Source organism: Adiantum capillus-veneris, chromosome 1 (assembly GCF_014529385.1).
Source record: "Adiantum capillus-veneris isolate H3 chromosome 1, ASM1452938v2, whole genome shotgun sequence".
NCBI lineage: Eukaryota > Viridiplantae > Streptophyta > Polypodiopsida > Polypodiales > Pteridaceae > Adiantum > Adiantum capillus-veneris.
Window position 1 is genome coordinate 129,598,139 of NC_140931.1, and position 72,089 is coordinate 129,670,227.

The 72,089-nt window shown below is 43.2% G+C and overlaps 1 pseudogene across 1 annotated transcript; it reads left to right on the forward strand.

Annotated features, from left to right (window-relative positions):
- The first annotated feature begins 18,745 nt into the window (after positions 1–18,745).
- On the forward strand, positions 18,746–46,151 carry LOC147465552 (UDP-glycosyltransferase 85A5-like; annotated as a pseudogene). Its single transcript, XR_015189243.1, has 2 exons — positions 18,746–19,640; positions 45,046–46,151. The product of XR_015189243.1 is annotated as a UDP-glycosyltransferase 85A5-like (transcript).
- Positions 46,152–72,089: the final 25,938 nt, after the last annotated feature.

The window sequence follows — 72,089 nt, forward strand, 5'->3', positions numbered from 1 at the left end:
TTCAAATATGTGGAGGTTCTCTGATATGATAACATGTACTTAGCTTTATCTGCAAAAGTGTTTCTCAAAGACAAAGCACCAAAAACCATTTCTTGTTAAATTCTTGAATAATTTAACCACGCACTAAATGCGTTAACATTTTAAAAGCCATCAATGATAAAATTGATGCAAAGTTGGGATTATTTTCTAGCAAAAGAAATGGAATTAGGCAAATTTGAGTACAAACAAGCGGGTAATGAAAAAGCTCTACAAGTCTGGAGAGTGGCTTGCAAAGAAGGGGGTAGTCAATTGAGATCAGTGTTATGCCAAAGCAGTACTAAGCATAATAATAACTCCAAATGAAGTAGTAAGGAGTAAGTTTATCCATTCATAAGGGAGTATTAGAAATAGTAGCAGGGATGCCATATACAAGCAAAGCTATAATGCAATATCACCACTACAATACTATATGGGATAGTTGAGGATTATAACAAAGTTATCCATGTAATAAATCCATTATATCACATAATTAATAACAGGTATAATTGTACCTCATTGGGCCAATGGCTTGTGAAAATAAGGAGGAGAGAGAAATTTGTTCCCTATTTCTTGCATAGATGCTCCTCCATTCTAGGAAAGGAGATAGTAATAATCATAGATAGTAGGGAGAAGAGGGATTTTGATTAGTAGTTAGAAGCTTATCTAGTCATAGCCAACATGTTGGATTTGAAGTAGAGCTTCTCATGAAGAATAAAGGAATATTGGATGAGGTGCATTGGGAATACCTACCAATTGTAGATTCATGGCATGTTCAAGATATTACAATGGAAGTTGTGGAAGATCTGGTTGTGTATAGATGAAGGTGACAAGTATCATGAGAACCTATACAGTTTTCCCTGAATTAGTGTCTCTAAGCACAATCAAAACATGGTTATCATGAGTTTCTCTAATGAGTTGATATTTCAGCTTCTTAAGAATAAGAGTACTTGGTGTGTCCAGGTGAGGATGGGCTGACTCCCAGCTTCTTCTTGGAGTACTGGGACCTGCTTGGCCCAGATCTTTGTAGTGCCTTTCAGTACATTCTGCACAATGGAGTGATGCCGGATAGCATGACTGAGGGCCTGATTTACCTCATTCCAAAGGAGGGTGGCTCCTTGGATGAGATTCGACAGTGGCGCCCCATCACCATCCTCAACTCAGCCTACAAAATTCTTGTCAACGCTCTGAGTTTGAGGATTCAGCCACTTTTGGAGAGCCTTATACATGGGACTCAGACAGGTTTTGTCAAGGAACACAGTATCCTTGACAACATCTTCACTTTCTGGGAGGCTTCTTCCCTGGCACGGCTTCGTGGGGAGGACCTTGTGATTCTTCTTCTCGATTTTGAGAAGGCATACGACAGAGTTGACTTGGACTTTCTAGAGGGCACTCTATGCAGGATGGGCTTCTCAGATGCTTGGATTAGAGGGGTGTCAGCTTTGTACAGACAAGCTCACAGTCAGGTGATTTTGGTAGGAGGTAGAGGTGAGCGCTTCATGCTCACACGATCGGTCAGACAGGGTTGTCCTCTTGCCCCCTTTCTCTTTCTATTCTATGCGAAGGCGATGAGCAGATTTTTGGTGTCACAGCAGGTTGGTCTGAGGGGCTTAGCACTCCCTATACGGGGAGATGAGCTTCTGGACGCTGAGTTTGCCGATGACTCACAACCTTGTACTTAGAGGTCCAGGAGGCCAATCTACACAGATGTGAGCAGGCTTTGGAGACCTTCTGCTGTGCTTCGAGCGCACTGATCAATTGGAGAAAGACAGTGGCTTTCTCGGTTGGCAGTGCTCCTGAGCCAGATTGGATGCCAGGAGAGGGTTTCAGGTGGATTCCTCCAGGGACTGCAGTTCGGTACTTGGGTTGTCAAGTTGGTTTGGACTTGTCCCCCGAGCAGCAGATTGCTCCTCTTATCCTGTCCATTAGGAGAAAGCTGTTACATTGGAGCTCAGCACGACTTTCGCTGGCTAGTAGAGTAGTAGTTGCCAACCAGGTGTTGTTGGCGACTATGTGGTACATCACTTCTTGCTGGATCTTCTCGAGTTCTTGTATCAGCCACATAGAGAGGCTGACCAGGAACTTCCTTTGGTCAGGTCATGACACTTAGATTGCCCGAGCCAAGGTGGCTTGGTCGGTCATCACACTTCCTTGTTCTCAGGGAGGGCTTGGGATCATTGATCCAGCACAGCAGAGCAGAGCCCTTCTTGGGAAGTTCGTCGTCAGAGGACTTCTTCCAGGCGAGGAGCCCTGGAAGGAGTTCTTGTTGCAGAGGCTTCGTGCCAGGGTGCCTCAGTCAGGAGGCCCTTGGCATCCTTCGACCAGATGGATCTTTACAGAGTTGCGCCGAGTTGGTTTGAGCAGGAGACTGGAGCACCGATTCGCTGTGAGTTTGCTTCGATCTTGGGAGCTCTTACGGCGTGGCCTAGAGCAGAGACAGCCGACGTGCACGGAGGAGCGCCTACGGCATCCCCTCGTCTGGAACCCCATGGTTAGCACTCAGAGAGGCCACTTGGTTGGGAGTCGGCCTCATGTTTCTTGGGGTCCCATGGCAGCAGGTCCAGCGCGCTCTCTAGGTGACTAGCTAGAGTTCACAGGTTTGTCAGAGGAGGTGCAGGGTGTCCAACTATACAGGGCATGAGAGGGGTGCAAAGCATGTGTCAGGAAATCTCAGAGTCAGTTCCAGCTAAGTGGCTCACGCCTAACGAGCCAGTAGCACCCCGGTGGATGGGAGCCTTCACACGACTGGAGGTTCTCATTTCAGTCAGGGCCTGCTCAGAGACTGTCCCAGCCCTGTTCTTCGAGCTTCAGGGTGGGGGACGATTACAGCAAGTTGCAGTAGAGGCCCCGCAGGTAGCAAAGTGCTGTTTCGAGAGGATCCGAGTTGTGGGCATCTGTGGGAGGACTTGCGTCATAGATCCGGACCCAGCAACTCTTGAGACTGGACATTGGAGGCTATGGGCTTGGGAGTGTTGTCCACTGACACGAGTACAGTGGGATCCTGGTGAGTGGCTATGGAGGGACCCCTTCTCTTCTGCAGACCGCCCATGAGTCCCCTTCTTTCAATACAGTGTTCGGCTTGGACGTCATATACTTGCAGCACACAGAGAGGCCCGCCCCGCTGCAGCACGTCATTGGCAGGAGGAGGGCCTCACAGTCGAGTTCTTGGCAACCTTTTGGCAGAGGCTGTGGGACTCCAGACAATCGAGGCGCGTCACTTTGTTCCAGTGGCTGGTTGCACACAGAGCCACAGCAGTAGGGAGTTGGCTTGTACATAGTGGTCTCTCGGCCACATGTGCAGCCTGTGACTAGTTGGTGGAGAGTCAGCGTCACTGTCTTTGGGGCTGTCCATCGGCCCAGCAGGTGTGGCTACGAGTTCTTCGGCTGATGCCCGCCCTCTCCACGGCTCGACAGTACACTTGGGGGGCAGCGGCTTGGTCCCCACCCTCACGGGCCCGGCACTACAGTTTGAGCTATCTTCCAACAGCAGGATGATAGTGATGCAGGGGGGGCGCCCTACACTCCAGCCTACAGAGCTTACTCCACAGGAGTGGTGCAGTGAGAGAGAGGAGTGTTGGGAGCTCATCAGTGGCCTAGCTCTCTGGTTCATCTGGCGGGCCCGCTGTTTCCGCATCTTTGAGGCTCGCCCTGTGCCACCAGTAGAGACTGTTCGTGACTTTTGGCTAGAGCTGATCCATACTCTCAGAGGACAGCTTGAGGGACTACAGGGCAGCTCCGACCGCATGCGGGAGCACCGCGAGGCTTTCCTTCGACTCTAGCACCCTGGGCCTTTCTGCACCATAGTCCAGGGGGTGCTCAGATGGCACTACTGTCCACCTTTGTGTCTCTTCCCTCCTCCCATATCTTGATTTATCCTCATTGTATATATGCTGCTTTTTCATTCGGAGAGTCTCCCCATCATGCTTGTTGTAGCCCTCTCTTGCAGAGGTGGATGTAGCCCTATGGAAGGATCTTTTTCTCGGAAAAAAAAAAGAGTACTTGGTGTGTGATGTTGAATATGTAGCTTTGACCATTGGCCAAAGGTGGGTGCCTTATGAAATGCATCTTATTCCACTTTGACAAGTCTTGCACAATGAATTTTGGAATGTACACTACAAGGATCCTAAGTGGGATGTCACTCACAAAGACGATGCAAATTGTGCTATTGCAACTCTCTAAAGTGAACCAATAGGCTTTGGTAAGGAGAGAAAGATGAGATTACTATGTACATCAGTGTCATCACATCAATGAGTATGCCTCATAGATCTATGCTTGTGACCATCATTTTGACGGAGAGCCCTTGGATTACCATCATTGTCTCTATCATGGTCAACTTTTCTTGCACCTAATTTTTAAGATGTTGATAATATCTACCATGATCATTAGTACCAACTCCTTGGGGATCAAACTACCACTGGGGTAGGCATCGACTATACACCTTTGTAGACAAACAATGTCTTTTGGCAATTTGATGAGCGTAATCAAAATGATCCGATTATTTGATTTTCCTCAAGTTTGGCTTGCTCTTTTGGGTAATTGGCAAAAAACAAGAAGGTAAATGTAGCATTGTAACTCATGCGTTCATGAGTAACAATTATTTCTTTCTTTGTGGGCAAAAGCAAGAAAACAATAAAAAATACAGCCGGGACGTAGCTGCTAAGACTGATGGAAGTTAAAAGGATCTATGATTTGGTGGTTGTAGAGAGGATGTGCTAGGTTATAAGTAGAGAGAGAGTGAGAGGTATGGATTTGGATGTCTCTTGATTTACTAGTAATGCAACGGCCACAAAAGGTGGGTGTAGAAAAAGCATCATTCGTGTTTGCAGGAAGCTATAAAGCAAGTGAACATAGTCGGTTGTATGCAAGTGGATGAGAAGAGTAGGCAATGTTGAGAGCGAGTACAATTAGACATTGAGGGGATCAATGAGGCAAGCTATAGGTGCAACATTAGCAAAGGAGTGTCAGAGAGCAAGAGGTATGGGTTAAGTTATCCATGGCAAGGGGATAAAATAAGATCTTAGATAGGGGTTGTGGGCGAAAAGACAAAGGAGTATCTTTGATCAATAATAATATTACACTCGTTTTCAAACATGCTCTGATGATAGCTATCGTTGGATCTTCTAGTCAAGAGAAGAGTATAAAGGTCGAGACCCAGGTTGTTGTTGGGGTATAAAGCCCAATGTGGTCGCCCAGGTAAGTGGGCGGGCCGCCAGGTATGTACACATATTCTTTTGTAAAAACCTAATAAGAACTCACTATGCTCTACACATTACAATAGAGCGAGTTCACCATATCGTCGTGCTCTTCTTCTCGCACTCTCTCTCGTGTCGCACTTCCGCTCGTACTCCTTCAACTGGTATCAGAGCTCATATCGAGGCTCGGGGCAGCACTGCAAGAGGCTAGAGTCACCAGCTCAGATTGGAGTGAAATTCGACAAGCGAAGACACGGCCCCAAATCTCATGGGGAAGGCCGAAGGGCTCGGTGTTGTCAGAATTTCATTCTGAGGTCATCTCGGCCACCGTTCGGTTTGACAAAGGTCTGCGCAGGCCATTTTCGACTACGTGGTCTCAGCGGGTGCAGATCCGACTCTGCAAATTTGGGGTTTTCGGCCTACGACTGCAGGTGCTGAGGATATCGACACTCCCAGAGTGTTGATTTGTGGATGTCTACACATCGAAGGACGGCTCACAGTTCTTGGAGGCGTGTCACATACGACAAGGGCGCATCTACACACAGACTGTAGGCGACATCCACTAGTTCATCAGGTTGATATTGGTTCAGAGGTCAGTTTACAGGGGAAACTCTGACGAATTTTTCCCAGAAAAGTAAACTAGTGTGAAGCGTAGCTATGGCTGGATCACAGGACACTGCTCTTTACAATATCAAGAAGCTGGATGGAACCAATTTCCCATTGTGGAAGAAGCAGATTTGGCACGTGTTGGTACAAAAGAAGCAGATAAAACCTATAAAGCTCAAGGGGATAAAACCAGAAGATATGGACGAAGATGAATAGAGCGAAATGGATGAATTGGCACTTTCTACCATTATGCTGACTTTGGCAGAAAGCGTTTACTTCAATGTAGCAGACGAGATGTCGGCTTATCAAGCATGGTGAAAGCTGAGTGATCTTTATGAGAAGTAGAGTGCATCTTCACAGGTATACTGGCTTAAGAAGCTTGTTGACTTGAAGATGAAAGAAGGGACACCTATGTCCAATCATCTGAATGAATTCAACACAATCTACAGTCAGTTGTCAGCTCAAGGTGTCAAGTTTGATGAACCTGTTAGAGCTATGTTCCTGTTGATCACATTGCTGGAAAGTTGGGACACTTTTCGCACAGCTTTGAGTAATTGTGCACCTCCAGATGGTTTGAACATAGCAGGTGTAGAAGGAAGTCTGCTTACTGAAGAAACCAATAGAAAGAAAATGGACAAAGGCAAAGGAACAACCTTAGTTTTCAGGGGAAGGACCAAAGAAAAGTACAAAGGTGGAAAGAGGAATCAGTCTCGTAGCAAGTCCCGCAGTGCTAAAGGCAAGAGTGACATAGAATGCTACCATTGTGGCAAGAAGGGTCACATGAAAAGAGACTGCAGAGAATGGAAAGCAGAAAAAGGCAAAGAGAAAGCTGAAGACCATGGTGAGAAGAACAAGTCCTCAGTGAAGATTCAAGAAATAAATGTGACAAACACTGTTGCAGAGGATGACAGTCTAGTGTCAGGAGACATCTACTTCTTGAAGAATATAATGGACTCAGCTCTTCTTACAGCATCTGATGGAAATGCACTGAGTGACTGGATTATAGACTCAGGGGCATCACTTCACGTGTCTCCAAACAAGGAGTGGTTTACCTCTTATGTGCCCACTAAAGATCATGTTCGGCTAGGCAATGGGCAGACATGTGAGATCTTAGGTGTTGGAGATGTTCAATTGAAGTTTCAGAATGGCTCTTTTTTCACGCTGAAGAATGTGAGACATGTTCCCACAATTACAAAGAGCTTGATCAGCACAGGTTTACTTGATGATGCTGGCTACGTCACCACTTTTGGACAAAACATGTGGAAGATATCCAAGGGTTCTATGACAGTAGCACATGGAGTAAAGTCTGGAGGACTTTACATGATTTATGTATCAAATGTCTCTAAAAATGTAATCAATGTAACCGAGCAGCCGAACGTTTCTTTGTGGCATAGCCGGTTAGGACATATGTCCAAGAAGGGAATGGAAATCTTGTCTCGTTCTGGTTATTTGCCTGGCTTTTCATTTAATGATTTTGAATTCTGTGAACATTGTCTGTATGGTAAGCAAACACAGAAGCCACATAAGCATAGAAGCAGTAGAAGAGATACACAGTTGGCACTTGTTCATAGTGATTTGTGTGGACCTATGCCTAACCTATCTCTAGGGGGAGCTTCTTACTTTATGACATTTATAGATGATTACTCGAGGAAAGTATGGGTTTACTTTCTCAAGCACAAGGATGAAGCATTTAGTGTTTTCAAAACATTTGTGACACTTGTGGAGAATCAGAGTGGCAAGAAGCTTAAATGCTTACGCACTGACAATGGTGGAGAGTATGTTTCAAAGGCCTTTCAGGACTTTTGTGAGTCAAAAGGTATAAAACGTGAACTTACTGCTCCTTACAATCCTCCTCAAAATGGTGTTGCTGAGAGGATGAATAGGACCATACAAGAGAAAATCAGAAGTATGTTGTCTAATGCACAGCTGCCAAATGGGTTTTGGGATGAAGCTATATCAACAGCTGTTCATCTTGTAAATAGATCTCCTAGCAAGGTTTTGCAGAAGGATTCAGTGCCAGAGATGGTATGGTCAGGCAAAATGCCCTCATACAAGCATCTCAGAGTCTTTGGTTGTGAGGCATATACTCACGTTCCAAAGGAATTTAGGAACAAACTTGAGCCAAAGAGTAGAAAGTGCATCTTTCTAGGCTATGATAATTCTGGTGAGATGGGGTACAGACTTTGGGACCCGAATCCAGAAAGGTTGTCCGCAGCAATGATGTTCACTTTAATGAATCCAAATATCATTCTAAACCAGAGAGGGTTGAGGAGATTAGAAGAGTTGTCTTCCAAGAAGATGGACCTGCACGTGCAAGACAAAATGTCAGGGCTCAAGAGGAGCAAGGACAGGATAGATTGGAACCACAGGTTGTGGCTGAGCCTGAGCCACCTATTGTGCGTAGATCTGGACGTGTCACGCGACCTCCTGATAGGTTTGTTCCATCTATGAACTATGTCATGTTGACTTATTGCAATGAGCCTTCTTGTTACAAGGAAGCAGTGCAAATGAAGGACTCCGGGAATTGGCAATTGGCCATGCAGTCAGAGATGACAGCTCTGCATGAAAACCAGACATGGAAGCTAGTTAAATTACCACGGGGCAAAAAGGCTCTACCTTGTAAATGGGTTTACAGGTATAAGATCACCGCTCATGATAGTCAGCCAAAGTACAAAGCAAGGCTTGTTGCCAAGGGCTTTAAGCAAGAACAAGGCATTGACTTTGATGAAGTCTTCTCTCCGGTGGTCAAGATGACTACATTGAAATGCTTTCTTGCATTGGTTGCCATATTAGATTTGGTGTTGCACCAAATGGATGTCAAGACAGCGTTCTTGCATGGTGATTTAGATGTGGAAATTTACATGCAGCAGCCAGAAGGGTTTGTTGAGAAAGGCAAGGAAGATTGGGTATGCCAGTTGTTAAAGAGTCTTTATGGCTTAAAACAATCACCGAGGGCATGGTACCATAAATTCCACAAGTTTATGCTTTCTCAAGGCTACAAACGTAGTGAGTTCGATCACTGTCTATATACAAAGAAGGCTAAGGATGGCAGTTGGCTGATCCTTATTTTGTATGTGGATGACATGTTGATTGCTGGCAAGCACTTGGAAGAAATTTCAGCTTTGAAGTCAAAAATGGCAAAATCGTTTGACATGAAAGACATGGGTGAGGCAAGTCATATACTTGGCATGCGCATTGAGAGAGACAGATCAAAGAAGTTGATTTGGTTATCTCAAACAGAGTATATTGACAAGGTTTTGCAACGTTTCAATATGGAGAAGGGAAAGGCAATGAGTGTTCCATTGCCACCATATGTGAAACTTAGCAAACAAGATTGTCCTGTGTCTGAGGAAGAACAGGCTGAAATGGATAAGATTCCATATGCGTCTGTAGTGGGTAGTTTGATGTATGCAATGATTTCTACTCGCCCAGACATTGCATTTGCAGTGGGAGTAGTAAGTCGATACATGTCAAACCCAGGCAAGAAACATTGGGAGGCAGTGAAAGGAATATTGAGATACCTGAAAGCTACAAAGAGTATGCGTATATGCTATGGGAGTCGGGAGCTAAGTGTAAAGGGTTTTACAGACTCAGATTATGCAGGTGACTTAGACAACCGAAGGTCTACGTCAGGGTATGTCTTTACATTGGCTGGTGGAGCAGTATCATGGCGTTCTAGATTACAAGATTGTGTTACTCAGTCTACTACAGAGGCTGAATATGTTGCAGCATCAGAGGCATGCAAAGAATCAATTTGGCTTAATCGACTAGTAACAGATTTGGGAATCAAAGAAGAGATGCCTGTGTTATATTGTGATAGTCAAAGTGCTATACAATTGGCTCGCAATCCAGTTTATCACTCAAAGACAAAGCATGTGGATGTGAAGTGTCATTTCATCAGGGAAATTCTCGAGGATAAGCAACTTCAACTTGTCAAAGTTCACACCACAGAAAATCCTGCTGATCTACTTACAAAAGGACTTCCCTCAGAGAGCTTTGCGCATTTTCGCAAGCAGTTAGGTGTAGGGTAGTACATCACTTCTCTACATCTCTTGTATATTAGCTTGTATAGTAGCTTCTCTCACACTTAAAGTACCACATTGGACTTTAAGTGGGAGGTTGTTGGGGTATAAAGCCCAATGTGGTCGCCCAGGTAAGTGGGCGGGCCGCGGGGTTTTTGTACACATATTCTTTTGTAAAAACCTAATAAGAACTCACTATGCTCTACACATTACAGTAGAGAGAGTTCACCATATCGTCGTGCTCTTCTTCTCGCACTCTCTCTCGCGTCGCACTTCCGCTCGTACTCCTTCAGTTGTGGCCTGTCAAAATAGAGGGGTAGGAGGTGCAAACCAGCACTTGTGTAGGTGCATCCCCAAACAAAAGATCTGATAAGGCATGGTGCCCTACACCTGCCAACAGACCATCTGTGCGGGCTCTCAAGGCACTTTCAAATGATTAATTTTAGGGTAGAATATTGCCAAATTTATGCCAATAACAAAAAAAACACATTTTCTTTTTTGGCATTGCTTAAGCTAAAAATTGTTTTGTAAACACAACTTTAAAGGTGGAATCCATATACCAAAAAAGCGCTAAGGTTTTTTCAAGCTCATAACCTTACTTAGCATATTTAAAGCACTTCAAGACCTAGTTTGCATCATTCTACGAAGTTGCTCAATAAAGAGGATATAAAAGTGTTGTTACCAATTGATTGTTTAAATTAATAAGAGGGGGTATAAAAAATGATGATAGATTTTCAAAATAATTAAGGATTGGAAAAGATATGTGACATGAAACAAAAGCTCAAGGGAGAGAAGCACATGGTAGATCCATACATAAGGAGAAAGTCATTATCAAGATAATGTGGTCATTCATTTAGGAATTGAACATGGCCATGTTTTTTTTTTCAATACTCAGAATATAGGAGTGAGTTAAATTACCAGCTCAAAAAGAAATTCAGAGAAACAACATGCTTAGCTCAAGCCATGGCGATACAAAGGGAAACCTTGGCTACAAAGGGAGCCAAGGTTTCCCTTTGTGAGAGGGAGCCACCCTCTCACAACCGATCCTTGAAGACATGAAACCGGCTACAAAGGGAGCCACCCTATCCAAATCAGTACGATGAACGTGGAAGCCACCCAATCGAGAGAAGCAATAGGAGGAGACAACGGATGCCACCATACATGGTAGTATGCCACTCTAGACATGCACATCTAAAGTCGTCAAGGAGATTGAAGAGGAGTATAAGGCCGAGCAATCTGCGAAGAATAGACACAAAAGAAGTCCAGTTTGGTAACATTAGGAAGATGGCCATCTTATGCTTACAAGAGTTTTTAGTGTTGCAAAGTTTATCCCCACCCACTTTGCTGCTTTTATATAACGAGTGAGACTCCCTCCGTCTCCGACGCAGTGGCCGCCTTCGGCAACAAAAAGGCTATCAAAGTAATGAAAGCTCCCACTCCCACTTATTGACACCCTCAAGCTCCTCCCTTTGTGCAACTTGTGCTTGCGGGGCAAGCCTGAAAAGGCTCTCCATTATAGGATCTTATGGATGCCATTCCTAGGGATTTGGATGCAAGTAATGACTATCCAAATGCTGACGGGGAGATCTAGAGGTGCCCAAGACGGAATACTTGCTTGGATGGAAATACCTTTTTGTGAGTCTCTCCATTATAGGAAATTATATATGCCATTCCTAGGGATGTTGATGCAAGTAATGACTATTGAGATGCATGCGAGGGAAATCTAGAGGTGTCCAAGATGGAATACTTGCTTAATTAGATAGAAATACCTTTTGTGAGAGCTACCTCCTAAGTGACAAAAGTGGCCTGATTGAGAGAGAGAGAGAGATAGAGAGAGAGAGAGAGAGAGAGAGAGAGAGAGAGAGAGAGAGAGAGATATCATTCTTAGTTGCATTGCCTTTTTCTTATAATTGTTTGAAATATGGAAGGCAGACAAAAGTGGAAAAAGTGTCTTGATTGAGAGAGAGAGAGAGAGAGAGAGAGAGAGAGAGAGAGAGAGAGAGAGAGAGAGAGAGAGAGAGAGAGAGAGAGATCATTCTTAGTTGCATTGCCTTTTTCTTATAATCGTTTGAAATATGGAAGGCAAACAAAAGTGGCCTGATTTCTAGAGAGAGAGAGAGAGAGAGAGAGAGAGAGAGAGAGAGAGAGAGAGAGAGAGAGAGAGAAGAGAGCTATCGTTCTTAGTTGCATTTGCCTTTTTCTTATAATCGTTTGAAATATGGAAGGTAGACAAAAGTGGCAAATGTGGCTTGATTTCTATAGAGAGAGAGAGAGAGAGAGAGAGAGAGAGAGAGAGAGAGAGAGAGAGAGAGAGAGAGAGAGAGAGAGAGAGAGAGATCATTCTTATTTGCATTGCCTTTTTCTTATAATCGTTTCAAATATGGAAATCAAACAAAAGTGGCCTGATTTCTAGAGAGAGAGAGAGAGAGAGAGAGAGAGCCATCATTCTTAGCTGCATTGCCTTTTTCGTATAATCGTTTGTAATACGGAAGGCATGCTGTTGTGGGTTAGGTCAACACATGAACATCATACACAGCAAGAATAACCATCTACTCCACCATACTTCATTAACAACAATTCAGACACAGTAAACATGACTACTCAAAAATATCAGAGTAAGCAGAGACAATACACTGAATAGTTGCTGCACTGCACCATCATCATCACATTCATATCAGAGAACAGATACCTCTTGCGCAGATACATTCCCCACTTATATAGATAAATCCGACTTAACTACCCAGTCACAAGACATTCAGCAGACTGCAACTAAAAGACAGTTACATCCGACTTAGCAAAATACAGCTCAGTAAATATCCGATAAGTCAAAATCCGACTTAGCTATTCAGAGTCAGTTTCTAACATGTGCCTCTCAACACATGCAATAGTTTACTCCACTACATTGTGGAGCACCCTATCATCAACACTAGTGTAGCAGTGTATTCATGTTACCTCGAATGATTAGCCATCACTAAAGCATGAATTAGAGAGAGAGAGAGAGAGAGAGAGAGAGAGAGAGAGAGAGAGAGAGAGAGAGAGAGAGAGAGAGAGAGAGTCAAGCATAGAGGCCGGTGCGGGCTCACCAAAAATAGAATAGGATGGACCTGCCAAGCCATGGGTTACAAGTTCCCTATGGCTATCCTCCTTTACATTGCAGGCATGGTAGCTGCTATGCATTTTTTACCAATATGGTGATGGCCGTTGACTCCATGCTATTACAGGTATGGATGCTAATTCCTTGACATTATAGGTATCAAAGGTGGGATAGTAGGAGAATCTTGACCCATCTATCGAGGTTGGGAGTAGCATTACATAGGATTTGATTGAAATGAGGTTGATGTAGGTGCAGGTGTTTTGTGTTGCAACCGTGTTGGGGTCTACCCTGCTACGTCCTTGGGGGTGGTCATCCGATCCTTGTAGCATACTTATTTACCCACATTTCAGAGAGAGAAAGAGATAAGAGGGGGGATTATATGGTAGTAGCTACTTGTAATTGTCATCCATGTAACAACTCTCTCTCTCTCTCTCTCTCTCTCTCTCTCTCTCTCTCTCTCTCTCTCTCTCTCTCTCTCTCTCTCTCTCTCTCTCTCTCTCTCTCTCTCTCTCTCTCTCTCTCTCTCTCTCTCTCTCTCTACCGCATTGACCATTGCCTATCTGCTGGCCTGTCCCTTCAAGCCCCCAATTTTCCCTGCCTATTTTCCTCCCATTGCCCCTGGATCCACGCTCTTATATCGGATTCCTCTTAGCGTCCTTGTGGTTCAAGTAGCCCCCTCTCGAGTCTCCCACCAGCCATGGAGACTGGACTGCGCCCCACCCCGCATCTCGAGGCCAATACAACATACCTCAAATCCTGATTCAGTGCATACAATCCTACATCTCAAGGCTTTTTAGTGCACAAAATATCCATACTCGCATATCTCTACATTTTCCACGACTGCATGGAGCTGCCTACCTCTGTAATAAAATTTGCCAGAAGACCATCAATCGGCCTACCCTCCATGGGTTCCTTTATTCTCTGCTTGTGCTTGGTTGGACCTTTGCCCCTCTGATGAGCTACATCATGTGGGAGGCTTACTACCAATCGTGGGTCTTCCTACCTCAATACACATTGAGCTTAGAGAGAACTAAAGCACATTGTGCATGCTAGGATGAGTAGGAAACAAAGCTCAATGTAACCATGATTTCCTCCATGATGAAAATGTTATGTCTCCATGTTTGGACCTATCATGACCTAGTCCATTTTGACAAAGCAAATGCGACAAACTAAAAAATAGGCAGAGAACCTCCATCCTAGTTGAAAAAATCAAATATAATTATATTACAAACCTATGCTACCCTATTCTGTTGTTGCAGGGTTCAAGATAACCATGAATCAAAAAGAGGTGGAGGCTACATCTTGGTAAAGATACAAAGTTCACCCGCATGAGCAAGGCATCGACCAAGATAGGTTCATTGTAGGGTCTGCTTGCTAGTGTCACCTAGATGGGAGAGAGAAGGAATTATCAAAATAGAAGAGGGAAGATAAATGATTTATAAGAGAGAACACTCACAATGTGAAGCAGTAAAGTCATCATCATGGGGTTTCCATGGCCAAATGATCGCACTAGAAACTCTTAGAATTTTATTTTTATCGTTGCAAATCTTCAAATAAAGGGAGTTGTAGATAGCTCGAGGTAGCATTTTCTGTCACATGGCAACCCCCTCTACATCTCTCCAAATTATAGGAGAATTTATAAGCTTGTTGCATTGTGTGGTTGCAGCTTCATAGCCAGTATACTTTGCCAGCAAGACCTCCCCCCATCTATTTTCAATTGTTTCCAACAAAGCAAGCCGAACTTCAATAGCGTAGAGAGGAACCTATGGTCAAATCAATCAGTAGATTTTTTGTTAGAGATGTCAACACTCCTACGAACAAAAGCTTGTCAAGGATAGATGTGAAAGATGGCCACACAGGCGCAAGCCCAACACAGGTGCTACTAGGTAGCATATCATAGTGGCTACATCTGTGACACTGCTAGGTACCATATCCTAGTGGGCTACATATGGGGCACTAACGGCTATCTCTCACTCTTGTTTTTGGGAAAATTACCAAATACCCATGTAATTTGTGAAAATACCCAAAATACCCCTCAAATTTCAAAAATTCCCAATGTGCCCTTGCATCATTTTGGGATGGATTTGCCCCAATTTTTGCATACTAGTCAGTCTAATGTTTATGACAATGAAGGTCTATCTTTTAGCGCCTTAGACAAAACTATTCACCTATGCGCTCATAAATACAGGCATCTGTGCTAAAAAATGATGAACGATTTCATCTGAAGAGCCATCAATACCATCTAAAATCCTAGTTCTATCATCTTCTATTGGGGATAGCCAATCTTCCCATAAAGAGTTACAAAAAAAATTGTTTTTAGAGATGTTTTGCAAGGTTATTTAGGGGTATTTTGGAAATTTTGAAGGGCATTTTGGGAATGTGTGGCCAAATATGAGGGGTACAGTGGGAATTTTTGAAATTTGAGGGATATTTTGGAAATTTCCACAAATTACAATTACAAGGGTATTTTGGTAATTTTCCTTCCCACTGCACACTCCCAACTCAGGCATCTTTGATGGAGAGAGAGAGAGAGAGAGAGAGAGAGAGAGAGAGAGAGAGAGAGAGAGAGAGAGAGAGAGAGAGAGAGAGAGAGAGAGAGAGAGAGAGAGAGAGAGAGAGAGAGAGAGAGAGAGAGAGAGAGAGAGAGAGAGTTCAGTGGGAATCGAAGTGATCGTGTTTGTGCTTGAGCGAAAGCAAGAGCACGAACTTGGGGCTAGAGCAGAAGGGATCAGAGCCAACAATTAGAGCTAAGGTCCGGTGAGGGAGGAGAGCAACGAAACTGAGCATCCCCCCCACCCCAGGTCTCTCTCGCTCTCTCTCTCTCTCTCTCTCTCTCTCTCTCTCTCTCTCTCTCTCTCTCTCTCTCTCTCTCTCTCTCTCAACTTGGTTTTGGGACTCTTGGCATTGAAAACCCTTTTATAATATACTCACTACTCGCTACACTTTAAATAAACTTATTCATCAACGCTGAATATCCGGCTCTCCTCACGCCAGCCCCTAAGCGAAATTACTCCACTATCCCTGCGTTGCCGCACTACCCTGCCTCCATCGCTCTGCAGCGGTTCAACCCCTAGCCTCCATCGCTCTCCTCCACACTTTCTCTGTGTACTCTCACTTCCTGTCATGCCTGCCCACATTTTCTACCTGCTTGCGATTATTGCACATACAGATTCAGAGAGAGGTGAGGAACAACCTTGCACGCGAGAGAGAAAGAGGTGAACAACCTCTGCGTGAGAGAGAGAAAAATGTGCCCTCCTCCCTTGGCCTATCCTCCTCCTCCCGTCACCCTTCAACAACGAAACCCTCCCCCTCCCCAAGGTGCTGTTGATGCCCTCCCTCCAAGAACTGTGAGAGAGCGAAAAAAGCACATGTTGCACCACTGGTACTGGAACTCGATGTAGTCCTCATGCACGAGTTGCAGTTCCACTGGTGCTTTACCTCTTAAAGCTGAGAGTATCTTAAAAGATTCTCTCTCCCATTTCTTTTTCACAATGTGTAACCCCTACTGTGTTGATTGACGACAACCAACTATCAGCAACTTTTCTTACTCCAGGTGCTCCCTCCCAGACTCGACGCAATCAACTTGAATAGAGTGTTGTGCTTGACCGAAAGCAAGAGCAGGAGCTTGGGGCTAGAGCATAAGCGATCAGAGCTAAGTCCAAGAAGGCGGTGAGGGAGGAGAGCATTGATAGGCCGATATTGGCTGGGGTTGCTTTATGTAGGCAGGGTGTGAGCCCGGTGGTCAAGACTCGTTTATAAGTAACACGGGGTGTTATTCGTGGGATCAACGGCGGGGAACCTTTTCGGCAGGACGAGGGGGCTTTAAGCCGTCGGATCCACGCGACTAGAGGGGACAGGGTTTTATATGCACGGGCTCGCAATCCTTGCACGGATGTGTGATAGGCGGGTTGGATAAGGTGTGGTAGTCTGTGGGAGGAGGTCGTGAGCTCGAGCAGAGAGCGCGACGAAGGGCACCTTAATTTTTTACCCCACCCAGTCCAGATCAACGATGGATTGTACTTGGGCTGTTGATCCCTCGAGTCCACCCCGTGTGCTTTATTAACGAGGGTGGTCAAGGGCAGAAAGTGGGGGTGGCCTGCATGCCGAGGGTGGGAATGGCAATTGGTGAACTTGAAGGTCAAGCGCCCATCTGCAGGGGTGGTGAGGTGGAATGTGCGCTAGTCAAGGGCTTGGTCGTTGATATTGTGCTGGCAACCCAGCTATCTCCCGACGTGTGCACTGTTCTAGGGACTGGCAATGGAGAAAAATGGAAAGGGCAACAGGAGGGGGGTTCATCTTGTGGTGGTTGCAAGCTTTTGCAGCCACGTGGATGGAATCCTTGTCTATATATTATATTAAGATAGATATAGATATAGATGTGCCAAAGCTTGTCTTAGTTTTGCTGCTTGAAGATTCAATAATGCCACTTGAGAAAAAAAAACAAAATAAAGATTCTTTCCTTAGATTTGAGAAAAATATTGTAGAAACATAAACATAAATCTTATTTTCCTTTTTTTTTGGGGTTACATCATAAATATGGTCAAGGAAACGATTGTTCCTAGACATTAGCCCCAAATATCACCAAATAGTTGCAAGCGAACAATATGCTTATGTCAAATGGCATGTTCTATTGTGTGATGAGCCCATTGATGCTTCATTATAGGGAATCTGGCAGATACCTCGCATGGATTTGGGGGAAAAAGGGAGGAGATACACGTGGAGAGAGAGAGAAAGAGAGAGAGATGTCATGTGTGTCGATGAAGACGTAGGAGAGAGACATATATTTTTTTCCCTGGTTCGATGGGAGGTGCGGGATTGCATCCATAGTGCTAGAAGATTCCCTTTCAAAATACTTGCTCAGATGAAAATTCGAGCAGGGAAGCAGACGGTCAATGGAAGCTTGTGAAGAATGACAGACGAGCAGAGGCAGGTGGCAAGGAGCAGGGTTGCGAGGAGATAGTGGGCATCTGCAGAGTGGTCCACGGCTACTGGTGGATGCCATACGCTGATTGTGTGCAGAGCAAGGTGCCTCTTGTGCTGCATATTCCATCTCGCTTGTTCATTGCCAGAGATGCCATGTGCAGGCGAAGCCAGAGACGGACAATGGGAGACATGTATAGATGTAGTGTATAAGGGAAGGGGTAGAAGTCTGAAGGCGCTGCTTGTGTGCTACCTGATCTCGACCATAATAGAGATAGGAAAGTTGGGAACGATGTAAAGCAGACAAAATGGGCTTGTACAACGATGGCGGAAGGCGGAGGCAGGGCCCCTCGGCATGAACAGAATGCGGGAGGGAGGGCGCGCTCACTTTTCTTCCAAATTTAAAGATTTTAAATTGAGTATGGGCACGCCTTGTGAAGTTTTATAACTTGTTTTTGCAGAGAAAATGGTTTTTTGTGAGAGTGTGTTAGGCTGTCGAATGGGATTTCATTGATGGGGCTCGTTGAACCCCTCATCGTGTCATTTTTGAATTCCTGATTGTCATGAATTGTGATGGGGGAAAATAGCAAATAGCAGGCTCTAGGCCTAATCATAGAGATTTTAATTGTTTCGCTTATGCTGCCGAATAGAGCACCCAAATCTTCGGTTTGATTTTTTTCCCCACAAAAGCAAAATTTAACGCTTCAAAATTGAAAGAAAAGGAGATGCTATTTTTATAATAATAGCAAGTTTCTATTATTATTATTATTATAATAGAGACTTTGACTTTGGGGCCCCAAAAAAATCTTCCTCCCCCCCCCCCCCCCTTTCTGCAGCACGCTCTCTCTCTCTCTCTCTCTCTCTCTCTCTCTCTCATGGTGGCCAAGGCACCGGCGGCTGCACCTCAGTTGCGCCTCATTATCGTGGAGGACGAGAGTCTCTCTTTGTGTGTCTCTCTCACCTCGGCGCGCGTTCTCTCTCTCTCTCTACATGTCGTAGGAGCTGGCGTGGACGTCGTCAATGGTGCTATCCGACATGGCTGTCGTCGCAACGGGTGGAGTTGTGGCCGAAGATCGTGCACGCTTGTCGTGCCCGCAGACCTCTGCAAAATTCCACGTCAGTGGAATTTAGGCTGAGCTTATTACTATAACTACTAATGCTATCGTTTGTGTGGCATCCAATTAAATTATTTAAGTAGTGGCCGTCGTGTGAGTAGAGCCGTTAGGCGCAGATGGTAACAACCCACTTAGGCCTATATGAGAGAATCCCCAAGGCTTGACATTTGCTTACCAGCACTCCTCATTGCCTCAATGGCCTGTGCTCAACGGAGCAAGCCACACGCACTTGCTGTGCCCCTGCCTTTCCAAGGCCACATACAACCCCTCTTGGCTCTCTCCCTCAAGCTCGTCTCTGCAGGTTTTATGGTAACCTTCGCCAACATCAGCACAAACCATCACCTGATCACCGAGAATGAGGAAACCCTCGAAGCAGGAGCTGGTCTTTTGCGCTTTGCCTCTCTAGAAGAAGAGTTCCCATTCGAGCATGAGAATACTCTTGGGACCATGATGGAGATGTTCAAGCCAATGATGCGAGCTGCGGTGGCACGTCTGCTTGCTCGGTTGAAGGAGGAGGAGCCTCCCGTGACTTTTCTTGTGTTTGATTATCGGATGATGTATATATTGGACCTGGCTCTTGCTGCTGGCTTCCCCTCCCCAGGTCTGTGGACGCAGAATGCAGCCCATTTTGCCTGCAATGCCCTTTACTCACAGAATCTACTTCAGCTCCTTGCTGGTATTGTTGGCCTTCTCCCTTTCCACATATACTGCATTCACTTGATGTGTTAGACCGTCTGTGACCCTCAGCACTAAAGGGCACGGGAGGAAAGAGATGGGATCCGTGGTGGGGGTCCAAAGGGGGAATCTCGAGACGAATGGATGGCGGAAAAAAATGGGCGCTGATCGTAGGCATAGGGCCTCGAACCCAGGCGACCAGCGTGAGAGCCCAATGCACTAACCGCTACGCCCGCGACGGCCATGTGAACATGTGGGCAAACCATAAAATCATAAATAAACTTGGACAGGCTCCCCGCGTGTCCAAGTTTACTATATTTTGTCGTAGTTTACCCCTGAAATCAAGGGTTGCGCGCGCCTTGATTCCCTTGTCATAGTTTCGCCGCCGTAGATCCCAGCCTGGAGCTTCATTAAACCTCCCGTGTCCTTTAGTGCTGAGGGTCTGTGACTCTATAGGTTTGACATTGCTATCACATGGCACCAGGTTGATCACTATCAGAGATTAGAGATCACCGGGCAGTGAGCTACATAAAAAGAAGAAAAAACGTGTAATGCCGTAGCAAGAGACCTTAACAATCTAGAGAGAGAGAGAGAGAGAGAGAGAGAGAGAGAGAGAGAGAGAGAGAGAGAGAGCTTTATTAACGTCTTTTAGAGGCTGAAGTTGGCCTATAAGACAGAACAATGTACACGTGTGTGTCCTCTGGGTACTAGAAAAAGGTGTAAGTGCTGAAATAAACCTGCGATAGAATAAAACAGATTGACATATGGATGTGTAAAAATGTGTGTGAGGGATGAAGGGGATGGAGCTGTATGCGTGGGAGAATACAACCATGATATGAAAAAGACTAGTTAGCTCCATCCGGTACGAAAATAGGTGTGTAGTATGGCATGCATAGGTGGGCAGAGAGTGAAGTCCCCTAGCACAGCAGCAAGCTCCCTCTATCTCCCTTTCTCTCGTTTGCTCATGTCGTTGACTCGTAGTTCGATTTCTCGGATGGCCCTATGATGTATTCTTAGGGCCTAGTATCCTTGTGCTCCGGGCGTCTAGGGGCTCTAACAATTGTTGCTTGCTATAAGGTGACAGCTCTCTGAATGCCAGTGGGTGGGACTTGGCTACTCTCTGAAAGAAGGCATGGACCATCAGTTGTGACTGTCGCCCTCCATTGGTGAGTGTGTTGACTAAAGGAGAGTCTCTCTATCTCTGAATTTCGATTAAGAAGTAACCCAGCTGCCTGGAGAGTCTCTCTATCTCTGAATCTCGAACAAGAAGCAACCCAGTTGCCTCTGGTCTCTCGACTCCAATAGCACTTTAAGTGAGGGCTTTCGTGAGAAAAGGAATGTATATATACCCCATATACTCTCACATTCTTGACATCTGCACACATAGCACTCTCCATATACCCTGCATTTCATGAGATCTCTATGGATATATGGCGTTGCTTGCCCAACCTCAAGGTCTAGTTTGTGGGATGGGACTTGAAATGCCCAATTTGATAGAGTTTTGGAGGTTATCTCATGGGTTTCCCCATATAGATCTTGTGAGTGAGGGCTTCTTTGTGGCTATGGTTGGCCTTGTGAGGCTTTTCTAGAGTCTAGGCATCATGGGGGGCTTTTTTCAGATTTTTTCCGGTGTAACACTTGTGGCCTTTTTGTCTGGCGCCCTTATTTTATGTTTTTGACCCTTCATATTCCCATTTATTTGACATGAGTTATTGAGATGTGGGTCAAGCATTATTGTTACTTCTCTATATAGGGACAGGGGTGCAGAAGGGGGGATGGGGACTTGTAGTCCCTCTTGTGATAGTGGAGTGCCCTCCCCCATGACAATATGATTAGCATATAGCATAATATGAACAAAAGTATCTATCAAATTTACGCTTGCGCCTCCCAAATGAAGTCTTATAGTGGTGGCTCTTGTATCTCACAGGAGAAGATTAGGGAGTGAGGGTTGTTTTGTGGTTGTGCCCGGTCGTATCTGAGGTAGATGTACCTTTTCTCATGGATGCACTCCAATTCCCTATATATGCACACCCTCCCTTGGTATTTTTTGGCATGTTGTTCAATGTAGAGCTCCAGCGTTTTGGGCATAGCAATCTAGCGTTTTCCTCTTGCTAGCGTTTTTTGTGTGTGCTGTCTCTGTCTCACTAGCATTTTGGCATAGCGATCTCTCTTCCTCTCTCTACTACTGCTCCCTCCTTGCCATGTAGACACCCTACACGATGTGTGATTGCCTACCCGTACGGTGGGCGGTTCGCGCTAGGAGCTTGTGTACGAGGAGATCTATTACAATAGACCCGAAATCCATTGGCTGCTTGGTCCTAAGAGGAGGTTTGCTCGCGGTTAGAGACGAGATCATCGCCCGATTCACCCTTTTCTGTTGCACCTTTGACATAGTAATCAGAGTCACGATGTGCTCTTGAATCGGATTGGTGATCTGTGCGAGTTTTGGTGTCGAGTTCCGTGATGTAAAGAGACGGTTTGCGTTTTTTCTTTGCGTTTTTCACTCATCTGGGGCCGATTTCGGCTGTAGTGGATAGATTTGAAGATTTTCTCTCTTCTTCCTTGACCTAGCCTCATCGAATGCTGAAATTCTCTCACACGATGGAGAGGAGTGATGATTCTAACATGAGTTCGGTCTGTGATGAAGAAGTACAACCTGAGGATGCTACCGACAGTGGTTGTGAACCACTTGTTAAGGAGGAGTGGAGAGATTAGTTCTACTCCGGTATATGTGATCAACCAATCATGATACCTATCCTTCTTATCTTTCCCTCGGATCGTGTTAGGTGCAACGGAATGATTGTTTGCGCTTTGCTCAAGATGAGTGCTCTGAACTGTGCTCAAGGTTTCTTTTAGTTCTTATGGAAGGGAGAGCCTTCCGTTCTTAATGGAAAGTGCTATGATCACGAACAAAGTGAGTGGACACTGTGTGTGCAAGTGTATGAGACTGAGAGATAGAGAGAGAAGAGAGATACGACACCAGAGACGTTGTAAAACCCTCCTCCGAAGGCTCCACTCTCGTCGGCGAGAGTGGTCTACTTATTGATTGCACAAAGTGGTACAATGCTGATGCACTTGGGACTATGCCAATGATGACGACGGTGATGACGACGACGACTTTAGGGCTGAAATCTGTGATCTTCTATGTGCTGAATTTCGGGACTGTTTCGGTGGCTGAAAATCTTTGTTTTGGCTGCGTTTTTCTGGCTGAAAATGGGGGTCTTCTGCTATGCTTCTAGGGCTGAATCTGCTACCGATCTGAAGGCTGAAAATGTTGCTGCATCTGCTTCAAAACAGGCTGAAAATGGAAACGCTGAACTGCTCTGCTACAGATTGGCTACAAACCAAAAACGCTAGTTGTCTTCTACTGCCAAGGGCTGAATACGAAAAACGCTGGCTCGACTGCTGGCTTTTAGTGCAAAAACGCTGGCTTGTTTGTGATGCTGACGATCATGGCTGAAAACGCCAGGGTACTGAAGTTGTTGGCGATGACTGCAAGGGAAAATGCCAAGAAATCATGGGGTCTTGATGGTGATGGGAACTGGAAACGCTAGGCTTGGGGAGGGAGGTCGCCAAGGCCTTGCGGGTGCTGAGGGTACTGCGGGTTCTGCTGAGAAGTTGCCTGTTGAGCGGGAAGCTCCTGCTGCCTCTTCTGCCAGAAAGTGCTAACTTGGGTTTGCTTATATATTAACTTAGCAAAATTGCACTATCTACTTTTGTTGGAAAGTCACTTGAAAATAATAAGTGAAAAATACAAAAAATAGGAAACATAGGTTAAATGCACTGGAAAATTCCCCCGACTGAATCTGATGGATACTGAAGGGAATACTAATGATCATGCTGTGTGCAACTAGAGGATATGCATCTATGCTAAGTGACTGGGCATGCACGGTCTATGAATAGACTCACAAAGTGCCATATTACTTCTAATCTAAATTGACTGGACTGACTGAACCCTGATGATGCTGTAGCTTGTCCACGGACACATAGGGTTGGATGTGTCACGTGACATCCCCTCCTTTTCAAAGTGAGGTACTGGTACCGAACTGTAGGATGTTGAGAGAGATCGCCAATAGCATCCGGAATCCTGGAAGGGACTCTTCGCCAGCCCACTCTGATGTGTGGGTCGTGCGGTACTTGAACTTCATAAAGGTCTGCAACGCTTGCTTCTTTGGGCCGCGCCGAAAGCGACACAAAGTCTTCTGTGGCTCTTTCCTTACTTCAACTTCGTCTAGAGACCTGCTTCTTTCGTCTTCAAGAATCTCCATGGCTGAAAATTCCTGAAACCACTTCCAACACAAAACCATGAACATACCCATTCCATGTAAAGTGAAGGGAAAAAATCTTGTCTTCTCTAAAGATTGTGTATGCAATGTAGATGAACATAGAGACGGAGTGACAACCCGTTCATCAAACACATGCAAACAATGAGATCGAATCTTTCTCTTATGATCTAAAGCAATCAACTGTGGCAAAACACAATGGAAATGCCCACGCTTGGTGCTCATACTTTCATGTGCTCTTTCTACAACTGTGTCGTGCCAAGGAAGAGACATGGAATGTGACTTCCTGACATACATACTTTTCAGCTTTTCACGAAAAATCCGCATACATTCGTGCTCATCCATGAGAGAAACGTGCTCAACATACAATGTCATGCCTAGGAAAAGGGATCACATAAAGACGCTGACTAAAATACAGGAAACGAACACGAATGAAACACTCGAACAATGCGTGCGTACCAATCATGCGAACACATAATACTTCCTGTGAGGGTTCTTTGGACCTAGGCTCGAGAGCCAAGATCGATTCTTCCTGAATGATCGAATCGTCCTAGGGGGGTTCTTTGGACCTCGACTCGAAAGCCAAGATCGGTTCTTCGTGATTGATCGAATCTACAACGAGGTTAACTTCGCTAGAAAAACAATCCACTAACACATCATCCTTGTGAACAATCACATCATCTTCATGCAAATCATCATGCTTGTCATTGTCATCCAAATCATTATACAAATCATTGGCATCCAAATCATCATGCTTATCATTGTCATTCAAATCATCATGCAAGTCATTGTCAATCAAATCATCATCATGCTTCACACAATCATGCAAATTGTGTGTATCATGCGTTGGAGAAGAAGAGACTGAGAGAGTCTCCTTTTCCCGAATCTCTTACATCTGTGCTTGCACTTGAGAAAAAAGTCGGAAGAACTCTTTTATGTGTTGGTCGCTCTTTTCTTTGAGGGCTTTGTTCTCGCGATCAAATTCTGCTTGTCTTGCTTTGTTTTCGAGATCAAATTTGGCTTCACTTTCTTTTTCTTCCAAGTCGTACTGACACTGTATGGCTGCCATTCCTTCTTTGTATTCACGATCTATGGCTGCCCTTTGTTCTTCATAGGTCTTTCTTTCTGCTTCTCTTTCTGTTTTTCTTTCTTCCTGTTCTAACTGTCTTTCCTTAAACAACTGCTTCAACTCCTCCATAGGAGTTAGTGCAATCCTTGGCGTTGATGGGGATGGGGGAGGGTCGGAAAAACCTCCTGGTGGGGAAAATTCGTCTTCGCCTCTCTCATGCTCATCACCTCCAAGCGAAGTATCCATTCCGCTTCGAGTGATGACCATTCTGAAGTCGTAGATTCTTGTGGTCTTGGTTTCTTAAGTTCACGAGGAACTTGGGTTCTTGCGGTTCTTGAGTTCACGAGGAACTTGGGTTCTTGCGGGTCTTGAGTTCTTGAGGTTCTTGAGTTTTCTTTCGCTTGCAAACCGTGTTTGAGAAGGATCTTCTCTTCACCCGAGTTCTACTCCTTTCCGTGGGCGCACCCCTTGGCAGCCTTGCGCTCACACCAAGGTTGTTTTTTCCCATCTCACGTCGATACCAATGTTAGGTGTAGCGGAATGATTGTTTGCGCTTTGCTCAAGATGAGTGCTCCGAATTGTGCTCAAGGTTCCTTTTAGTTCTTATGGAAGGGAGAGCCTTCCGTTCTTAATGGAAAGTGCTATGATCATGAACAAAGTGAGTGGACACTGTGCGTGCAAGTGTATGAGACAGAGATAGAGAGAAAAGAGAGATACGACACCAGAGACGTAAAACCCTCCTCTGAAGGCCCCACTTTCGTCGGCGAGAGTGGTCTACTTATTGATTGCACAAAGTGCTACAATGCTGATGCAATGGACTGATGCACTTGGGACTATGCCGATGACGACGACGGTGATGACGACGACGACTTTAGGGCTGAAATCTGTGATCTTGTATGTGCTGAATTTCGGGACTGTTTCGGTGGCTGAAAATCTCTGTTTTAGCTGTGTTTTTATGGCTGAAAATGGGGATCTTCCGCTATGCTTCTAGGGCTGAATCTGCTACCGATCTGAAGGCTGAAAACGCTGCTGCATCTGCTTCAAAACAGGCTGAAAATGGAAACGCTGAACTGCTCTGCTACAGATTGGCTACAAACCAAAAACGCTAGTTGTCTTCTACTGCCAAGGGATGAATACCAAAAACGTTGGCTGGACTGCCGGCGTTAGTGCAAAAACGTTGGCCTATTTGTGATGCTGACGATCATGACGCGAGGGTGCTGAAGTTGTTGGCGATGATTGCAAGGGAAAACGCCAAGAAATCGTGGGGTCTTGATGGTGATGGGAACTGGAAACGCTAGGCTTGGGGAGGGAGGTCGCCAAGGCCGTGCGGGTGCTGAGGGTACTGCGGGTTCTGCTGAGAAGTTGCCTGTTGAGCGGGAAGCTCCTATTGCCTCTTCTGTCAGAAAGTGCTAACTTGGGTTTGCTTATATATTAACTTAGCAAAATTGCCCTACCTACTTTTGTTGGAAAGTAACTTAAAAATAACAAGTGAAAAATACCAAAAATAGGGAAAATAGGCTAAATGCACTGGAAAATTCCCCTGATTGAATCTAATGGATTCTGAAGGGAATACTGATGATCATGCTGTGTGCAACCAAAGGATATGCATCTATGCTAAGTGACTGGGCATGCACGGTGTACGAATAGACTCACGAAAGTGTCAGATCACTTCTAATCTAGACTGACTGGACTGACTGAACCCTGATGATGCTGTAGCTTGTCCACGGACACATAGGGTTGGTTGTGTCACGTGACAGATCGGCAATTGAATGGCGAGAACTAAGCCATTTGGAAAGCGATCATGATGGCGGTCTTCGACTCTTAGGAGCTTGGAGACTTGGAGACTTTGTTTGGAGCTACTTTCAAAAGCCAAAGGCTCTGCGAAGCGAACTTATGGAAGCGTGTCAATGCTCGAATCCGGTCTTTTCAAATTGTATACCATCAATCATCAGCAGTCACATCCGATTGATAAGGAGGCGAAGTTGATTTGGGATCGGTTTTCTTCACTATATGATCGATTTTCTCCAATGAAGTGTGTAGCCTTAGAGGTGTAGTTGAGAACCCTGGATGCAAAGTACTCATCCATGACTGGACCATGAGGGATTACATTAACAAGATGCAAGAAGCTTCAACAGGAGATACTTCATATGGGAAAGCTTATCAGTTTAGAGGACATGGCCATCTAGCTTTTGGCCCAGTTACCTCCTCGGTATACCAATGTCTATTCTTCGTTGATTGCTAGTGGCTCGTTGAAAACCTTTTCTTGGAATGAGATTGCTCCAATGGTGTTGGACCAAGAGGAGCGTTTCAGTATGGAGCAGAAGTCAGACTTTGAAGCCTTGACTGGTTCTTCCAACAACAATGAGAAGCAGAAGGGTAAGAAGAAAAACAACAACAAAGAAAAGAAGAGTGATGCTGAAAAAGAAGCCTTGAAGACGGATCAACATTGTAATCATTGTGGGAAAAAGGGCCATTATTGGCAGAAGTGTCCAAAGCGAGTTGGAGATGCTTCGACTTCTTCGGTGGCGGTGGTGCAACCACTAGTCTTTGTTCATTTGGAGATTCTATCCTCAAAGGACTCTCCAGGGACATCGAAGGTTGTGACGGCTCGTGGTTCAAGATGGTCGTGATTGGAGATTGTGGGTAGTGGTGCCTCATGACACATGGCACCTTCGAAGGATCTTTTGTCCAACATGCGACAATAGTGTGGTGAAAATCTGGTGACAAATTTGAAATTCCTAATCAGAGTGAGGGATCTATATAGTTGATTCCTCGCGGCAGAGAGGGTTTGCATACTTCCAAGGTACTTTATGTTCCGAAGTTGGGATTTTATCTTAGGTCTATGTTGGAATTAGGGTTGCAGAGAAACACACACAACCTTGGAGAAGACGAAGGAAGCTCAAGGCACACAATAGAGAGTGTGTTACTTAGTGTGCAATGGAAAGATAGATAGCCCTAGAGTGATGGGTGTATACAAGGTTGTTTCCGTACGTACGTACGGTACGGTTCCGTACGGTACGTCCGTACGGTATCCGTACGCACCGTACGATTCTGTACGTACAAAAAAAAAAAAAAAAAACCTTTGAAAAAATAAACCTCTGGAAAAAAAAAATCGCCAACAGTGCCTATTCCCCGTGGTTGGATTAGGTGGGCGAGGCCTTTAATAAGTCCACCTATCCTATACTGGTTATTATCACAACAGAGAATCAGAGAGTAGAACAGAGTCTCTGCACAGAGACCAAGGAAGGATTTGCCGCCACCGATAAGGTTCTTTCTCCCTCCCTCCCTCCTTCTCTTTGTGTTTGGAGTCTGCAAGGAGGCACTCTAGAGTCCTGACCTCGCGAAAGATTGTAAGTTTTGTATTCAACTTGGAAGTGTGCGTTAATTGTGTTGCAGAGTTATCTAGCGGTTACTTAACTTGTGGGGTGATTTTAAGTGTTTTTTGAAAGTTGTGGCTATGTTTAAGTATTGTGCAGTGTTTTTAAACTAGATAGGTTGTATATAAATTTGAAATTCTTTGTATTTTTAGCTTTTCAAAATATACTACGAATTTTACGTACCTTATGGCCCAATCCATACGGTACAACGTACAGTACGTACCGAACACGTACCGAATACTACGTACCTTACAACCTTGGGCGTATATGCTCGGGGGAAAAAACCTCCTAAAGAGGAAAAGAATGCCCCGACGGTCCTAGTGTGTTCACACACATCACTACCACTGTCACGTGACACATCCCAACCCTATGTGTCCGTGGACAAGCTACACCATAGCAAGGTTCAGTCAAGTCAAGTCAAGTCTAGATTAGCAGTGATCTAACACTTTTGTGAGTCTATTCGTAGACCGTGCATGCCCAGTCACTTAGCATAGATGCATATCCTCCGGTTGCACACAGCATGATCATCGGAATTCCCATCAGAATCCATTCGCATCAGTTAGGGGAATTTTCCAGTGCATTTAGCCTATTTTCCTATTTATTGGTTATTTTCACTTATTATTTTTAAGTGACTTTCCAACAAAAGTAGGTAGGGCAATTTTGCTAAGTTTCTATATAAGCAAACCCAAGTTAGCACTAAATGGCAGAAGCGGCAACAGGAGCAGCTTGCTCAACAGGCAACTTCTCAGCAAGACCAACCCCCGCGACTACTCTGGCGTTTTCTCCACAGAAGACCTAGCGTTTTTGCATCAGATCAGCCTTGGCGATTTGTGCACAGCAGATCAGCCCCGGCGTCATCACGACACAGCAAATCAGCCTAGCGTTTTTGCATTTGCAGAACCCCGGCGACAGAAGGACCAATTTCAGCCCCTGGCGTTTTTGGATTTCAGCAGCAAATTAAGAGCGGCATCATTCACCTAAAGTGTAGCAGATTCAGCCCGTAAAGACCATCAGTTTTCGGCCCTAAGAAACCTCATTTTTCTGCCAAGAAAACGCAGCCAAAACAGTCATTTTCAGCCACCGAAAGTCCCAGAATTCAGCGATTAGAAGATCTCAGATTTCAGCCGCCGTCGTCGTCGTCATCATCGGCATAGACCAAGTTGCATAGTCCATTGCATACGCATTGTACACCTCTATGCAATCAAAGATTAGACCACTCGCCGACGAGAGTGGGGCCTTCGGAGGAGGTCGTATCTCTTCTCTCTCCTTCTTTCAGTCTCATTCATTTGCACGCACAATATCCACTCACTTTGTTCGTGACCACAGCACTCTACAAGACGGAAAGCTCTCTCTTCCCTAAGAACTAAAAGGAACCTTGAGCAATAAAGATCACTAATCTTGAGAAAATACAATATTCATTCCGCTGCACCTAACAACCTCATGTATATGGTAACAAATTCCTCCTGGAGTGATGCTGTGAACGAGAGCTAGCACATGAGTAAAGGGAAGTGCCATGCCCCGAGGACATGATCAGTCCACAAAGGGAAGTAAGCCCAAAGCTTTGCGGAAAGCTTCCAGCTTCTCACGAGATAATGCCTTTGTGAAAAGATCTACAAGGTTGTCCTGTGTTGGCACATAAGCCAAGCTGATCTCTCCTGCTGAGAGCCTCTCCGTGACATAGCGGTAATGGACCTCAATGTGCTTTGTGCGAGCATGAAAAACTGGGTTCCTCGCAATTGCTAATGCGCTCTGACTGTCAGTGTAGATAGTGTTGGCAGTGTCTTGTCCAACACCCAATTCAGCCATAAGGCGTCTGAGCCATACACACTCAACCGTAGCTGTGAAGACTGCCCTGTACTCAGCCTCACAACTCGAAGTGGCCACGGTAGGTTGCTTCTTACTCAACCATGATATACATGAACTGTCAAGCATGAAACAAAAACCACTTGTGGACACTCGCGTGTCAAAACAACCAGCCCAATCTGAGTCCGAAAAAGCATGTAAGTCTGGCGGCAATGATCCCCCCTTGGGATAAAACAAGCCAAGATATAAAGTGCCACTAAGGTAGCGGAAAATCCTTTTGACAGCCTGCCAATTCTTAGACCTGGGCTATGCATAAATTTGCTGACTTGTGAGACTGCAAACTGAATATCCGGCCTTGTGTTGCATACATAAATGAGACAGCGAACATCAGTTTGGTAAAGAGTGACATCAGCAGGATCGCCAGCATCATGTAGACTCAACTTCAAACCTGTTTCCATGGGAGTGACAATAGGTTTGCAATCCTCAAGTCCAAACTTACATAGCAATGTCTCTATGTAACTTTTTTGACACGAGGCAATACCACCATGACACTGCTTAAACTGTATACCCAAGTAATGATGCAACAGTCCCAAATCTTTCATCTTGAAAGTAGCATTCCAAATTAGCTTTAAATTTAGCAATATGTCTCTCATTTGGTCCAGTGATCAGCAAATCATCGACATAAAGAACCACAATGAGAAGTACATCACCCTCACGCTTTACATACAATGTGCTTTCTGTTGGACTATTACGAAAGCCTCGTTTGACCAAATGAGTGTCAGCTTTCTCATACCAAGCATGAGGAGATAGCTTCAACCCATACAAAGCCTTCTTACATCTGCACACTTTGTCCTCTTGTCCTTTCTTGACAAAACCGCGAGGCTGAGTTACATAAATATCCTCAAATATGTCACCGTTCAAGAAAGCAGTAACAATGTCTGATTGATGTACATCCCAACCAAAATGAGCTGCCAATGCACATAGAAAACACATAGTAGTCATACGACAAGTGGGAGCAAAGGTCTCTTCATAATCTATGCCTTTTTGCTGTGCATAACCTTTTGCAACAAGTCGAGCCTTATGGCGATCGATCTCACCATCCGGCTTGTGTTTCAACTTGTAAACCCACTTCGTACCAATGGCCTTTTTGCGAGGAGGCAAATCACATAAAGTCCAGGTGTCATTTTTTATAAGTGCATCATATTATGATTGCATGGCAGCCATCCAATTTTTTGAATTCTGTGCTTCATCAAAAGACAGAGGCTCCTCAACATCATGTAAGCTAGACACAGCCAAATGATAACAATCTGATGCATAAGATACATGGCGAGAGCCTGAACGAGTACGACTAAACAAAGGTGCATCCAATTTACTGTCACTCAAAGTGTGCATCAGCCATTTTGGCATACCTCTAGCTTGCTCATTTTCAGCCCTTTCCTCATCAAGTACATCATGTACATCTGCATCAATAATAGGTTGATCTGTAACATTTTCAGAAAACCCCATAGGCTGTACATTTGCCTCATTGGAACTTACATTCGTATTTCCACCACTGAAAAGAGGCAACAAAGTGTCATAAATGTCCTTTGAGCTTACATTACTGTCTCTAGTACATGACAGCAAGGGCTGAACAGAATCTTCCACAAACACTACATCCCGTGAAACCAGAATACGTTTTGTTTGCGGAAGATACAACCTGTAACCTTTGCTTTCAGCACTATAACCAACAAAAATACATTTGACAGCCTTATCATCCAATTTTTTGCGCTGTGTTTGTGGCACCAATGCATATGCCAAACAACCAAAAACACGCATGTGCTCAATAGAAGGCTTTCTATCATGCCATGCTTCATATGGAGTAATAGACTGCAAAGCTTTCGTAGGACACCTGTCCAGTACATAAGTGGCACACATGATGGCTTCAAGCCAAAAAGAATGCGGCAAAGCTTGACTTTTGACAATACATCGTGCCATTTCCGTAAGTGACCTGTTTTTCCTCTCAGCAACACCATTTTGCTGAGGTGTATAAGGCACTGTACATTGGTGTTTTATCCCACGACTAGCTAGAAATGCATTGACTTCATGAGACATATACCTCCCCCCTCGATGGGAACGGAGGGTGCCCATAGTACATTTTGAGACATTTTTAGCCATAGCCAGAAATTGTTTGAAGCACATAAAAACTTCGGACTTGTCTTTAAGCGGAAATACCCATGCATGCCTGGAGTAATCATCAATGAAAGTCATGAAGTAAAGGTAATTGCCCAAGGATAGAGTTTGCATGGGCCCACAAACATCACTATGCACAAGCTGCAACCTGTATGTGGCCCGAACTGAACCATCATTTGGAAACTTAGAACGCTTCATCTAACCCAAAATACAGCCTTCACAAACATGTTTGGCAGGTGCTTCAAGAGGTGACAAAGAAGTAACCATATTAGATTTCTGCAAACGCAGCAAACTGACAAAATTCAGATGACCAAAACATGCATGCTAAAGTTTTGCATCTGAAATAGCCCTTGAATCTGCAACAGCATTTACAAAATTTTGTCCACACTTGTCATACAAAGTGAGCTTATAGAGCCCATGGCACAAAAGGCGAGATGCAACAATTTCATCACCAAAACTGAGATCACGAACTGTACATCTGTTATCCACAAATTTGACTACAAGTCCAAGTCTAGCAAGTGCGGATACAGACAAGAGATTCTTCTTGATCCGAGGTACATAAAGTGCATCAACAAGTGTGAAGGAACTGCCATTTGCAGCAGTAAGCACAATCTTTCCAACTCCCTGAACCGAATAAGAGGCATTGTTGGCACAAGTGACTGAATTCCTAAGAGGGACAGACTCGAGAGAGGTGAACAATTCACGATGTGAGGAATGTGCTTTGTAGCACCACTCTCAAAATACCACACATGTGAATCTGCAGCAACTGACAAGCATGCATCATGGACAGCGGGATTGTAAGTGCACTCTAGCTAAAAGCCCATTCTACATCAACATCAGCAACACAGTCTCCTTTTACAAAAGACTCAACAATGGTTGCATTTGTATTGGAAGCAGCATTTGCAGTGGAACCACCCTCTTTCTTCTTAGCCTCTTTGGCCTTCAACTTGGACATGACTTGATTAAGTGATCATTAGCTTTACAATAATGGCAACGCATTTTATTTTGCCCTTATCACCAGAATTTCCAGACAATTGTTGCCAGCAGAAGCATTAGGAACATAATTTTTTCCACTCGCAGCAGAACCATAAGAAGTGGCTGTATTGCTGTTACCACCCTTTCTTTGAGAAGCAATAAAAGCCTGTCAACTGCACGCTGCCTAGTCCTGTTTTTTATAGAAAGTGACTCTTGCAATAGCAATGTGCATAATGCATCAAACTTGACAACTTCAGGATTTCCTTGGGTCATAAGTCTCCAAGTACTAGCAAAAGTCTGGTAAGAATCTGGTAAGGCATCAAGAACAGTCTGCACAAGGGAACTATCTGAAATGACTTCACCTGCAGAAATAAGTTGCTCATTGATATCCTTGACACTAGCAAGGAAAGTGTCCATATTATCTTCCTCATGCATAATCTTCGACTCCAGCTCTTTACGCAGCAAAGCAATTTTAGCCTCATGCGACTTGCATAAAGACCAACCAAAATATCCCAAGCTTGTTTTGCAGATTTTGCTGAACGGATGTGAGGAACAATGGTGCGCTTCACAAACAACGCAATCAATGCATGAGCCTGCGCATCCTTTACATCCCAACGAGCTTGTTCTGCCGTAGGCAAAACAACTCTAATAGCAGCAATCCTTGCAGCAAGACCTGCAACATCCTCAACATCGCCTACATTCTCAGAATGAGGACGTACATCAATGCCCTGCACAATATTCCAGACGCCCTTTGACACAAGAACGTGTAGCATCATATAAGTCCACATAGGGTAATTGTCCCCATCCAACCTGTCCTCAGCAGCGAACATCTTGAACACATCTGTGTTGTTGTCAGCCATGGTAAATACTTCACCTGATGTGAAAACTGCCCGAAAATAGAAGAAACGGAGCGGGAACAACACGTGCTATATAGCACAAACCGTAGAAGACTGTAAGGCACCTGTTATACAAAAAACGGCACTGACAGAAATTCAGCACAAATGACGAAACTACCTGTGCAGACCTGCCTGTAGTGGAAACGGAGGCCGAAATGAGCCCGAATAAAAAATTTGAGCAGATTGAGCTCTATGAATTCCCCCGAAATTTTTATCGACCCGCGAACGCTAGCCAAATCTCACTAAAATCGGAGAAAGTGAGCAGGCGTGTGATGGAGCAGCTGGCGACTAAGCTCGGGAGGACGTAACTTGCTCTGATACCAATTGTTGGAATTAGGGTTGCAGAGAAACGCACACAGCTTGGAGAAGATGAAGGAAGCTCAAGGCACACAATAGAGAGTGTATTACTTAGTGTGCAATGGAAAGATAGATAGCCCTAGAGTGATGGGTGTATCTACAATGCTCGGGCGAAAAAACCTCCTAAAGAGGGAAAAAATGCGCCGGCGGTCCTAGTGTGTTCACACACATCACTAGCACATGTATATGGTAACAATCTATGCGTGAGGTGTGCAAGCTAGGCATGGAGGTGATTTTTACAGAGGATGCAGTATCTATTTGGGAACTTGACTCTGGCAAGGAGGTCAGAATGGACTTAGTGGAGAACGGACTCTACAGGGTCCATGCTTTTTCTTCAACAGTCAGGGTACCTACAAGTGATCTTTGGTAGTAAGGTGCAGTTGAAGTGTATGTTGAACTTTGCTCAAGACGAGTGCTCCGAACTGTGTTCAAGGTTCCTTTTACTTATGGAAGGGAGAGCCTTCCATTCCTTTAGTGAGAGAGTGCAATGGACACAAACAAAGTGGTGAACACTGTGAATGAAGGTGCTGAGACTAAGAGATAGAGAGAGAAGAATACGGCACTGGAATGTTGTCAAAACCCTCCTCCAAAGGCCCCACCCTCTATGGAGAGAGCGGTCTACTATTGATTGCACATATCTCTACAATGCTTGGACTTGCCGACGATGAGGACGATGACGAGACGGGCTGAAATCTAACGCTCTCTGTAAATCTTTATCTGCTGAATTCTGACTCTATGTCGATGACGACGATGCGACGACGACGCGCTGAAAACGCAGGTGCTGAAACCTGCGTTTTCCGGGCTGAAACTGCAAACTACGCTGGATGTGATCGTGTGGCGAGGATCTGCTGTAGGAAGGTGAGATCTACGAGGATTGGGGGTTCTACTATGGAATCTGACTGCTGAAAACTGAAAAGGCTGGTGCCTATGAGAGTCTTATTGCAAAGAATTGCAAAACGTTGGGAGGTTCTGCAAATGCAAAAACACTAGGGCTGATTCTTGTCCTACTGTGGAAACGCTAGTGATCTGCCGTGTCTTCCAATGCTGGGGCTGATCTGCAATGCAAAACGCCAAGGCTGGTTCTGGGTGAAAACGCTAGGCTTGCATTTGCAAAAACGCTAGGTCTTCTGTTTTGGGGGGGGGGTGTCTTGCTGAGAAGGTGCCTGATGAACACAAGGTTCCTGCTGCCTCTTCTGCCAGAGAATGCTAGCGCTGGGTTTTCTTATATATATTCACAGTCAAATTGCCCTACCTAGTTCCCAACAAAAGTCACTTAAAAATAATAAGTGAAAAATGGCTAAAATAGGGAAAATAGGTCTATGCATTGTAAAAATGCTCCTGATGGGTTCTAACTGTAATCTGATGATCATGCTGTGTGCAACCAGAGGATATGCATCTACTCTAAGTGCCTGGGCATGCACAGTCTGCGAACAGACTTACAAAAGTGCCAGAACACTTCCTAATTAAATTGAACTGAACTGGACTGAACCCAAGTCATGAAGTAGCTTGTCCATGTACACATAGGGTTAGATGTGCACGTGACATCCCCTCCTTTTCAAAGTGAGGTACTAGTACCGAACTGTATGGCGTCGAGGGAGATCGCCAATAGCGTCTGGAATCTTGGGAAGGACTCTTCGCCGGCCCACTCTGATGCGTGGGTTATGAGATACTTGAACTTCATAAAGGTCTGCAACGCTTGCTTCTTTGGGCGCGCCGAAAGCGACAATCATCTGTGGCTCCTTCAATGCTTCAACTTTGTCGATAGTCATGCGTCTACCTTCAAGAATCTCTGAGGATGAAAATTCCTGAAACCACTTCCAACACAAAAACATGAACATACCCATTCCATGTAAAGTGATTGGAAAAATACTATTCCTTCGAAAAAACTGTGCATGCAATGCAGATGAACAAAGTGATGAAGTGACAAACCGTTCATCAAACATACGCAAACAATGGGGTCGAATCTCGACTTTCTGATCTAAATCAATCAACTGTGGCAAAACACAATGGAAATGCCGATGCTTTATGCTCAATCCTTCTTGTGGTCTTTCGATACTGTGTCATGCCAAGGAAGAGACATGGAATGTGAATTCCTTGAATGCAAACATTTCATCTTTTCATGAGTAATCCACATACATCCTTGCTCATTCATGAGTGAATCTGTTCATTGTACAATATGGCATGCCTATGAAAAGGGATCACATAAGGACGGTGACTAAAATACAAAAAAGCATCACGAATGAAACACTCGAACAATGCGTGCTGACTAATCATTCAAACACATAATACTTCCTGTGGGGGTTCTTTGGACCTCGACTCGAGAGCCAAGATCGGTTCTTCGTGATTGATCGAATCTTCTTGTGGGGGTTTTGTGGACCTCGACTTGAAAGCCAAGATCAGTTCTTCGTGATTGATCGAATCTGCAACGAGGTTAGCTTCACTAGAAAAAGTATCAACTAAACCATCATCCTCGTGAACAATCACATCATCTTCTTGCAAATCATCATGCTTGTGAGAAATCACATCTTGATCATGTAAATCATCATGCTTATCATTATTATCGAATTCATCATGCTTATCATTATCATTCAAATCATGTGTGTCACGCTTTGGAAAAGAAGAGACTGAGAGAGTCTCCTCCTCCTGATTCTGTTCAGTCTGTGCCTGCACATTAGAAAAGAGTCGCAACAACTCTTGCATGTGTTGGTTTCTTTGTTCGGCTGCCAAGCGCGCTTGCTCATGCTCACGCTCCAAGGCTACCCTTCTGTCTTCGGCCGCCAAGCGCGCTTGCTCACGCTCACACTCAAAGGCTAGCTGTCTTTCTTCGTATTCACGATCTATGGCTACCATTCTTTCTTCGGCCGCCAAGCGCGCTTGCTCACTCTCTCTCGCAATAGCTACCTTTCTTTCTTTGTATTCTAACTTCCTTGCTTCGCGTTCTAACTTCCTGTCCATCATCATCTTGTCGAAAGCCTCCATAGGAGTTAGTGCAATCCTTTGCGTAGATGGGGAAGGGGGAGGGTTAGAAAAACCTCCTGGTGGAGAAAAATCTTCTTTGTCACTCCCATGGTCACCACCTCCATGCGAAGTATCCATTCCGCTTCGGGTGATGACCATCCATTGAAGTCTTGGGTTCTTAAGTTCACGAGGAACTTGGGTTCTTGTGGGTCTTGGTTCTTGGGTTCTTGAGGGTTTTGAAGCTCTTGAGGTTCTTCTTCTCTTGCAATTTGTGTTAGAGAAGGATCTTCTCTTACCCGAGCTCTTCTCTTGCTTCGCGTTCTAACTTCGTGTCCATCATCATCTTGTCGAAAGCCTCCATAGGAGTTAGTGCAATCCTTTGCGTAGATGGGGAAGGGGAGGGTCAGAAAAACCTCCTGGTGGAGAAAACTCTTCTTTGCCACTCCCATGCTCACCACCTCCATGCGAAGTATCCATTCCGCTTCGGGTGATGACCATCCATTGAAGTCTTAGGTTCTTAAGTTCACGAGGAACTTGGGTTCTTGTGGGTCTTGGTTCTTGAGGGTTTTGAAGCTCTTGAGGTTCTTCTTTCTCTTGCAATCTGTGTTAGAGAAGGATCTTCTCTTACCGGAGCTCTTCTCTTTTCCGCAGGCGCACCCTTTGGCGGCCTTGGGCTCACACCAAGGTTGCTTTTTACCTCACGTCGATTAGCCGACCGCTAAGTGCACGGTCCGCTCTCAATGAGTGAAAAGAGAACAAGGGGAAGCTGGACAAACCCTTCTTTCTTGGGTTTCTTGTCACTCTTCAAAAACACAATTAGGAATCGACACGCCCAAGAAGACTTGGGTTATGTGCGACTGCAACAAGCGACAAAATTCTTGTGGTTCTTTCCTTGAGTGACACAGAACACTGCCAAAGCTAATGGGTTTTGATTGTAATCTGATGATCATGCTGTGTGCAACCAGAGATATGCATCTACTCTAAGTGCTTGGGGCATCCACGGTATGCGAACAAACTCACAAAAGTGCGAGAACACTTCCTAATCTAACTGAACTGAATCCATGTCATGAAGTAGCTTGTCCACGTACACATAGGGTTGGATGTGCACGTGACATTGGCACTACAGATTTGGCTATTTGAATAACGATCCTCTTTGGCTTGATTTTCGTTAGCAGATGCTTACAGGCTTACCAGATGTTGGCAATATGGTACCAGAAAGTAGACTCTTGCATCTTTCTTCCTATGACACTCTTTTTGTCGTTCTTTTGCAGCCCCAGATATGGACATATTTCTCTCACAGAGCGCTATATCCAAGAGTTGTTGGAAGCATGTGATATGACTGAGTGTAAATTTATCTCAACCCCTATGGATCCCAATCAGAAGTTGTCACAGTAGGACCCCTCAGTTGTAGAAGATCTACAAAGTATCGTAAATTGGTCGGTTCTCTTTTTGGGTTCTCAACACCCGGTTTGATGCCTGCTTCGTGGTGGGACTCCTCAATTCTTTCATGCAAAGACTCGCCAAGTCACATTTGCAACATGCTTTTCGGACTCTGCGGTATTTAAAGGCGACTAAGTCATTAGGCATTCACTATGCGGCTAGATGTACAAACTCAAGATCATTTTACGAGGATGGAGTCATTTAGATTGGGGTGGAGATCCAGATGGACGACGATCGACTATAGGCTACACCTTTTCTTTTGGCTCAAGAGCAATTTTATGGAGCAGTAAGAATTTGCACGGGCTCTTGGATCAAAGAAAACGAGCACTGTCTGGTCTCTAACTTTGCCCCAAGCTCTGCACAGTTCCGTGGCATCTATGTTTGCTGGTCACCAACCAAATCTGGGACAAGTTTGCCCCAAGCTCTGCACAGTTCTGTGGCATCTATGTTTGGCTGGTCACTAACCAAATCTGGGACAAGTTTTGCACTCGGCTTTGGCTTCTTTCCTTTATGCTCTGACTCGTCATCCTTATCCTGTGACTTCCTCTGTGGGCATTCATTAGCAAAATGTCCCTCCTCTTCACAAATGTAGCATTTCTTGGCCTCTCTTAGAGTTTTCCTCTCCTCAAATGTCTTGCCAGAAAATTGCCTTTTCTTCCCTTGGCTTTGCCCAGTAGAAGGGTTCAATTGCCTCTGTCCTCCGAAAGGCTTCTTCTTGAAAGCACTTGTTGTGACATTGCCCTTGGCTGAAAATTGCTTGCCGTGGGACTCCTTGTTGCTGCCTTGAAATCCATTGGATTTACCCTGCAACAAGTTATTGGCCATTGTTGCATTCTCATTCAACTGCATAATGTTGATGACATTGGTCTTCGTCCAGTAGTCCTTGATTTCCTTTGGCAATCCACAACAATACCTTTCAATCTATTCTGTCAATGGTACAAACCGGTAAGAGCTTATGGGTAGCAAGGCATCCCAAAATTTCTAATTGTACTCTTCTAGACTTGCACAATTTGATGCATTCAAATTATACCATCCGTGATCACATCCACCTCGAAAGTGTTTGTGAGCCACGCAGGAGAAAATATCTGTTTAAACTGGACCCATGTTGTAGGAGCTTGGCCTTGATTTAACAATGTGGTCCACCATCTCAACGCATTACCCTTCAAAAAGGTGGCAGCCTTGCGTATCTTGGAAGACTCTGTGAAGTTCCCACCTGCATATGCCGCATCAAAGTGCTATATGAAGGTCAAGGCCTTCATTTTGTCCTGTGTGCCATTAAAAGTGTCAAACTTCACGGCTGCCCCGCCTTCCTTGTATTCCTTTGGTTGGCTCATAGTAGCCACATCATCATCAATAGGTGCTTTAAGAAGTGGTACTTCTCGGTTAAGCATTCTAGTACTCATATCACTTGTTTTGCCAAGGTTATTTGTATGTTGAGCATTTTGCCGTGAGAAACCAGCCATGCCAAAGTGAGTTCCAAGCATCCCAAAATTGCCATAGGCCCCTGAAAACCTGGTTGAACACCTATGTTCCCTCACATAGGGTTAACCGCGCCTGGTTGCATTGCCCCAAACACATTTCTTGTATGTACCCTTGTAAATCTGTGGATTGTCCAGCCATAGTCTGAAACATTGAACCACCACCAAAGTAACCAGGATATGAAGTAAACGGTGGAATGGTTTGTCGAACGGCTTGTTCATTACTGCCTTCACCATTCATAGCCTCGTGTCCAGATACCACATGTTCATTTGGACGTGTAGACACATTGGGTGTCTTCACCACTTGCTGCTGCTCTTCCACAAAAGCCTTTCCATGAGTGTCATGAGACCCCTTTGCATGTGACCCCTCTTTTAAGGGTGGTAGGGAAGAGAACCTGTTTAGGAGCCTGTAAGTACTTCTGTAACTTCGGATCCTGAGCCATTTGCTCAAAGATATCCATGATTTTCAAGAACCGAGCTTTGAACATAAGATTCTCATCCTCCGGATCCATGGGTCGCTTCCCTTTGTCAAGAACCCTTTGCTCCTCCTGCCCACTATAAGGGGATGCTTCCTTTTCAAAAACCTCGTCTCTCCTTTCTGCCATAGTGCTTAACTCTGTATCCACGGCGCACTCTTTGAGGAAAAAGTGTCTTATCCCGGCGATGGAACATATAACCAGCCAATACATAGTAAAGGGCGGTACCAAATCTACAACTTGTTAATTACATACAGAATACTGATGGAAAAGAGAGAGACTCAACACTTGTGTCCAACAGCTAGAATGCTCTGCGCAATGATGACCGACACCCTGTGGGCCCCAAAAACTGGCGCCCCTTGTGATATCTCTTTATTTGATTCATATGGGAAATTCCCAAGCAACTTTACAAGCTGTCCAAACGTGTCTAGGGATGTAATTTTGGAATTTGGCCCAATTTCGACAGCATAACGGCTCTATAACCTGTATAGACCAAAAGTACAAGTCAGGGGTGACTTCCCATGCAATTTTGGAGCTTTTCTGTGGGCTGGCGAGAAAACGCAGAGCACTGTTTTTCACTGTTACAGCCTGTAAAAAGTACCCAAACTCTTGTCCAACCACACTCTAGCTTCCCCGAAGCTTCTGTGAATTTTTGGTGCACTTTAGGAGCAAAACCCTAAACCTGCAATTTTACACAGCAGGCTGTATTTCTCTGTTTTGGGTCGTTTCGGACGGAGATAACGCATCAACACGCTCCCCAAGACCTCGTGCACGCAATGGGACAGTTGTCCTGTGATTTGGAGGGGTTTTCACCCGAGAAAACTCTCCAAATTCGTGTTCCTTCACGATGGGGTTGTGCGTACCTGTGGGGGATTAGCAATTAGCTAATCCGGTTCCTGTTCAGAAGGCTGCCTTAGCAAACACGCATAAAACCCACATAATTGTACATGATTATCTGAATAGCCCAACTAGTGGGGCATTACGATATGTGCAAAGGGGGGAGAGAGATGCACGAGAGCATATCATCGCGCTACATAGGACAAAGGAGAAGGCAAGCTTTCCATTAAAGCTGTAAACCTGCACCCACTACTCACACACACACACACACACACTGCAGGTCACTTACTTGCAAAAATCAGCCTCCACTCTCAAATTGGGCACCCCCTCTTGCTGATGGAAGTGGAAAATCCACCTGGAGCCACCATGCGTCCGGTTTGCCCCTTTTGAGTTAATTCTCTAGTTCCCACTAACTTATAAAGTTAGAAGTGACTTACCGAGTGACCCAAATTTCATCTGGCGTACACAAGCTTCCATACTTATGAGAATTCAGTGCTAACTGGCCCGACCAATCCCAGGCTGACCGACCTAGACTCCCGATGTGAGAAACTCGTTCGGCCGCAGCCGTTTACACTGGCCATGGAATGTCCACTTGCACCTTTTCAAAGGTTCTGGGGAAAACAAGTAAAAAATAAAAATAAAAATAATTTAGTACATATTTAGAGAAGGCAACATGAAAAATACACCTCCTGGTGATAGAGTGAGAGGTAAGCATGTTCAACATGGATAGGTGTGGGAAGATAAAGAGTGATCTGATCAAATGTGCTGCCTCCCTGGATCCGAGAATGTAGTCCATTGTGCTACCTCCCTCTGAGATTGATGGTGGGATACATGTGAGACCTCTTGAATCTCGCCACTGGGCCAGCGTGTCGTAAATAAAAAGTTGGTGTTGTGATCCCAATATGAGTAGGTATTGTCAATAGGCTGTGGGTGTCGTTGAGGTCCTATCGTATCTAGTCTCATCAAGACGGTGCAACATGCCAAACTCAGCCATATGTCTCACGCTGCCTGCTTTATGTCCGCCCATTAAAGTCTCCTATGAGGAAGATCTCTTTTAGCCTAGAATACGCCATGATACTCTCTGCAAGGCATGTTTATGCTGGGAGGGTGTTCCTCCCTGTTCCCTCTCTTGCTTTGTTGAGTATCGTCCCTCTGTATCCTCTCCTATTGTCGCAAACTGGCCCTGATGGGGTGTGGAGAGAGAGAGAGAGAGAGAGAGAGAGAGAGAGAGAGAGAGAGGAGAAGAAGAAGAAGAAGAAGAGTATTTTAACGTCGTAGGAAACTATCCCAAGAGACCTTAAAGATCTATCCGACGAGGAGAGGATTTTCAATATCAGGGGTTGGACTTGCACACACATTCACGCATCCTTAACACAATGCAAGGAGGCCTTTGTGAGTTCTCACAAAATTTCATCTTAGGGTTGGTGAGAGGGAGGAGGAGGAGGAAGAGTATTTTCAATATCAGGGGTTGGACTTGCACACACATGCACACATCCTTAACACAATGCAAGGAGGCCTTTGTGAGCTCTCACAAAATTTCATCTTAGGGTTGGTGATGTAGTAGATAAGGGATCTTTGTTGCAGATGTAAGAACTGATGTTTTTTTTTTTTTATAGTGGTTTTTTGTGCTTTTTCTTCAGATGTGCCTGCAAGTGTTTCTATGTAAGGTGTGGTATGTGATGTGTGTGCTGTGTGCACATGTCTATTTGTAAGGGCTGCCTGATTTGTGTCTTCTCTTGTTCTCTTGTTTGCTATTTTGTTTCTCTTGTTTCTAGGTCGGATGTGGTTAGAGCAGGCTGGTTTGGAATCTCCTTTGCTATGGGGGTGAAGGTGCATACACTAGTGCCCAAGAAATATGCTCTCATTGAGCCATTCTTTCTTACTCTAGTGTCGTAGGAGCTACTGGAAGGGTCTTAGAAGCTCGTGAAAAGAAGTACAAGAATTGATCTACAGTTTGAGGAATGAGGGGATAAGTTGATTCTAGAAAAGCCTAGCACTTTACTATTAAAGGCTTATTCGTAGGATCTGTATATTGAGACGGATTCCATCATATTAGTATTTGAACATACAGAATCCTCTTTGCCTTTATGAGGGGAATCAATGTTCTTATTTGTAGGAGACGTAATCTTTAGAGTCATGAAAGTAAGACAAGGATCCTAGAAATTGTTGTTTTCAGAGTGAAGGACCTTATAATCTCTTGGAAAAACAATCAAGTTTTAGAAGGGAGAAGACATGTTACCCGCCAATATGAAGGTGATGTTACATGCATATTGCTTTGTGTGCCACATGGACATGCTCTGTTTACTTCAATGCTAAGGAAATTCTCAAAAAGCTTAGGGGGTTTTAATGTGAGAATTTGGTGAGCTTGTTTGCAAGGTTTGCATGCCTCTACTGTTCTCCATTAACTTAGTATTTGATTTGCATAACCCTCTTTGCATACACGAGATGAGTTGATGTACACATAGCATTTGAAGTTGTTACCGTTTGGGGGGCATGAGATGTGTGTTGTTGTGCTCCTTGGAACTGTGCATTAGCAAGTAGTTTTTAATGATGAATAACAATGAATGCTCGCTTAGCGAGTATAAGAGATACTAGGCCACCTTGTGGTAATACAAAAGGGCTTAGAGTCTTAGTAGACTCAAAAAGCAGAATGGTAGTTCTTTAACCCCAAACTAGCCTTTACAAGGATGTTATGAACCAACCAAACATTTCTTCATATTGGCCTCCAACTAGCATTAAGGTACCCAATGTTCTTTATGAGCTACCTTGTTGTCGTGAGACATCAACCGCCCACAACACTCGCATGCCACGTCTTCATTCTAATTTGCAAATCTCAGCTGTTTTTGGTGTCAGTTTATAGTTCAAAAGCCCTTGAAGTATAGTACTCTCTAGTAATTTATAGAAGTGATGCAACCTCGTTATCGGATATCCATTCTAAATTCTGGCCAGCACTCTTAAAACATAGATCTAGCCCAAAGAACCTCCATGTGCAGCTCAAGAGGAGCCTATCTCAAGTTTCTTACATTTAAATTTGGTAAACAATGTGGACCAAATCAACTTGTGGATAATTGAATTTGCAGTTGCATCTTTGTGTGGAAGTTGCCATCGAGATGCAACATTATATGAGCATCTTTGTGGTCTTGCTTATGAAGTTAATAAAGCAAATAGGACCTGAATAATGAGTGTGGCTCCTTCACCTTGTTATCTTGTTAAAGAAATATAGTTATCCTACATAGATGCAATTTGGATTTTCTTTTTTAACTGTTGTGATTGTCCATGACAATGCAGATGATTCAACGCTTTTTACATGTGCTCGAGGCATCCCTCCTCTTAAACCCACAGAGATATCCGGTCTTATGATAGACAAGCGACCACCTCCATTTCCATGTGATGAGTATGGAAGATCCCCATTTAGGCGTGTTCATGAATTAACATGGATTGTAATCAATACTTTTGAAGAATTGGAGTCCTCTATATTGGATTTTTTGGAAGAGACTTTAGGCTTCACCCTCTTGCATTGGGCCCCTTGGTAAATACACCGACCTTCACCATTTCCAAAGGAGTTTCATTGGGAAGCTTGGGCTTGCATTTGCAATGGCTACAAATTCAGCCAGAGGATTCCGTTCTATACATTGCATTTGGAACATTGGTGAATATGTCCGAGACACAACTTGAAGAGCTTGTGCTTGGTTTAGAAGCTAGTAGCCAACCCTTCCTATGGGTGTTCCGGGCTGACTTTTGTAGCTATTACACATTTGAATCTCTCTCATGACGACTGAAAAACCAAGGTTTATTGGTGCCATGGGCATGTCAACGAGATGTGCTCTCACACCCCGCAACCGGTGGCTTTCTCACACATTGCGGCTGGAACTCTACCATTGAAGGCATTACCATGGGTGTTCCAATGCTAACATGGCCCCTTTTTGCCGACCAATACTTGAACCGGAGATTGATGATAGAGAGATGGGGTGTTGGACTTGGTTTTGAAGCCAACTATGGTAATAATGGATTAGTTAGTCGGTTGGAAATGGAGAAAAAAGTGAGGACTGTTATGCAAGGTGGGGAAGGGAAAGAGATGAGGCAAAAGGCTAAAAGTTTGAGTAGTTTAGCTCTAAGGGCCTGTAAGGAAGGGGGCTCTTCATATAAACATTTTGATAATCTCAAGGAGCAAATATGGAGCTTTCATCTGAAGGGATAGGCCCCTTAGAAAGTGTGCAAGGGACTTGATTTGAGCAAAAAGCTTGGAATGTTGCTTTGTCAAGAACAAAAAGCCTTCTCTAGAGCACATGCCTTTTCTCTCTCACTCACTTGTATTTGCTGCACAAAGGCAATGAAGGATCTGAACTCTAGTCAAAATCATGAATGTCTTTTCACTTATCAATAATGATTTTTGATTTATCATCATGCTGGGCTTGTTGTGCATGAAGGTTCCCAAAGTCCTCTCTCTCTCTCTCTCTCTCTCTCACACACACACACACACACACACACACACACTCACACACAAATTCACTTATCTTCTCACCACCTGGCCTTTGGAGATGCAATTTACTCACGTCTCTACATAACACACGTGTGTTAGTGTTAACATAACTATCTCTGCTTTTAATACACAGTTTTTATGACTTTTTATGAGTATAACATATTAAGGTTCTTTAAGATAGGATTGCTCTAACTCTCTCTTTCTCAAAGTAGGTTGTCAACCATTAAACTTGCATTTACTTATGCCAATCAGCAGTGCTACATATATAGAATTGTCGGTTAGCACCAATCTATAAGGCAATAATCTAAACCTAAAAAAAATCTCATATGCACACATTCAAACACTCCTACCTTGGTCATTTTCTAGTGAATAATATTAGGAGTCTTCAAAAGACTCCTAGTTACATGTCAACATCACCCTCCTACCTTGGTCATTTTCTAGTGAATAATAATAGGAGTCTTCAAAAGACTCACCCTACTTCATAGCTTTAACCATCTACACCAAGTAAACAATGCGAATTCAATCGCTTTGGAATTGTGGCAGTAATTATAGGTAAAACTAGTCTTGAAGCTAGAAACACGTTTTTTACACCTTGCTTCTATTGTTTTTATGTTTGTAAAAGCCAAGTATTCTTACTCAATGTTACAAAACAATGGAATGGCTGTCAGGAACTAATTTCCAAGTCACTTGTAAGTTATTGATATAATTGCATACAATATACTTGAGGAGGAACTAATTTCCAAGTCACTTGTAAGTTATTGATATAATTGCATACAATATACTTGAGCATGTGTTGACTAAGAGCATAATTTTGGCCTTCCAAAGGCCCTCTCATGGAATTGGGACTATTCTAGTGTAGTTTGACAAGTACAAATGACTTTACATGTTGAAACCGAGAAACTACATATCTATTCGGCTCCCTGACTCAATTAAATCTCTTTGCTTGAACCCTATTTTGAAAAAAAAATTATTGTGCAATACTCTTGAAAATATTGAGTCCTCCACAACAACAATGTAACCAAGGTTTTAGGTGTCCCAAGTGTGTCTGTACTACATACTTTTACACATTTAGTTGATCTACATGGGAAGTTTGAAGTTATTTGAGGTTTTGAATATTTATGTATCAAGAATCAAAATATCAAAGTTTTTTCATGTACACTTTTTAATATTTGAAATAATATTTGAAATGATTCAATAATTGCTACTTACCAAAGCACTTATACTTTCCACCTTCACTCCTCAATAGAGAGGGGAAGCAATGTATCACTTTCTAAAATGCAAAACTACATCAAAAATATATTTTCCTTTGTATACAGAAATATGTTTGAAATGCCCATGTCAAACATGTAGAACTTCGAATTATTTTATATACTCACAAGTAAAAAAAAATTGTACAGGAAACTTGCAATTATCTATAGCACAATTGTGAAAAAGTCACGTACAATTTTCTACAAGGTCTCTTCATTTTTTCTTGAGCTTATGCAATTGATTTCTTCAAAGCATCAATCACAAACTTACGGGGGTCCACTTGATGAGTATAGTTTTTGATCATGATAGCTTCTAAAATGCAAATGCAAGTTTATATTCTTGAACAACCCTCTAGCTAACATATTTAAGTATGGTTTTCTTTTTCAGAAACAATCACAAAAAATGAAAACCCTTGAAGGATTATCAAAATCTTTTTTTTTGCAAAACTCAAAATGTGAGCGAGAATTAAATTAGAAACCAAAAACTTTACATAGCTAACCATGCTATGGCATCCCAACACCATCACAACCTAAATAAATTGCAAATGAGCATTTACAAGGAAGCTTGAAACCCATACAACTAAATATCCAAAACTATTGCCGATACAAGCGAATAAGGACATGTTCTTGCTAGCATTCAATTGGGAGCCACCACAACATTCCTCCTCATACAAGGCATGTTGTGCCCAAATTAAGTAGTAACAAGAGCACCAAAAAGAAATCACCACCCCAGAGTAGAGAAGCATACTAGAGCATGGTAGGAGGGGCTTTTTGGGAGAGCCCTGCACCACACAAGGAGGAGCTCGGTAGATCGAGAACTGAGTTGCAAGATTCACACGTCATGAAAGGGGGGACCAAGCCCCATCACCAACCCCAGTTGATGCCACCAGCACGATCGCGGCCTTGCCATCATCCAAGCATGCTGCTGATCAAGATCAACACCATCCGTGTAGACGCCCAAAGGCAAGAACCTCCAAGATGAGACCAATAAAGATAGGCCAAGGAAGGGATCCAAGCCCCATCGTAAGACCAATTAATCTCGGACCATGCATGAAGAGGTACCACCTGAGTTGCATTATACGTTATACGGGATACATATGATACGCTATATACATACGTATGTTATGTTACCCCATATTATATGGATGTATTATACGATGCCACGTCAGCAAAAACGGGCAAGCGTATTACTTCTTTGTTTTTTCGATCGAAAGATCTTTCGATCTAAAGATCGTTAGATCTAAAAACACTCTATATAAGAGCAATGTTGTTTGATCACATAGCGTCTCTCCAGTAAACAAGAAATAAGTAAGAAAATATAAATACTAACAAAAAATATCACAAGTTAAAAATAAAATTTTTGATGTTTTAAATAAAATTATATATAGTTAAAACTTAAATATAAAAGTTGAAACTTAAAAATAAAAAATTAATAATAGTTTAGCAATGTAAAACAAAAATAAGAAAAAAAAGGTAAGTCTAGTTTGGTAACCTTGCAAAAATTAAATCTCTCTATTGAGCTAATTATATGTCCACCTATTTTTTATCTATTTCTTTCTATTTTTATATTTTCTTACATATATATTACACCATCTTTAATTTATCTATCTATGTGTCTATTTACGTATTTATTTTTTTATCTAACTTTTTATCTATCTATCTATCTATGTATCTACCTATCTATCTATCAATTGTCTACCTATCCATATGTCTATCTATCTATCCCTCTATTCTTCCATCCATCCACCCATTTATCTGCCTATCCATCTATCTCTCTATCCTTCCATCCATCCATCTACCTATCTATTGACGTATCTACCTACCTACATATCTATCAATCTGTCTGTCCATCCATACGTGTCTCTGTCTATCTTGTTTTTTAATTGATTATTACTATATTTATTTTTTGAAATTTTTTCAATAGTTTTTATTTTTTTTAAAAAAATTATACTTTCAAACTCATTATCTATTTATGTGTTTTTAACTTTTTATAAATATATTCACTTACAAATATATATATATATATATATATTTATTTATTTATATTCTTAAAAAAAGTTAAGGTCTTAGTCGCACCCAGTAGAGCAGTGGTGAGGGTAGGAGAGCAATTTACAGTGAAAATGACTTTGTGGTCACACTTACAAAAAAAGAAGAGGGAAAAATTTTACAAGCACGGGCTTGTGCAATAGTGAACAACGGGATTGGTTCTTGAAGACCTGGAAATGAGGAGAGCTTTGCACCTCCGTATCTTTTGCATAACTCCTCCAAAATCCACAACGCTAACAACATTGCAAGAGGGCTCCAGATTTCTTGCAGCACAACACGAACATACCTGAAATTGACAAGAAAATTATCATGTTAGCTCTGCTAACCTTGAGCGTGACTTAGCTCTAAGAACGATTTTCTAAAGAAATTGCCTAGTTGAACCAAAATCTTATTTATCTAAGTTGCATTTTAGGTGCTTCTTTTTCATTTTGCTTTGCAAAATGTATTTATTTTTATTGCTTTTATTTTTTTGTCTTCAAATCTATTTGTGAGGACTAAATTATTATATATAATTTTTACTTTTTTTAACTAACCTTTACTTCTCTAGCAGATAAGAAAGTGTTTGCTTGAATGGAGCATAAAGCATACACGCATATCATTTATAGTGGTTTAGCTTTTAGATCAAAAAATCTTTATATCTAAAGATTTTTTGATCTAAAGAACATTTGATCGAAAGATTTTTTTTTTTGTTGCGTATAATATGGGATAATACATATAGAAATTATTGTACGAGCGTATAAATGCAACCCAAGGTACCACCAATTAGAACCCATGGCCATCAGGAATCCGCTTGCCTCCACACCATGGACAAGCCACTACACACTTCAACGAGGTGAGGCGAGCAGAGTTAACAAGAGGGGCGAAGAGTGGAAGCCCCCCCCCCCCCGCCGGCCCAAGGGCGCACCCCCACTCTCCTGCATCAACAGGTCCCTACTTCCATGTGACAAATTTGCCACGCTTAGCATCTTCCTAGCTAGCAACAGCTAACCCTCCCCTGCAACAACGGCCTCCCGAACCCCTAGCTCATGTGTGCTGCACAGAGCTGAGAGCAGGAAACCGCAACGAGGGTTTTATCTCAAGAGGGAGTAGTATGACCAAAATCTTAAGTATTATTAATTCTTCTCCACTTACTAGGTCCACGTTACCACATTCATTAATTTGTTAGAAGATTCCTTTGATACCTTAAGATCTAATGTCCTTACTAAGAGAGCAATAGGCAATGTAGTCAAGCACCAAACAATGCAAGAGAAACTGGCCATGGAAAGTCTTCGCAAGGGAGAAACATGCTCGAACATCATGTGGTCAGCGAGCAACAGTTGATGTAGGCAAAGCCATGGGAAGTCTTCAGAAACTCACCACAATGCATATGGCATGGCACTAGGATCTTGTGTGTGCATAGAGATGCTCCAACCTACCTCACATTTCAAAAGAGAAGGATGCCACCAATTCGAATGAGAGAGTCCATTTGCGAAGAGAGTGTTTGCAGAGAGAGAAAGGGATTCCAGGTGTTTGCAAAGAGAGAGAGAGAGAGAGAGAGAGAGAGAGAGGGAGAGAGAGAGAGAGAAAGTTCATTGCCGCATACCTTCTTCTTTCCTTGCCATTTCCTTTTCCAGGGTATCTGCTTAGATACCCTTTGATAAAAGCAAGGTCAATATTGTACCCACTCCGCTCAAAAAAGTGCATGGGACCACCATTTTTTTGTCCTTATGTTCAACACTTAACATTGGCAACGATCAATTTCTCTTAGCTCTCGAGGATTTATTCATCCAAAATGCTAGCATTTGTGAGCCTCAACAAGTCAAAATGAGCAATGACCTCAACAAAGCGAGACGTATAGTGTAGCTGTGACAATCTTCAGACCATATATTCAATAGGTGTGTCATCTCATAACCAGGGACTTCAAATTCACGTGATCACGTGTTTTTTTTTGTGATCACACTGCTAATTAACCAAATTCTCAATTCACAAGTCTTCACATTCACAGAAAATGGCATGGTGACTTGAAGGGGACCGGGAGGGTCTGTGAGATTTGCCCACCGGTATAGGTAAGTAGCCTGACGGGATACAAGGGAAGCCCGGAGGGTTGCAGCCCCGACGATCCCTCTTCATAGCCCAGCGGGCCCCCAAGGTACCTATAAATAGGGCCCCTAGGGGCCCCATTTTCTTCACAATTCTCACCTCTGACTTGCCCAGGTATCCAACCAAAGAGTCCTCAGAAGGAAGACAAAAAATTACGGTATAAATTTTAGCTATTAATTTCATAAGCTCTTTTACTACTTTGCTTTTAAGTTGGTATACTTTTTTTAATTTTTTTAATTTTTTGTAGTTTTAAAAATATGATGATGTTGCTTTTCACGCCGACATCGGTTCTAATATTGGACCGGAAGTGTCGTTGTAAAACGTTAAACCAGTAGGCACTAATTTACAATGTTGGTGCACCCAAATCGAGTCTACCCGAGGACATGCCAAAAGCCAGTACATGGAGGTTCCCAAGCAGATTGCAAAGTGCTTGAGAAGGTATTTGATGCAATGTAAAGTAGATGCTATTCCGATATGTATGCCAAATACGACTTTTAGCAAGCCAAGATTACTTTTGAAGCTCGCTTGGTCGGAGAAGTTTACAAGTGCTTGGAGGGCACTGTCTACTATCAGTGTTCTATGTCCTATACAACTTGGATTTTCATAGCCTTGCATTTGGAGCAGGTGGTGAAGGGTCCGGGCTTGCATGGCAAGGCAAAATTGGAAAAGGAAAAGCTGAGTTTTTTAGCACCGGTAAGAAGATCGTCATGCTAATGATATGAAGGGATGCCGAAGCAAAGTTTTTTCAGTGTTGGCAGTAATTTACGAGCATGTGAAACCAGGCCAAGCTGGGATTTTTTAAAGTGGTAAAATTGAAGCTGGAAATTAGACTGAAAAAAAGAAGCGCTACTGTAAATTGGGAGGTGCAGACGCTAGTCTACTACAGTGTATGTGCATGCGAGGACAGATGGGTGACAGGAGGAGCTAACGCTATAGTGTGCATGAGAAGGAGTGCCAGTGGAAAGAGAGGTCCGGGCTTCAGAGTGGGGGGAATGCGCCGCCAGGGGGTTGCATAGAAGGAGAGGGCGCTACCAAGGGAAGCAGGCAGAGAATGATTGGGGGAGCCTTTGACTGAACGAGGCCGAGGGCAAAGGATGAGCTGCTCGGTGGTGCTGGGGTTGGGAGCTGAGCTGTTCCGCTACTGTAGAAGGTCGAGAGCTGCATGAGGATTAGGACGGCCGCCAGGGCTTGAAGAGCATAACATGGCCTGAGAAGTAGGGCTGGGGTTGGTCTCAAGCAGGGCCAGTTGCAAGGGAGGCTCCTGCAAGAGCTTGGAGGGCTGAAAACGGAACTGCAGGGCTTATTTAAAAGGAGAAGTTGAAAGCGCGTGGCGTGAGCAGGCCAGGTGAACCTGAGCAAGTCGAGGGAAGCCGCCATCTGCAAAGGGTGGGTGATGAGTGCTGTGAGGTGAGATCATTCGTCAGGGGTGTAGGAGAGCTTGAGGTTGCAGGACCCGTCAGTGAGGAGGGGTCATGAGGTGAAGGTCCGCCAGTTGGGAAGTCCTTCAGGACTGCAAACAAGGCTGCAAGGGGGTAGCAACTGGTTCGGAACGAGACAGAGGAGAGCTAATTAAGGGGCTGGTGTGCAGGTCAAAGGCGCATGCACAAGAAAAAGCATTACAGAAGGATGGTTTTCCATGTCGTTGAAGGACAGGCTCGCCACGTTTTTCATGGAAAGTTGCACCAAGTTAAATGATAAGCTTCGATCATTATGTACCCTTTTTTGACAAACTTCTCGTGGTTCTACTCTCAGCTTCATGTCGTTGTTCTCTCTCTCTCTCTCACTCTCTCTCATCTTGTAATGCATCAAATACAGGTGTGCTTTCCGTGCGTACTGATTGCGTGAGTGCTCCCCAATATGGTTGTGGTATTATATGCCTTGATGAAAGCTTGAGGGCAAACTTGAGTCTCCCAATGATCTTGGGATGTTTGAAGCCGTCGAGATTGCTTATATGTGATTATATGGTGCTATGAAGGGTCAAAGGTCGAGATAATTGCTTACATACTTTGTGATTGGGTGTTTACAGTTAGGGTTGGTTGGGTACGGGCTTTGGACAGTTGTAGTTTGCAAATTGTGTATCTAAGTAGGTGATTACTAGGGGATAGGGGTGTTGTGGAACTACTGGGCTACAGAGAGGCAATCAGATTATGTGCTGTGTGTTTTTTCATTTCCCCTTTTCCAACGTGTCAATTGTGTTCACTTTGGCATCGGTTCTACTTTGGATTGGAAGTGTCGTTGCTGAACATGGTTGGTTATGTTCAATTTATAGGTAGTTCTATTATCCTTGTTATCGGCATCAGTTCTATTATTGGATTGAGAGTGTCTTGATACAAGCTAATAGACTGATTTTTATGTTTTATGAGTGATATACATGTTGATAGTCTAGTTTGGTGTCTCTTTCGGCATCGGTTTTACTAATGGGAGGTATCGTTAGATTCATCGAATGATGCCCTTGCTTTTAGGCTAGTTTGATGTTTCTTTCGCATCAGCTCTACCATTGGGTTAGAGGTGTCGTGATGCCCTACTCGTTAGGCTTAGTTCGGTGTTGCTATCGGCATCAACCCTACTAATGGGTTGGAAGTGTTGTTAGTTGCATTGAATAATGCCTTTGCTTTTAGGGAGTCTTACCATACACCGAGCGACATTTTTCGAGCGAATCAAAGTCCGAGCAAATATTTATACGACATGGGCCTATGTTGTCCTATGTGGTACGGTTTGAACCTCATCCTTAACTTCAAAGGTGAAGCAAGAGGGGGCCATGCCACCTAGGAATCATCTCTATAATTTTCTTCTATACTCTCTCTCTCTCTCTCTCTCTCTCTCTCTCTCATAGCATATGGAGAACCACCCTCAAAACCTAATAAAGCAGTGATCTATGTGTGCCGATTCTTGTCTTTACGTTCTTATTCAAGAGATGTGACTCATGAGGCTTTGACTCCAGGAGCTGTAGGGCACAAAAATGGTGCATACTCTCTGTCACTCCTCTCGCATCCCCTCGCTCTTTCTCTCTTGCTACAAATGCACTCTCTTCTCTCTTTGACCATAGCATACAACACTGTGTCTCCTCTCACATGCTCTCTCTCTCTCTCTCTCTGTCTCTCTCTCTCTCTCTCTCTCTCTCTCTCTCTCTCTCTCTCTCTCTCTCATACTGCACATGTGCTCATGAACGTAGACTAAGGTGGAAGCTACTAGAGGAGCAGGAAAAACCCCAACATGCTAGACAAAAAAAATGAGGGGGAGAGAATCTTTACATGTATAGTACAATTGAGAGAGACAAGTAATGAGGGCACTAAGAAGAGACAAAAAAAATGAGGGGGAGAGAATCTTTACATGTATAGTACAATTGAGAGAGACAAGTAATGAGGGCACTAAGAAGAGGGAGAATGAGGGCTTGAGAAGCCCCATGTATCAAAACCTTGATTGTTGAGTGACATTGAATTAAAAATACACAAAAGGGTTTGTGTCTATTCATCTGTAAGACTCTTAAAATTATCGGAAAAGAGAGAGAGAGAGAGAGAGAGAGAGAGAGAGAGAGTTCATAGTACTCTTGAATGAGAAGACCAATTTGTCTTTGGCCCATGTCACACTAGGGCAGGGAAGCGAGGGCCATGCGGAGGTGGTACTAACCAGTCATTTGCATATGAAAAAGAAAAAGTTGGTCTACCCCTTCTCAGTGGGATGGACTCACATCCTCAACCGAGTTCTCTAAGTAGCGGCCAATTGCAAAAAGTGTACACGGGAGTTCATTTCAGAGGCATCAAACCCTGACAGACAGTGTCTAAGCCGAAGGTTTAACCACCTGGTTACTCCCATTCGCTTAGAAAAATACGCAGCTTTTGTTTTCAAGTCCAGTGTGGCAGTAGTGTTAATGGCCATTTGCAAAAGGAGGGTGGGATAGGTGCCCTTTGTCCTTTTGCTACCCGCCATGCTTGACTCTGGTTGGTCCTCGCCAAATATATCCACCTTGTAGAATTGATGCAACCACTACATACTAAAATATTATTAAAGAAGAAGTAAAATTTTGTAGCTATCTACCATGGTAAAAAGGAGAAAAAGTGAATGAAAATATTATATTAAAATCATGCATGCTAAAGGTGTGCAATTCTCAAAACGTCCAAGAGAAGTCGTTTAATCAATGACATTTCCAAGGTCCTATTTCGTATTTACCAACACTACCACCATCTTACATGATGTGAAACTTCAACGTTAGCCACCACAAATCTATAACATCAAATCGAACTAGATATAACATCAAATCAAACTCTAGTTCGTTGAATCATTTTGTTAAGGGTTAAAAATAAGAAAAAATTACCAAAATACCCCTCTAATTTGTGGAAATTCCCCGTATACCCCCCCATATTTTGTCAAAAATTCCCAAATTGCCCAATTTTTCAAAATTTCCAAAATACCCCTGGGTAGAAGACTAAACATCTCCAAAGACAATTTTTTTTGTAGCTTTTCATAAGAAGATTGATTGTCTATCATTGTAAGATGTTAAAACTAGAATTTGAGCGGGTTATATAGGCTTTGACGATGAATTGCTTCATTCTCTTTAGAGAAAAATGCCCTTTTTTGCTAGCTATTTCATAAGAAATTATGTGTTCCGTAGTCAAAAATGGATTTCAATTGTCAAAGGGAATAAACTAAAAAAAATCAAGAGCATCCACCCAAAACAAACAGAAGGGTATTTTGGGAATTTTTAAAATTTGAGGGGTATTTTGGTGAATTTCCCTAAACATAATTTGAAAAAATGCAACTTTTTTGATACTTCTATGTCTATCACATGAGTCCTTAAAAGTGCATTTTTCAACCTCCAAAAATTGATATATGAGAAATTTAAGGAGCACATTGATTATAGTAAAATGTTTTACACTAAATTTCTTTAACTTTTGTAGGTTACCTCACTTTTAAAATTTGTAATTTTACAAGCCAAGCAAGAAGGCTATCTGCAACAACCTTTTGCTTATTAAAACTTTTCTGTTTCAAAATTGTTGCGGATAAAATCCATTATTAAGCTTTCTTTAGTTACTAGTATGTGACCCGCGCGTTGCCGCGGCTGGAAAATGCATGTCTTCTATTCTTACAACTAAAAATGTGGAAAATTATATAGATTCTATTTTTCTATGTGTATACACTCTTTTGCATTTTAAAAGTATGATTCACAACATCTCTCTATGGATTCTCATAAAAACTTATACATGCAAGAGACAACAAATATTCATTTAATACCAAGCTTGGTAGGTTTTCACATGTTATATAGGATTTTCTAGCCCTTATTCAATGGATCTAGGAGTGCTTTATAGCTGTTGAAGAGAGCAAAGATATATATATATACATATATATATATATATATATATCTATATATGTATTTTTATATTTATATTCTCCTCCTCATACTCCTTCTCTCTATTTAATTGGATAGTTCTCTAGGTTGCTCATGATTGTTTAATTCTCTCTCTCTCTCTCTCTCTCTCTCTCTCTCTCTCTCTCTCTCTCCCCCCTCGCGCGCCCAAAAAAAACTTTAAATACTAAATACCTTCATATTTTGTAGGTTTTCTTACCTTCTAATTCATAATTTAGAAGTGACTTTTCAAAATTTGTAGGTGACATTACACTTTTTTCTCAAGACTTGCTCCCAAGTCATGATGTCAACGTTTATAGTGTTTGTTGTACACTGCACGCACGCGCACGTGCACACACACACACACACACACACACACACACACACACACACACACACACACACACACACACACACACACACACACACGCACAGAATCTAATTGTCTCAAAAAAAAAAGAGCCACATAGGGCCTTCCAACTCCATGATGAAGGAGAATTGAACCATAAATAGCTTCTCCAAGGAGCTGCTGTAGATCTTTGGCCAACATGGAAGACGATCATGTCTATGTGTACCACATTTGGGAGATGCAATTGGCCATGGATGTGTAGTGCCATCCCCACCCAATGATCCATCTTGTGAGGAGTACCATCGCCACTTTCTTGCACTCACATTGAGCTTGTATGCTAAAAATGGATGATTCCAAGCCTTTAGAAGAGGTGAAAAGAAGCATAGATCATTTTTGCTCATTGGATGACTTATACATCACACTCAACATTCTCGAGTCCATGGGATTGGTCCCTAGCTTGATGTAGGAAGAGATGAAGAATGGTTTACAGACATCGAAGCATGTTGCTAGGTGGCTAGCCTTTAAAGGATCATCTCCATATCCATCCCACATTCAAGCAAACCAATAGTTCAAGAAACCATTAATGTATTAGCCATCATGGAAGGTCTAGTTGAGGGAAAATTTACCTCTTCACTGTTGGGGTATAGGCGTCTGTGCCTTGCCCGGCCGCCCAGAGTTTGGGCGCCCACTGACTTGTATACCTTATACATAGCATAAGTGTATAGGGGGCTGCTCACTCTTTGAGTCTCCCCACCCACATCGTGTGTGTGTCTCCTTCTCTCTCTCTCACTCTCCGTCTGTGGTGCTCCCCGATCCCCTTCAATTGGTATCAGAGCGACAGGTGTGAGAGCATAGATGGACGGCTTCGCGATGAACTCGTCGACTATGGCGGAGAGGTCACAGATCTAAGCAAAGAAATAGAGGAGGCTTGTGGGCAGCCATACAGAGGCTTGCAGGAGAGCTCTCAGGAGCTTCTTAGTGCTCACAGATCAGAGTTCCTCTATAGATCAGCCCACAATGTACATCATTTTCCCTCTTCTCGGCAAGATTTGCAACGGCTACATCGACGATGACAGGTTGGAGCTTGGAGCTTCCATAGACATGGAAGCATTGTGAGATTGATGCATTCAGATCATGCATCGAGGTGGGAAGTGAGTTTGAGCCTTTCTATGAGCTCAAAGAAGCACAGAAGAAAGTCGTTCAGTTTTTGGCAGTTTGACAGCAGTCTACTATTTTGCTCATAACTTGAGCTACAGAGCTCCGATTCCAAAACTTTTTGGTTCAAAACGGAGCTGGCTTTGAGCTCTACGACTTTGTAGAAGGAATTGTTTTCTAATTCAGAGTGTAGGTGGGTCTGAAATTAAAAACACAGAAACTGTTTTTCATGACAATTTTGGGCTCTGTTGTTTTCTTTGCTGCAGACAGCTTACCCGTGCACACTGCAAGTACCAGGCACATATGAGGTGTTACAAGATCGGGTTTGACTTCCAGGTACAGGTTGAGTCTAGTACTCCCACAGGTGTTGCCAGTTGTAGTTGAGTGGTTTTTCTGCAGTGTTGTGGCTTGCATACATGGTCTTTGAGCGAGTTGCTCTATGCATGCTTATGTGGTGAGCAGTAGATCTTATGAGCAAGTGCAGAGGTTGGTTGTGGATGATATGTATGGTCACATGTGGTACTCTTTGTGAGTATTTATTGGACACAGGTTTGCAGAGCTTATGCATGTATGTTGAGTGTAGTTTGATGCGCATTGATTGCTCGTTGTATTGAGCTTGCAGGACAATGGTTATTTTGTGTTGATAGCCATTGTGCGTTGAAACTCTGGCGAAATTTTCCCAGGAGTTTTATGCGCATCATTTATGTGATCTAGGTAGAGATTGCGGGTTGCACTTAGCATTTGCGTGCGGTGTTCTCTGCAGGTGGGAGATTTGTGTGTGTGTATGCATCGATACCGCACAGTGTGGGCTTGGTGATTAGCTCACAGATTGCAGTGTGATACTAGAGCAGGTGAGGCTTGTATTGACATTGCCGGAGCTCTATTTTGGAGTGTGTCTCACAGGTTTTACATTGTGTTTCTGGCCATATTTGTAGACAGTTTCCAGGTGTTGTTGGTGAGGTGGTTTTGCTATCTAGCTTGCTACTTGTGCTCATGGCAGAGAAAGGTGATCGATCAGATTGTGACCTCTCACAGATGCGCGTGTTTGATGGGTTAGACTTTGCGGCATGGAGAGAGTGTATGCTTGATGCATTGACACAGCGAGGGTTGCATGGACCATTGAGTGGTGATGCAGGTAGACCTTCATGCTTGTCTGACGATCAGTGGCAGGAGCTAGAGGAGATGGCACTATCTACACTCTCTTTGCACCTTGCGGAATCTGCATATGCTCTTGTTATTTATGAGACTACTTCGAGAGCACTTTGGCGCATATATATTACATGATATGTATGATAGATCTGAGTCATCACGGACTCGTGTGAGACATGTACATTCACGAGCACGCCGACAGGTAACATGTTGGTATTGTGGTCATTCTGGACACGTTAGACGGCGCTGTTTTCGTCGTATGCGACATCGTAGGAGACATGGCAGTTTCAGAGATATATGTAGTGATGCCATGGACTCAGTTGCTTTGACAGTTGATGCAGATGTAGTGTCGGAGTATACTAGTGACGGGGATGTCACTTTTACCTCGAGCTATGCACGAGATGCTATACATGTGGATAGTGCACTCCCTTCGCAGTGGTTGCTAGACGCAGATGCTATGTTTCATGTCACGCCGCATCGTGAATGGTTTTGTAGCTATTCTAGCGGGATGCTTGGCAGTGTACGTTTGTCCGATGGATCGGTGCATGCGATAGCAGGTGCAGGAGATGTGAGACTGTCATTACTGAGTGGTGCATCTTACTTGTTACGACATGTGTGCTATGTACCAGATTTGACAGTGAGTTTGATCTCGATTGGTCAGCTTAGAGATTGTGGATGTCAGATTTCGCTACGAGAGCGAGATTTTGTGATGCATTTGGGTTCGCTAGTGATTGCGAGAGGTGCCAGGAGTGGTACAGGCTACCCATTGCATGTGGATCACGCGAGAGACGGTGTTGTCTCTGTGATCACGCAACCAGGTAGAGAGCGAGAGAGCAGGCGAGTCTCTTTTGCTCATGGGTTGCAGGGTACTTTGCATGGAGTGCAGAGTAGTGAGCTCGTTGTGCACACAGTTGCGGCACAACTTGAGCAGTCACATAGAGAGGTGACAGAGTCAGACATGCATGCTTTGCTAGTGACTGAGCAAAGCAGAGACTCAGTTGTGCGAGATACTTCTATGCAGGATAGACAGGTAGAGTGGTCTTGCTCTAGTGAGTCACAGCAGATTGAGTGGTCATGTTTGCAGTGGATGATTGCAGAGGAGGCTGAGATGACAGCGATTATGCAGTCATTCCTTTCTATGCTTGACAGTGAGCATGGGGATATAGTTGTGCAAGATATGTCTTCCAGCAGACACCTAGAGCAGCTGGTTTGCTCTGATGTTGCACGACAGGTTGATGCGTCTTTTGCGGACAGTCAGGAGATGCATGTGGCTGACACGCCTTGTCAGCCAGAGATGCCTATTGCCAGGGATATATATGTTGATGCATGCTCTGTAGAGCTAGCAGGGCCCGCTAGCATTGCATCGGCATTCGGTGGTCTCATGTATGAGATGTTGATCTTGAGACTGGATATCGCAACTGCAGTGGGAGCATTTGCAGTTGGGATTGTCAATCGTTTGTTGACTGATGATGGCATAGTGCACGAGGGAGATATGCAGGTATTGCATACATACTTGCAGAACGTGTGCGGTACGTCTGGTGGTGTATGGACTTACATGGGAGTAGGATAGCCGGATGCACACGATCACAGCCAGCCAGTGGACATCGGTTGAGAGCGGTTTTCTCTCACCTTTTGTAGTCTTTAGACTAGGTTCCCTTGCTTAAAGGCACAGTCGCCTTTAAGTGGGAGGTTGTTGGGGTATAGGCGTCTGTGCCATGCCCGGCCGCCCAGAGTCTGGGCGTCCACTGACTTGTATACCTTATACATAGTATAAGTGTATAGGGGGCTGCTCACTCTTTGAGTCTCCCCACCCACATCGTGTGTGTGTCTCCTTCTCTCTCTCTCACTCTCCGTCTGTGGTGCTCCCCGATCCCCTTCATTCACCATCATCCTTAGATGTTGGATCAATGGCACCTTCAACAACTAATGTGTGAGGCACTTCGACACCTTCCCCTCCCTACTAAAAGTCTCAAAGCTTTTGTCTCTTGTAACATTGATTTTGTGCAATATTCCAATTGTGGAAAAAGGGCTAGGTTTAGTGTAATCACACTTAGAAATGTATTTGAGTGTACGCTTACTGTAATCACATGTAAATTTTCTAAGTTTTTTGGAAAAAGAATTGTGTATATGAATGTTAAAAAAATCCTAGGTTTAGTGTGATCCCACCTGCAAAATAAAGCCTGTAAATATAGTAAATTTTATTTTAAAATTACTCATTCGTAGGTTTTTCAAGTTTTTGGGAGAAAGTATTGTGCATTTGAATGCTCGAAAAAAACCTATGTTTGTAATCTAACCTACAAATTTTGAGATTTACTTTTAAATTCTAATTTCAAGGTTCTTAAAGAAATCCTACAAAATTTAGAAATTTTTTTAGTAAATTTGCATCTAAAATTTCTCATACGCAAGTTTTTCATATTTTTGAAAAAAGCATTGTGTACATGAGTGCTCGAAGAAAATCTACATTCTATGTAGATATAGTAAATTTGCCTCCTTGAAAGTGACCCTAAAGAGTAAGAACCCCTAAGAATGGGGGTTCCAAGGGCCACATAAGTGCATTCCAAGAGGCTACATTTAAATATGTGTACATGTTCACCAAAACATTTTGAAACATGATGGTTTTTTAAAGAGCCCCTCTATAGCCATTTTAGTTTTCTTATGCCAAATACTTGCATGATGCTACATGCCTTTGAGATGTAAGGATACAAAATTGCATTCGGACATGAGCCCTCACCTTGCCCCATGTGAAAACTACTCACATCTTCCTTACCCTTACCCTTCTCCTTCCAGACATATGCGACATCTTAAACTACAAACATTAATACCATTGAGAGCTTATTGTGCGTTTTCCAATACATGATCACACTTTGTGTACATGTTGAGTTAAGCATTTTTAACCATGATCTATTTTTTGGGCTTCTTCGAAAACACCTTGATAGGAATCTCATCATGAATTCTTTTATGTATGTCAACTTTTTAAATGGAGGTGCAAGCCAATGTTGACATCATTTAGGCCATTTAATAAGGGGGAAAAAAGCTAGTTGTGCTGGCACGCGAAGTGGGTGACTTGGATGTAAGTTTTTAGGAAGGGAAACTATGAGTGATGACTTCTCAAGTTCCTTAGTGAAAGCCCGAAGATTGACACCAACAAAACACACTCTAGAGGGATCCACAAGGTAGAGAGCTTGAGGACTTGCAAGTTTTTCTCACTTTGGGACCAAGTAGTAGGGATGAATTACAAATCATAGAGGAGGCATTCAATCATCATCATACATGCAATTGAGAAAATCAAACTTGAAAACCTTCAAATATAGTAAATTTTCTTCTACTATTTCTCATACAGAATAATTTTTTGTAGGATTAGCCCTTGATGGAAACCTCTAAATTTAGTAAAAATCTTCAAATTTTTGATGTAAATCTCCAAAATTTTAGAGGAAATTTTTAGAAAAATCATGTCAAAATCTACAAAACATTTGACTCTAAAATCTCTCTTATGGATATTTCTAAAGTATTTGGAAAAAAACACGATATATCCAAGCGCTAAAAAAAAAGAAACCTAGGTAAGTGTAATCTCACCTACAAATTTTGAGGTTTATCATTAAATTCTAGATGTGAATGTGAGAAAACCTACAAAGTTCATAGAAATCAACAGGATGAACTGTAGAGCAAAGGGGAGGCATACACACAAACTAAGAAACTCAAATATGAAAACCTTCAACTATAGTAATTTTTTTTTTGAAAGTTTATCATATGTAGGTTTTCCAAGTTTTAATATTTTATGGAATTCTCCAAGAGCCCTTAATGGCAACCTCCGAATTTCGTGAAAACCTTCAACTCTAACAACTACAAAGCTATGGGGGCTCTGAGCCTCTCTCTCTCTCTCTCTCTCTCTCTCTCTCTCTCTCTCTCTCTCTCTCTCTCTCTCACTAACGTATGCTCGCGGCTCGCCCGCCTGCCTTAGAGTTGCTAAGTAGGCCTAGGCTAAATTGGAGCTAGTCTACAACGAGGGCAATGCTCATTGCTCAATGCTTGTGCATTGCGGAAAGGATGTTGGCGATGAGGGTTCAAAACTGTGCCCACTACCACTGTCTAGTGTCCACGCCTCTCAACGGCCCAATCGCCCCCTTCCACACTCATGGTCCCACAGTGGACCACACATACGCACTCACAACACATGCACGACTCGCTTACCATCTCACACAATCCAGACCAATCTTTTTTTCAAGCATATAAAATTCCTTTCCTTGAATTTTTCAAGAGGAATTTTTATAAAATTATGTTATTTTTTGGATTTTTGCGTTATTTCCTCTATTTCGGGTAGAATTTTTGCTTTTTCCCTTTCTCTGAACCAGCAAAAACAACACAATTTTTTGGGTTTTTGCATTATTTTTCTCTATTTCGGGGCAAATTTTCTCCTTTTCCCCTTGCTCTGAACTAACGACACGATATTAAGAGAGAGATGCATTTTTTCCTAACACTGGGACTCCAAACTACAAAGCTATGGGGGCTCTGAGCCTCTCTCTCTCTCTCTCTCTGCAATGCTGACATTTTTTAAATTGAAAATGGCACGAAATTAAGTTGAGACGCATTTTTCATGAACACTGCTCTCGAGTCTTCTCTCTCTCTCTCTCTCTCTCTCTCTCTCTCTCTCTCTCGCCAATGGTCATGCAGTCTCCGGTCTCACTTACTCCAAGCCAACGTCCAGGTTGCTTGCACAGGCTAAGGCTCTCTCTCTCTCTCTCTCTCTCTCTCTCTCTTCCTACTGCACGTGCGCACTGTCTCATGCTTGCTACCAGCCGCTCTGCACTGTCCACCTGTGTCGCTAGGCTCCAACAGACAATGACCGGATCAATCTTCTGTTGACACGTAGCCGAGGGAGGGGACCGAAATCCCTTCCTCCATTATTATTAGGAAAAATTACCAAATTACCCCTCTAATTTGTGGAAATTCCCAAAATACCTTTGTATCTATTTTGGTAGTCGAGATCAGAGTTTGTAATTTGTGACAATTATGTCAAAAAATAATGAAGCAATTCATCTCCAAAGCCTACATAACCAACACTCAAATTATATCTTTAGCTCTTGTAGTGATAAACAATCAGTTGCTTATGAAAAGCTACAATTCTATAAATCTTTGGAGGTATTCATGTCACAACCAGGGGTATTTTGGGAATTTGGAAAATTTGAAGGGCATTTTGGGAATTTAAGACTATGAAATTTGAGGGGTATTTTGGGAATTTCCACAAATTAGAGTTCATAGGTTTGATAATACGCAGCGTTGTCAGAGGTGGCATACTAATAATTCTCCCTTATTATTAGTAGGCCCTTCTCCTGCAGCAATAGCAAAGCTTTCGGCTAACGCAACAGCCAAGGCACCTCTCTCTGAGTCTGGACCCGGGCCTCGACTCTCTCTCTCTCTCTCTCTCTCTCTGTCTCTCTCTCTCTCTCTCTCTCTCTCTCTCTCTCTCTCTCTCTCTCTCTCCGTCTCTCCGCAAGGAAGTCATAGTCCAAGCTGTTAATCACCGTGCGTGCAAGTCCAAGCTGCGCCGTTCGAGTTTTGAGGCTACAAAAATTAAAGCTGTAGACATTGAGGCTTGCGCCATTCCTTTTCTCTCTCTCTCTCTCTCTCTCTCTCTCTCTCTCTCTCTCTCTCTCTCTGTGAGAAAGTCCAGCCAAGCAATCCTTTTCCTCGCTTAGGCCTTGTGCAACGAAATCTAGGCAATCTCTCTGACTCACTATTTCGCTCAGAGTACACTGCCTGAAAGTGCCCGAATGCAAAGCTTTGGACACCTGTCCGGGGAGGGCCCCGGAATCCCTTCCCCCATTATAATTGTATAGACTGTTCTCGCTACTTACTCTTTACTTTTATATTTCAAACCAAATGATTTTTGGCTTACCCTTCACTTTTACATTTAAGTTCTTGAAATGAAGGAGAGAGTGACATATGGGTGCCCTCTCCTTCCTTGAAAATTTTAAGCTCAATTATATATAATATAGATAGATTGAGCTTCGGGAAATGGGGTGTAGCATCCACGTTATGATATTATTCTGCTGAGAGGCATCGTCTTCATCCTTCTTTCCTTCTTCCTGCTAAGGCATTGCGTGGTGCTTACATTACAAGTGGTGATGTGTCAAAGCTACCGCCAGAGTGGTTACTAGTACATAACCCGTCTTCCAGGTGGGATGTAAGCGTGATAAGAGCGCAGGAAAAGGCAATGCGCGGAGGAGGGCTCTCTCTCTCTGGCCACGCAATGCAAAGCTCCTCTTCCCCGTAGGCCAATTGGGCATGGCAAACTCACGGCAAACTATGTTGATGACGTTGTGGATGAGCTGGCCCACTCCACTATGTCAAACTGGTCTTTCCTACTGGAGCTCTTGTATTGCCATCTTTGATCTATGAATGGCATAATCTCCTCCAGCACCTCTGCTGCATCCTTCCCATTATCGTTAGCGACGTGCTCTGCATACTGATTGATGGCGTCGAGCTCGTCTCATCAGAGTGCTCGGGGGAGAACCCTACTCTAGAACTAACCTATCGGCATCAACGTTCAAGAAAAGCATTTGAGAGAGAGAGAGAGAGAGAGAGAGAGAGAGAGAGAGAGAGAGTCGGCATCAACGTTCAAGAAAAGCATCTGAGAGAGAGAGAGAGAGAGAGAGAGAGAGAGAGAGAGAGAGAGAAATGTCGGTGCCCATTGATGCCTGTACCAGGCTGGACCTCTAGCTCCCCATACGACGTGTTCCCCCCACCTCGAAGCCGTTGACTTGCGCATTAATACTATATTATGACACTCAATTTTGTGTCTAGTCGCATCTGATTGTGTTTGGAGGGGGCCCACACGAGAGGGGGTAACCCGTTATCCATTAGAATTTGTTACCCCTCTCATAACTAAAGAGAATTGGAGCTACCCCCTCCCTCTCAAATTGGTTGCAGCCACGCGTACAAAGTTGAACAATAAAAAAAATAAAATATGTAGTTTGTGAATGTGCGGGGGTAGAGAGAGAGAGAGAGGCTGAGAGAGCATGTAAAGTTTATGTTCAATACAAAAAGCTGAAAATGAAATCAACTCTTAAAGCTTATAAAATTGGAAGGAAAAGCCAAAGCTTGAAAAAAAAAGAATGAAACATTTCAAATGTTTCATTCATTTCCTTTCATCCTTTGGAGGAGAGGGAAATGAAGGCTGCACACATCGAAAAAGGTGTCAACGTCCTGGAGTTGGAAAACATGATGAAGTTTACCTTTTACAGTGCAAAGTTGAGATTTCCAAGGGTCCAAATTAATTCTCACTGTATTGCGGTGAGCCAACTGCACCTGCACCTCTTTGAGGTAAAGTTGCTCTACCCCCCCTTTTTAAATAACTATAACACCTTTCATCTCGTGTGAGCATCACAATATATACTTATTTTTTTTCATCTTACAAATTACCGCTTTGCGTGTGGGGGGTACCCTTGTCTATAAATGACACGGGGTCTAACTCAAGGGATCTATGGCTGACGCATTATCGGCGGGGTGGGGAGGGCTTTGGGCCGTTGGATCGATGCAGCAGGGGGGGCAGGCTTATATAGTACTACGGTTACATACCTTTCAAGCAATTGCACAGCTGGGTTGGATAGGTAGTGCGCGTATGGAGCGGGAGGTGGCGTGGTCAAGTCGTGATGCGGGCAGCTGGGGGCCTTATTTTTTTTGATACCCAAAGATGGGATCTACGATGGATTGAACATCCACCGTAGATCCCTTGAGTTTCTCCCGTGACGCTTATAGACGAGGGGGGGGTACCTTGGATACATCTTGCATCGCAACGGTGTGACGGATGTTCCATGCCCTTGAAGAAAGTCTAAGCAATTTGAGAAACTTGAAAGAAGGCTTTGAAGCTACAACATTAATGAGAGTAGAGAAATCTCTCTCTCTCTCTCTCTCTCTCTCTCTCTCTCTCTCTTTCTCTCTCGGTCACTTCCATGGGAGGGGCAAGGTGCTCATAAGATACTTAGTGTCTGGAAGAACGTACGTGCACGTGCGCGTGCGCACACACACAAACACACACACACACACATACACACACACACACACAACAGGAGTATAAATTAATGAAAATCAACTATTATAATGAAGGCGAGATCAACTATTATGATGAAGGCGATGACAGGTGCTTGTCGATGTCAGATGGTTCAATGTATGGGAGAGTGCCTTAGAGTTTAACGAAACGTTGAGGGTGACGTAAGAAGGGTAGGCAACACTGAAATATTGTTAGCAACAATCGCAGGCGCACATAAATCTATAGGCATCACTAATTGAATCCTTAAACACTGTGGGAGATGCTTGTATGTCATGGAGAAAGAATCGTTAAACAAAGTTGAGGTCGCACGAATGAAAAATTGGTGAAGACATCCTTGCAAACAAATGTTGCCAAGCATGTAGAGGTCCATCATGAGACGGCTGCTGCTGCTCTCTCTCTCTCTCTCTCTCTCTCTCTCTCTCTCTCTCTCTCTCTCTCTCTCTCTCTCTCTCTCTCTCGCGTCTCTTGAGTCTCTCTCGTGATCATCGTCAACTACGCTCTGCATGCAAATCTTAAGTGACGTCCTTAGTTGATGAGATAAACTCTTTTAAGAAATTGGGCTAATTTTTTTTTTTGCCTTCCACATGTAGCCTCCACGTGGCTCATTTCCGCTTCACCTCCATCAGCCATGTGGCACTTTCCTCAACTGCTTCTCTCCATTATAATAGTTAGATATTCTTTGACGTATATTGTTGTCACTGCCATTGCTACTACAGGTGATTCCAGTCAAGAAGTTCGGCTGTGCATCTCAAAATCCTCCAACCTTAAAAATAGTTCTAGAGGGCTATCAACTGTCTTTGTGCATCTGGACATAGCTTTGGACCTTGGCATAAATGTTAACCTTTGCAGGGCGATGCTACATGCCTTTGCTTCATCGATTTGGTCTTGTACGACCAAAAGATCATTGAGAGCATGAGAGGAGCCATTAATGGACTCATTGATTGAACGCGGAGGGGGAGCTCCTTGATAGTGCATTGTTCCAAGATGCAATGGCAAGCTACACTATTATGCAGGTCAATGAGCCTATGAGCAGCTAGTACCTTCAATTGGGATGAGTCTGAGGCTTGCTTACTCGAGGATGCCGCCTACTACTATGAATGAATAATCACATTAGAAAAAATTGAAGCTTTGACAAATGGATAATCGGAATTTTTTCTCCACGTTTCACTTAAGTCCTCCCATACAAGTCAGAAATTTGCATCTTGATCTGTGATTCTCACATAGAAAATGCAACAGACGTATCATACATAGTTTCCAAATGAAACAATCTTATTAATTGTAGTGTAAGGGATGATGAAAACACAATTCTCTCACACAAACTTCATTGCACTATTTTGCACCCTTGAAACAATTATTTTAGAGGGGGTTAAAAACCATATTCATAGGTTGCATCTCATAAAAATTACATCATCCTCATAAACTCGATCTTGCAAATCGCAATTGTGCAATGCCAGGTGTTATCAATAATGTAATATCGGGCTTGGAGGGTGTGGCACTCAAACAATACGCAAACACAAGAACTTGCATCTAAAACTATAACCAAAAGGTTGCTAGACAAATCGATTGCAGCAAAGTCATAACTCCCATGGAAATCTCTTTTAATATACACCTTTCAACCTTTATCCTTGTGCATAATACTCTTCCAACAAGTTCTCTTACACTCAGTGATTTTTGGAGCTTTTTTCCTTGTCAGGTTTGTCGAGTTGTGATAAGCAAGCAATGACTATCCACCCATTTTCCCATGATCCACTGCTTATTGTCAAACCATTGTTGTTCTCTTAGACCTAGTGATTGTAGGAGCTTTTTTCCTTGTCAAATTTGTCTCTGTGTTACGAGATAACGTGCAAGATATAAACTCACTTCTTATGTTCTATCTAAACATTTTGAAATGTTTTGGGTTTTTAACCTGTTTTGTTGGATCTTGATGATTTTCTTAGGAGTTACTTATTTTTATTACATTTTACACGATTAAACATAGCATTTCAAAGTCAAAATGATTATCATGCAACATGAAGAAATATAATCATGCACAATTTTTTGAAGTCTTTAAGTCAGGGTATGGTTTGTTTGAACTAGTGTGAGGGTGCAACGTGAAAAATATAAACTCTTGTCTTGTGATTTCTAGACAATATGCTAAAATGTTTCAAGTTTTTAACCTATATTTTTTAATCTAGATGGTTTTCTTAAAAGTTACTTGTCTTATTTGCATTTTATATGAGTAAACATAGTATGTTAAAGTGAAAATGGTTTTCAATCTGTATCATTATAATCGTGCACATTTTTTTGAAGTCTTCAAGTCACGGTTATGGTTTGTCTGAACTAATGTGAGAGTGTTAGTGTGCCCATGAAACTGTATTTGATATGTTGTTTTTTATTGTCCAGTGAAAAATTGACGCCAAATCAAAAGTAAATCATTATGTGTGCCATTAAAAAAGAATGTGTTTTGGCAATATCATCATGTGCAGATGGTTCCATACAACAGATTAGTGAAAGTGGCATCTTCATTAAAGACCTCACTAGTGCTATATGGGAGAACATAGACCGCAGGCTGCGAGGTGAAGGCCAATATGAGTTGCTGATTCCTATAGGGATCCAAGAATTTGACTCCCACCACAAGGTCAGGACAATGTTGGGAAATATGAAAGTCTGTTGCACAGACTTAAAAGAAGATATCCCTCCCACTTGCGAAATGACAAAAATAGAACTGTGTGACAAATTATGCCAAGGAGTAAAAGGTCAAGATGAAGCAGGTGAAAGCTCAAGACCAAGTTTCCTTACCCAAGATATTGAAGATGGACCAAGATGCACAAGAGACTGTGGGTGGTCGATCAGATGCCAGCGGCACCGACACAATTATGTGCACGTCATTGAATGCCAAGTGTGCTCATCTGATTGGCATTGCCCACAAGGCCCTGGTGGAAGGTGCAAGGGTTGGAGCAGGCTCTTTTGGTGTGTACACATTATACACCATTAAATGCATCTCTTTCTTTCTAGAGCACATTACATATGTAGGAAAATGCTACAAGGGAGGGAGTGAGGCAAAATTTGATAGCTTTCAAACAGAGTAAGGCATGCAAACACTTCACCCCTCCATTGTAAGATACATTGGCTTTACCACCGAGGCTACCTTGATCACAATCTTTCCATACTACAATGGGGAACCTTGGTGGAAATGATGTGTCACTTGCAATCGCCCACGGAGCGTTCGGACGCTACATGCATAGGCTACAACAAGACTGGAGGTCTCTACCACCAGAAAATCAGCACTTAACAAAGATAGAGACTTCACGGATCAAAGTAGTGATTGAGCAAATGCCGGTAATCTTACACACTTTAATTGATGGCATTGTGGCTGCTCACTCAGGGTATAGTGCACATTGATTTGTACCCTCTCAACATAATGATAGACTTTACTCGCGCAAATAAAACCCGCATCAACATCATTGATTGGGGCATGATGCTTAGAACGCTAGCCAAGCACGTATCAAATAATTATATGCATCTGAGCGCTCAATCGGACTTTGCAATTTTGGAGGCACAATCAACAAGGGAAGGAGAGATTGCACTGAAGCGACCATGGATCGCTCCAAAAATATATGATCCACGATGCACAAATGCATACACAAAAGCAAGTGACATTTACGCATTAGGTTTTCTATTCAACATGCTGATAGAATTTTAAAGTGCAGCTAGGAAAGTCTATTTCCCAAAAGAAGTATTTTACCACCCTGATCAAGATGCCATGAGGGCTGTTCAGATAAAAGCGGACTGTTGAATGAAGTTAAGAGAGTGGGAAGCTAGAAGAAACGCATCCGATATTTCCATTTTATTCAAAGAGCATATAAAGATAAACCCTAATCCTTTCCAGCGATTGCTTGTTGAACTTGCACCGTCTTTTTATCTTGGCCTGAATATTTTTTACTTCATACTTTTTCTTGTTGTCTGGGTATTTTATTTGTATTGAAGTCGATTATCTAGGTTTGGGGTGGTTCATCGCATTGAGTCATTTGAAGTATATTTAAATCTATATGTCTTTAGTCAATTGTCTTGTGGTTCAATTGGATCAATAGTCTTTAGTCAATTGTCTTGTGGTTCAATTGGTTTAATCAATTGTGATTGAGTTTTTTGCATCAATTGTAGAATATCTAATTGAACTAAGATACAACATGTTGTGGAGGGTGGATGAGACTGTTGCATGTTGTGGTATCTTTGAGATTGTTGAATCATGAGAATAAATTTTTGTCAAAGATATTGAATATTTGTCTATTTGTCCATTGCAATTTTAAGATACTATGGCTTATGAAGAACAAGTTTGTGGTACCTAAATGAGGTCAGATGATCAATAGAAAGTGGCTGTTAATGCGTTTTAATGCATGAAATCTATAGCGCACGATATGTCAGCACAACAAGTGATGCACACTGCTCAACAACTATCAAAA